At 51.0% G+C, this 67,231-nt stretch overlaps 1 pseudogene and 7 gene segments (V, D, J or C); all 8 read left to right on the top strand.

Annotated features, from left to right (window-relative positions):
- Window positions 1-1,417: 1,417 nt before the first annotated feature.
- LOC132243482 (immunoglobulin lambda variable 3-25-like) lies at window positions 1,418-1,948 on the top strand. The segment is given in 2 exon segments: window positions 1,418-1,490; window positions 1,596-1,948. Coding segments are annotated over 2 exon segments (399 nt in total).
- Window positions 1,949-19,126: 17,178 nt separating this feature from the next.
- On the top strand, window positions 19,127-20,323 carry LOC132243481 (immunoglobulin lambda variable 3-25-like). The segment is given in 3 exon segments: window positions 19,127-19,215; window positions 19,359-19,783; window positions 20,273-20,323. Coding segments are annotated over 3 exon segments (522 nt in total).
- Window positions 20,324-24,360: 4,037 nt separating this feature from the next.
- LOC132243334 (immunoglobulin lambda variable 3-1-like) lies at window positions 24,361-28,692 on the top strand. The segment is given in 3 exon segments: window positions 24,361-24,433; window positions 24,578-24,891; window positions 28,603-28,692. Coding segments are annotated over 3 exon segments (450 nt in total).
- A 2,131-nt stretch (window positions 28,693-30,823) lies between these two features.
- LOC106738646 (probable non-functional immunoglobulin lambda variable 5-48) lies at window positions 30,824-31,383 on the top strand. The segment is given in 2 exon segments: window positions 30,824-30,869; window positions 30,992-31,383. Coding segments are annotated over 2 exon segments (438 nt in total).
- Window positions 31,384-40,061: 8,678 nt separating this feature from the next.
- Window positions 40,062-40,597, top strand: LOC132243534 (immunoglobulin lambda variable 3-21-like). The segment is given in 2 exon segments: window positions 40,062-40,133; window positions 40,281-40,597. Coding segments are annotated over 2 exon segments (360 nt in total).
- A 7,532-nt stretch (window positions 40,598-48,129) lies between these two features.
- LOC132243480 (immunoglobulin lambda variable 5-37-like) lies at window positions 48,130-49,085 on the top strand. The segment is given in 3 exon segments: window positions 48,130-48,188; window positions 48,309-48,643; window positions 48,885-49,085. Coding segments are annotated over 3 exon segments (585 nt in total).
- A 9,857-nt stretch (window positions 49,086-58,942) lies between these two features.
- Window positions 58,943-59,448, top strand: LOC132243479 (immunoglobulin lambda variable 3-21-like; annotated as a pseudogene).
- A 3,326-nt stretch (window positions 59,449-62,774) lies between these two features.
- On the top strand, window positions 62,775-64,831 carry LOC132243478 (immunoglobulin lambda variable 3-9-like). The segment is given in 3 exon segments: window positions 62,775-62,844; window positions 62,974-63,300; window positions 64,776-64,831. Coding segments are annotated over 3 exon segments (429 nt in total).
- Window positions 64,832-67,231: the final 2,400 nt, after the last annotated feature.

Here is a 67,231-nt window from a genome sequence, read left to right as displayed (position 1 = left end):
GACGCCCTCTCAGAAGCGCTTGTCCTGGGAGCAGCCCCCGCAGAAGCTGCCCTTCTCCCTTGCCAGGGTGTGCCAACCATGCAGAAATAACATGTATGATGGACACTCTGGTAGAAGGGATTACCATTCCTGGTGAGGCCAGCTGAGAGAGCTTGTTACCAAGAAGGCATCAAAGACGAGAGCTGTCAATAGTGGCTACCAGTGACCTTACTGGGAACAAGCTGCAGGGACCCAGAGATGCATCTACCTCAGGGCGGTTTTCATACCCCCTCGCTACTTCTCAGTGTGACCCCAAGGAAAGGTGAAACACAGTACAACGACAGTCCCTTCTCAATCCTCATTTTACACATGAAGAGACTGAGGCTCACATAGCCCTGGTCACAGTGCCATATAGGGAATCTCTTCTCCAGCCAGGAAGTCAAAGCTTTGCCTCTTGGCTCCCAGATCATGTACAGACCAGACATCCACAGGACCAGCCTGCGTTGCAGCTCCCGCATCTTTGTTCTCTTCCATAATCTCTCTGTATTCCTGGTACTTCCCTGTTCCTCTGATTTTACGTGGGTGAGCATGGACAATGGCCCCCTCTGAACCCAACAATACCTCCTTGCACCATCCCTCGAACAGTGGATGCTTGTGAATAGGGAGAAAGAGACCCTTGTCTTTATCTGGATCATCTCAAGGCCCCTATAAAATAGACCTACTCCTATATGTCCTTCAAAGATCAGTTCAACTCACTGACTGTCAGAGTGGTACCTTCTTGCCAATGCCCTCAATTATTTTCCTACCTAATGCTAAAGCCTATATAGCAGGGACAAGACCTTGAGCTCTGAGTGAAAACCTGCCCACAACAGAGTCTGACAAAACTTCCCCTTTCCTGTCCTTCAGTCTGCAGCCTGTGATCCCACAGAGCAGGTTGCCTCTTGGGGCACAGGGCTGTCACCAGCAGAGCGAAGCCATTGCCTGCCAGCTTCCAGCACTGCCCAAGTGGAGACAGGCAGCACCCAGTGCAGCAGTTCACCCCCTAGAGTCTCCTACTGTTAGGGCAGGAGATGCTAACCAGACCGTGGTCTTGGCAGGGGCAGCACCATTGTGGACTGGATATTTCTAATCAAACCTTGTTAATGAGTCTTTGATGCCTGCAGGGGCTCTGCATGGTTTGGTGACTCGCAGAGCAGTTGTTGCTCTTTGATAATGACACCTGATTAAATAGTGAACCGGGAACAGTAAGGGCATAATTGTGCTCTCATTTATAATATTCTGGCTGCGTACCGTCAGTCAGGCCCCTCCTCAGTGTCTGTGCCCTTTTCTGGTGAATGAGGGAAGTGCCTTTAGCAGCAGGAAGTCGATTTGCATGAAGGGGCAGCTCTCTGCTCTGCAGCAGTTTAAGGGTGCCAGCCTGAGCCCAGTTTGCCTCGGGGAACACAACTGGTCTGGAGTCAACACCATGGCGTGGGCCCCGCTCCTCCTCACTCTGTTCACATGCTGCACAGGTGCTACAGGGCTTTGGTTTCTCACCTGGCTGTCTGCAGACAAAGTTATCTAGGGTACATTTTTAATACTGTCATTTCATCCCTACATATTCCCTCCTGTTTCAGGTTCTCTTGCCCAGGATGTGCTGAGACAACCGCCTTCAGTGTCTGTGTCTCCAGGACAAACGGCTAAACTCACCTGCACGGGAGAGAACTTTGATAGCAATGCAGTGAGCTGGTACCAACAGAAACCTGGCAGTGCCCCTCTGCTCCTCATATATGCTGATGATAGGAGAGCTGATGGAATCCCAGAGCGATTCTCTGGTGCCAAGTCTGGAAACACGGCCACACTGACCATCACTGGAGTCCAAGCCCAGGACGAGGCTGACTATTACTGTGCAGCTTTTGATATGGACAGTGATGCACCTCACAGTGACACATTGCAATGGGGAAGTGAGACACAAACCTCTCATTGTTAGAGGGAATGAAGTGGGCACCTGGTCTGAAATGAGATTGCTTTTAACCAAAGGAGCCAGCTGGGGGGTTATTGGTCTCCTTATCCACCCTCAAAGACCAGCCCGCACAGGAGAATTGGAGGTGAGGAGTGGACCTGCAATAGGGCGAATTTAGAAACAGGCTCAGGCTTTCCAAACAGTGATAGGAATAGTTGTGCCTGCCCCGCTGCTTGGTTCACCCTGCATCACACCTCACCAGCTGGCAGTAGTCTTAAGCAGTGTGCTGGAGACTGGCCTCAGTGGGCAGGCAGCACCTCAACACTCCCAGTCACCTCCCCACTAAACTATTGGTGTCGTGTCATGGACTCCAGTCCTATCCTTTATCCAGATGTCTGTCTCACAGTACGCTGGTAACTCAGCCACGCTGTAGGCAGGTGCCCCACAGGGGCATTAGGGCCCAGGTGGCATCCAGTGAATTGTGTCGCAAGCCCTGAAAATTGCACCGTCTTCATGAAGAAACTTCTGTGAGGGGAGCCAACCTCAATGCTTGGATCTGGAGAAGCACATTGATTATTAGATATGATGGTACTAGCATGGGTGACTGGTGCCTCCCGAATCGGGGGCGAATCCGCAGAAGCTGCCAGTGTCATTGGCAGTGGGGGCAGAGTTGGTGAGCTCCCAAAATTCACAGTTCTCCGACTAGAAATGACTGCAAACAAGAACGACCAGCACAGCCAAAATTGCCAACAAAAGAATTATTTTCTTTTTTACTGACAATCTACAATTTTATGGACAAGAAACATTTTTACTGGAATATGTCTTATATAACGTAAATGTAACCCTTCTGCTAGGTCCTGGAAAACTGTGACAAGGGCTGGGTTCAAATGTAGGGGTTTAACAGCAGCTTTCTAAATGTGATGCAAGTCCCGATGCAAAAAGTGTGTGTTGTCAAGTGAACAAGCTTCCCCACTCACAAGCAATGTTCAGCTACAACTGAGTTTTATTACGGGGAAAAGGGGATAAAAGGACAACCTTAGAGGAAGCCGTAACCATTAAACATTAAGTAAAACCCAAACTGTTCATTGTCACAGTCACTAGCAATTCAACCCAAGGGGGCTGCTACCTAGCCCAGTCCTTTGAGAAGGAAGACTCACCCAGGGCTGCATCTTGGGGGCTCTGCTACATATGCTGGGCAGAAGTAACCCATAAACATTAAGACCCCAGCCCATAATCAGCCCTTTGCTTCATGGATCTTCATTTACTATATGGACCGGGTTTCCTCTAAAACTCTTGGTTTTCCACATCCCATCTCTTCCTTCTCTTCTACAATCTGCCCATATTCCTGCCACCTTCCCATTCCCATGTTTCTGTGTGGGTGCACAGTGTTGAGAGATAGGGTTGTGAACATGGGGAAAGTAAGCACTGTCATACATACATCAGCTCAAGGCTTCTGATTCATACAGAGTACAATGAATTCTTGCAACTCATGGGTTTCTTTGGGTGCTGACTTCTTGGTGATGTGTTACATCGTTTTACTTCATGCTAACAGGCTACATAACAGGGGCATGAATATGAGTGCTGAGTGAAAACCTGCCATGTATGACGTGCAACAGAACTTCCCCTGAACTCATCCTTCCCATCCCTCTCCAACAAAGATCTTTGAATAAGTGCAGGGCCTGCTTTCCAGGAAGACAAAGAGTCGCCAATATGGTGCTGTGCGTTTCATTATAAAGAACGAACAATGTGTTTATGCCTGCAGGGGCACTGAATGGTTTGCTGACTCATCAGGACATCCTTTGCTCTTGGATAATTAAATCCTAATGAAGAGTAGAGCACACACGGTCAGGGTCTGACTGCTTTCACTGACACCATTCAGTGACACCACTGCATTTATCCAACCCCCTTCAGTGTCTGTGTCTCTGAGACAAACTACTGAACTCATCTGCACAGGAGAAAATCTAGAGAGCACATTTGTGAGCTGGTACCAACAGAAACCTGGTGGTGCCCCACTGCTGCTTATATACTTCAGTAGTATGAAAGCTGATGGGATCCCAGAACGATTCTCTGATGCCAGCTCTGGGAGCATGGCCACGTTGACCATCACTGGAGTCCAAGCCCAGGATGAGTTGTAGATATTTCATTGATTCCCTATTATACCCTATGGCTGGATCTCCAAAGCAGCCCCAAAGCTTTTCCGAAGTACTTCGGAAGCTCTGAACCTCTTCAGAAAGCCTAATGAAGCCAGCACTTCAATCTGGACATGCTGCTTCGGACGCTGAAGTGTCCAAAGCTTCTCTGGATCTGAAGCATGGTCTGAAGCCTCACACAGCCCTAATGGAAATCTTAATGGTGGCAGCCATCATCTGAACATTTCTTCGTCACACCCCTTCTGAGCTATTGGTACACCATCATGGTCCCCATTTCCCTTGCCCTAAGACTACATCTGCCACATGGTATTCTGGACGTTTAGCAACCCTGTAGACAGAAGATGCAGATCGGCAGACGGGCCTTAAGACCCAGGTAGGATCCACTCAGTAGTGTGTTGCAACCCCTGAGGGGTTTAATAACATCTGTGAAGGGAGCTGGGTGCAAAATAAGGATGTGGAGAACTACAATGATTATTAGACGTACCCATGCCCATTACCTTGGTGCCTTTTCTATTTAAAATCAAGGTGTTTGGTGTCTGTTTATACATTAAGAAATCTCACAAACATCTGACTACAGGCAACCCAAATAATGACCATCATCACCACCTCCAGCCCCCACGTCTTTAGTATCACTCTGTTCCTTGTTCTCTCCTCATTTCTCTGGGCCCATGAGAAAAGATGAGGAAATGGGAGAAAAGATGTTCAGTCATGTGCACATACCAGCTGGCCCCTACCTACCAACAGCTACTCTTCACCAGTGCTTCCCTGATTTGCTCTGTGCCCGTGAGACTGCAAAAAGGTTTGGACCAAATGTCTCTGTTCCCATGTTGGGCTTTTCTAATTTGAGGCAGTGACGCCAGAGAGGAGGGGGTGGATTTTCATGAAGGGGCTGTTCTCAGCTTTGTGGGCTTAACTCAAAATCAGAGGGTCCCAGCCAGACCTATTTTCCTCAGGAAGATGCGTTGGTCTGAATCCCCACTGGGGCTTGGGCCTCTGCCCTCCTTATAGGGCTCACATACTGCTGAGGTGTCAGGTTGGGTTATGATTTTGGTATTCTATGCATTGAGTGATCATGGAGCGTCCCACAGGGGTGGGGTGGGGGGAGGCCCTCTATTTGCAGACCCAGAAGTGGACCGAAAATGTTTCTGGTCCACATCTGGGTCTGCTGTCGAGCACATTGTGGAGTCCCCTGCACTTCTGTGGGATACTCCATGTGTCCCAGCATCACAGCGTTCACGAGCCGCCTGCTACCTAGAGGTATGTAGAAAAAACTTTTAAAGCAAGGTGTGTCTATGTCCGAATCACCAAATCTTTCCTCATCTCTCTGAATCGTTTCAGAGGCTTCCGATTTGGTTCAGAGAGATTACAGAGTCCTCCGATTTGATTTGGATTCCGAGATTCAGCCACCGAATCAGACCAAATCTCCACCGAATTGAATCAGGGACCTCAGCTTTGCACAGCCCTACTATCCACCACTGTTCTTCCTGCTCCCTCCCTGATCTGCTGCATGCCCCACACACAGGCTGCTGTGCCATGGGTTAGTAATCTATGATAATAAGTAGTAGAAAGATGTGTTGCCATTTTAAACAAGCCACTAGGTGGATGTCTTTACCTAATAAAAGATGAGAGACTGGTGGTAACTCAGTGACCCCTCCTGGTCACCCCACAAAATGCAGGGATCCATATGCATGTATCATGGAGGCTTTTTCCATGTGCTATGAAATCTCCTGTCTGTATTTTTAAGCAGAAAAGGTGGAAATGCTATAAACACTTCTTGGGACTCTGGTATTCTATCAGTTTAGTGGGAAAGGCACTCAGATATAGGGCTGATAGCTTCCCGTACTTCCAGCATAGTTTCCAGTACTGCCCAAGCCTCCATAACGAGTACCCTTTCTAGTGTTTTGTCCTATAAAGTCCTATGCAGACAGAGCAGGAGGCTTTTGCTGGAAGCACTGAAGCTGTTTTGGGTCAGTACAGTGCCTGCTTCCCAGGAAGGCCACGGGCTCCCGGTACAGAGTCAGTGCTATTATGGTATGTTTAATCATAGGGTGTCAATGACGGCTTTATGAATGCAAGGCTCTGAATGGTTTGGTGACTCAGCTAGATGTCCTTTGCTCTTGGGTAATTATACCATATTGAATAGTAGAGCACACACAGCCAGGGTCAGATTGTGCTCTCGCTGACACCACCCCCTTCTCCCCAGGTAAAATATGTAAAGGGAGAATGTAGAACAAAACATATTGCCAGAATCATGGCCAACTGTGTGACAGAGTGATCCCTCCTGGAAAGCCAGAGTGTCCGAGACCTCTGGCATCCCGGAAGAAAGTCTGGGTGAGGCAGCAGGAACTTCTTGGTACGGCAGAACACGAACAAGGCTAGACCCCAGAACCTTGTAAGGACAGTAGTGAGACTATTACTTCCTTACTGCAAATACTTCTTTATATAAGATCCTGTAAATAATAGTGTTGGTTCCATACCACACACTTCATCAAGATACTACAGACTGTCTGCAGCAGCTCACTTACTTGAACCCAGCTCAAAGTGCTCTGCTTGTGAAAGGGTTAACACTGGACTCTACTCCTGCTGTTGGCAGCCATGCATCACAGTGTCTGCTTCCTTTATTCCTCCCTGCTTCTATTCTAGCAAAGAAAAATCAGCTTCCCTGCTTAACACATGCACCCCTATTTTGAAGTGCTGATTTTGGGGAAAGTGAGGTATGTGAGTTGTAAGTAAAAACCTGCTGTCCCATTGCTTCCCCTGGCCTCTCCTACCTGGTCTGCCTTGGAAATTATATATATTATATTTATTCTCCTCTTGTTCCAGGCTGCTTTTCCCAGTATGTGCTGACCATTCATTTATAACTTGCATAATAGAAAAGGATGTAGACCCCATTACTGATTTAGATGGAACGAGTAGTGGGAGCTCTGAGTCTTTACCCATGATGCGGCAAAGATGACAGGCTGTCCCTGCTCTGTTTCTCTGAAACTTCCTGTCAAAAGCTGCACCACAAGATGAAATCGGGGCTCGTGGTAGAGGGGATATCTTTTATTAGACCGACAGGATTTTTGCCCCCAAAAAATCTTTTTGCGAACCCTTCATCAGGCATTGGAGGAAAAATTGTAAAAGTTCTCCCGAAAGGTTACAATTAAAGACTTTCTTTGCAAAAATGTTGTTGGTCTAATAAAAGATATAACCTCGACCACAAACCCTGGTTGCTCTTTCCTCTAGACCAATATGGCTACAACCTGGATACCTGACACATGGAAGATACCAAATTTTAGCCAATTTTTAAAATAAAATTGTCATATTTTCCCAAGGAGGCAGCAACTTTCATCACCTAACAGCTGATACTGCTCCTGTTCCAATTTTCCTCTAGACCAATATGGCTACAGCCTGACACCAGATCAAATTTCATTTTATACATGAAGGTATTGGGGCTCAACTCCACCGAACGTCTGTGCCACAATGAGGAAATCCAACTTTGGCTCCTGGTCTCCTTGTTTAACACACAGATCAAGCAGTCTCTTAGGACAGCCGGTGTGCCAGCTCACAACTCTTCTTCCTCAATTATGATCTGAACTTATCCCTGGCCTGTCCCACTTCTGTTTCTGTGCCAGCACATGAAAATGAGAAAAGAGGGTTGTAAATAGGGGAAAAGTAAGCACTGTGAGACATGGATCAGCTCAAGACCCCTGTGAAAAATGTATACTCCAACAGACTCTTCACAGACTGGTTCAATTCATGGGTCACTCAGGACGGTACTTCCTTGCTGGTGCCCTGAATTATTTTCCTATCTGATGATAAATGCTGCATGGCAGGGACCTAAATTTGAGCTCTTAGTGAAACCCTGCCCAGTACAAAGTCCTAACAAATTTACTTCTCATCTACTCCAATTTAGGAGTCCACAGAGCAAGTCACAATCCAGCACCCAGGTCTGCCACTACCAGAGCAAGCCTTTAGTATTTTAGCTTCTAGTACTGCTCAAGTGTATATAGCCAGCACCCAATATGATCCATCTTTTCAAGTCCCATATTGTCAGAGCAGGAAACTCCTGAAGGAAATACTGAAGATGTCTTTGGCAAGTGGCTTGGTTCCCACAAAGACAAAGTTCCCCAATGCAATGCCAGGGTTCATGGGATATTTCTAATCCTATAGCATTAAGAAACCTTGCAGGAACGCAGTGGATTTGGGTAATTCATTCACCCAGCTGTGACCAGCAGGCTTTGCCCATGAACAATTACACTGTATTAAATAGTCAAATGTACACAACTACGGGCTGGTTGTGCTCTCACTTACACCATCTGTACCTGACCTGGACCTCATTCATGTCAATGAAGGGGCTGGTTCCCCAAGCAGCACCGTTGCAGATTGGATATTTCTAATCAAACCTTGTTAATGAGTCTTTGATGCCTGCAGGGGCTCTGCATGGTTTGGTGACTCGCAGAGCAGTTGTTGCTCTTTGATAATGACACCTGATTAAATAGCAGACCAGGCACAGTCAGGGCGTAATTGTGCTCTCATTTATAATATTCTGGCTGCGTACTGTCAGTCAGGCCCCTGCTCAGTGTCTGTGCCCTTTTCTGGTGAATGAGGGAAGTGTCTTTAGCAGCAGGAAGGCGATTTGCATGAAGGGGCAGCTCTCTGCTCTGCAGCAGTTTAAGGCTGCCAGCCTGAGCCCAGTTTGCCTCGGGGAACACAACTGGTCTGGAGTCAACACCATGGCGTGGGCCCCGCTCCTCCTCACTCTGTTCACATGCTGCACAGGTGCTACAGGGCTTTGGTTTCTCACCTGGCTGTCTGCAGACAAAGTTATCTAGGGTACATTTTTAATACTGTCATTTCATCCCTACATATTCCTTCCTGTTTCAGGTTCTCTTGCCCAGGATGTGCCGAGACAACCGCCTTCAGTGTCTGTGTCTCCAGGACAAACGGCTAAACTCACCTGCACGGGAGACAACTTTGATAGCAATGCAGTGAGCTGGTACCAACAGAAACCTGGCAGTGCCCCTCTGCTCCTCATATATGCTGATGATAGGAGAGCTGATGAAATCCCAGAGCGATTCTCTGGTGCCAAGTCTGGGAACACGGCCACACTGACCATCACTGGAGTCCAAGCCCAGGACGAGGCTGATTATTACTGTGCAGCTTATGCTATTATCAGTGATACACCTCACAGTGACACATTGCAATGGGGAAGTGAGACACAAACCTCTCATTGTGAGAGGGAATGAAGTGGGCACCTGGTCTGAAATGAGATTGCTTTAAACCAAAGGAACCAGCTGGGGGGTTATTGGTCTCCTCATCCACCCTCAAAGACCAGCCCGCACAGGAGAATTGGAGGTGAGGAGTGGAACTGCAACAGGGCGAATTTAGAAACAGGCTCAGGCTTTCCAAACAGTGATAGGAATAGTTGTGCCTGCCCCGCTGCTTGGTTCACCCTGCATCACACCTCACCAGCTGGCAGTAGTCTTAAGCAGTGTGCTGGAGACTGGCCTCAGTGGGCAGGCAGCACCTCAACACTCCCAGTCACCTCCCCAGTAAACTATTGGTGTCGTGTCATGGACTCCAGTCCTATCCTTTATCCAGATGTCTGTCTCACAGTACGCTGGTAACTCAGCCACGATGTAGGCAGGTGCCTCACAGGGGCATTAGGGCCCAGGTGGCATCCAGTGAATTGTGTCGCAAGCCCTGAGAATTGCACCGTCTTCATGAAGAAACTTCTGTGAGGGGAGCCAACCTCAATGCTTGGATCTGGAGAAGCACATTGATTATTAGATATGATGGTACTAGCATGGGTGACTGGTGCCTCCCGAATCGGGGGCGCAGCCGCAGAAGCTGCCAGTGTCATTGGCAGTGGGGGCAGAACTGGCGAGCTCCCAAAATTCACAGTTCTCCGACTAGAAATGACTGCAAACAAGAACGACCAGCACAGCCAAGGTTGCCAACACAAGAATTATTTTCTTGTTTACTGACAATCTGCAATTTTATGGACAAGAAACATTTTAACTTGAATATGTCTTAGACAACATAAGTGTAACCCTTCTGCTAGGTCCTGGAAAACTGTGACAAGGGCTGGGTTCAAATGTAGGGGTTTAACACCAGCTTTCTAAACGTGATGCAAGTCCCCGTGCAAAAAGTGTGTGTTGTCAAGTGAACAAGCTTCCCCACTCACAAGCAATGTTCAGCTACAACTGAGTTTCATTACGGGGAAAAGGGGATAAAAGGACAACCTTAGAGGAAGCCTTAACCATTAAACATTAAGTAAAACCCAAACAGGTCATTGCCACAGTCACTAGCAATTCAACCCAAGGGGGCTACTACCTAGCCCAGTCCTTTGAGAAGGAAGACTCACCCAGGGCTGCATCTTGGGGGCTCTGCTACATATGCTGGGCAGAAGTAACCTGTAAACATTAAGACCCCAGCCCATAAACAGTAAAACAGTCATGAGAAGTTCCCAAACTCCCAAACTTTGAATACTAATGCGGGTATGCAAAGAAAGCATTCACACTTGTGAAAGTAGAACATAATAATAGCTGAGCCTGCATAATACGCAGGGTTACAACAAGAAAGTACAAAGTACAAAAAACACACAACTAAGAATTGTAAATACGAATTATTTTAACCATCCTCAGAATCCTGTTTTTTGTCACTGTACATTAAATGGCAGCACTGTCAACCACTGCAGTAGTTATTTGCCCACATCCACTTCTGACAGTCAGCAAACTCTCCAGGATACAGGTAGATAATTTGTTTCTGATATATATTTTCATCCGATTAACTCTCTCTGAAAAAACTCTCCTCACTTCTGCCTTTCTATGTGTAGTGCGAACAGTATATGTGCAAACTTCACAAGCCATAGAAATGTATACTCCCTGTCAAGTCTTGTGGGATTTTGTACAATGCAATGCCAATAGTCATTATAGTGACTGTCAGCAACCATGCTGCTTAAATTGGCAACTAGGTAATCCATGAACTCAGTCTCATAACATTCAAGATATGCTGGCAATGCTAGCTGTGGAAAAGCCTTAGCTAACTGAACAGCGCTGGTTGATTCTGATGATATTTGGGCAATGATGATACATCGCGTTCTCGGCCATCCATGTGCTACAGTAAACACCGTACACCAGCTGCATTTAGCCTTGTTGTGCTTTTTTTCCTTATCTTCACAAATCCATTGTCTGAATTCGCTATCTGTAGAGCAAGCATGCTGAAATGTAGGCATCCTGCCTAGCATTGCTTTCTTAGCAATAGACTCGGCTGCACTTTTAAGATAATCACGTACTCTTTTGTCAGCTGCCATTTTTGTACATGATGCTAGCATGAGTGATGATAAGCTGGTGAATAAAGTCTTATGTGAGTGTAGCTATGGTTTTACATCATGCTGCCCACACCCCAGCCCACCCTTCAACCTCACTCCCACCAGCCTGTCTTCCCCTGTCCTGGTATGGACCCTGCCACTCACTGCCACTCCCCCATCCTGGCCTAGCAGCTCTATCCCAGCTGAACCTCTCACTCCCTGCCTCAGACTGCCTGGTGCTATGCAACATTGCCTATTTTTGAGGTGAGCACCTGCTACATATAGGCAATGGCTGATGGGATGCAGCAGCAGCACATGGCTGAGTGGGATAGGGGGCTACAGAGGCTCTTGTGGCCCACAAAGCCCTGATGGAGAGTTCCCTGAAGGGCACTGAGCTGCTATCCCACTGAGATAAAAGGTGGCACTGCTCTGCTCTGTCCATCAACACTTGCATCTATCCTCATTCCAACAAAGGATTTTCAATCAAGCTCACGGTCCTCGGTTTTTTATACACTTCCATTTTTAAGGACTTTTAAGAACAAGAATTTTTAGCTAACTGGGGACCATGATCACACAGTACAACTTAGCTCTTTGTTTTTTGTTCTTCTTTGTGTTCCTGCATCAGTGAGAGGCCAGGAAGAGGCAGAAAAGAAGAGCAGCTGTGCCTCAATATTGCCTGGTCCCCCACATTCCTCAAGTCTATATTGGCAGGTGTTTACCTAATCTTATCGACACCAATGAGAGTGGGAGCAGTTTAGACCAAAGTCTTCCATTCTTTATTGTTTCTTGGGTTCTCAAACATGAAGGAGCAAAGTGGCAGGAGAAGCCAGTAAAGAGGGAGCAGACTACCATAATGGAGTCAATTTAGCTCTGGGATTTAAAAGGATCAGGAAGCTGATCTGACCTGGATTCTCATCCTGGCTTGGTTCCCTCCCACCACGTGGTGCTCACATATTGCTTAGGTGCCATGAAAGTTTTAATCTCTGTGTTGGCTAATTAAAGGACACTTCACATATAGGACATATTATCCCATTAGTTTTTGCGCATGTTCCATCCTGTGCTCAATTGGACATTAAATATGTTTTTTTCTTGTTCCAGTCTCTTATGTTAGGATGTGTTGACTATATGGGAATAGCATGCAAAATAAAGACCATTGTAGAATTGGTTATGTACCTGTCTTTGGAGGCCTTTCAGTGGGAACTTTAAAACTTAACCCCAAGGACGGTTCTCTTGCCAATACCAGTGGTATACACTGGATAACACAGGTTGTTCACATACACGTGAAGTTTTCAGTTTCACAACACCCGTGAAAACTAGTTCCAAAGGCATATCCATGTGATGGGTGACGTGCAGAACAATCATCCCACATGGTACTTCATAAGTACCAACCAACTACATGTGGAATAGGGACATCCATCCTTGTTCCTGCAAAAAGTGAACTTTAAAAAAGTGACAAAAAGAGTAGATAAATAAAATCCAGGCAAAATCATATTTACAACAGCATGATTTTAAGCTCAAAAAGAGGGAAAACTCATGACATGTCTCAGGACTCTGGTATTAAATCAATTTGATGGAGAAAAGGCTCATCAGAAACAGTGCTGATGGAAGTTTGTAGGAAAGAATAAGATCAGATTTCTATTTTATACCTGAGGAAAATGAGGCTTAGAGACCTGGCCATGGTGTGACGTGGCAAATATGTACTATAGTGCACAGATCAGCCCTTTGCTTCATGGATCTTCATTTACTATATGGACCGGGTTTCCTCTAAAACTCTTGGTTTTCCACATCCCATCTCTTCCTTCTCTTCTACAATCTGCCCATATTCCTGCCACCTTCCCATTCCCATGTTTCTGTGTGGGTGCACAGTGTTGAGAGAGAGCGTTGTGAACATGGGGAAAGTAAGCACTGTCATACATACATCAGCTCAAGGCTTCTGATTCATACAGAGTACAATGAATTCTTGCAACTCACGGGTTTCTTTGGGTGCTGACTTCTTGGTGATGTGTTACATTGTTTTACTTCATGCTAACAGGCTACATAACAGGGGCATGAATATGAGTGCTGAGTGAAAACCTGCCATGTATGACGTGCAACAGAACTTCCCCTGAACTCATCCTTCCCATCCCTCTCCATCAAAGATTTTTGAATAAGTGCAGGGCCTGCTTTCCAGGAAGACAAAGAGTCGCCAATATGGTGCGGTGCGTTTCATTATAAAGAATGAACAATGTGTTTATGCCTGCAGGGGCACTGAATGGTTTGCTGACTCAACAGGACATCCTTTGCTCTTGGATAATTAAATCCTAATGAAGAGTAGAGCACACACGGCCAGGGTCTCTCTACTTTCACTGACACCATTCAGTGACACCACTGCATTTATCCAACCCCCTTCAGTGTCTGTGTCTCTGAGACAAACTACTGAACTCATCTGCACAGGAGAAAATCTCGAGAGCACATTTGTGAGCTGGTACCAACAAAAACCTGGTGGTGCCCCACTGCTGCTTATATACTTCAGTATTATGAAAGCTGATGGGATCCCAGAACGATTCTCTGATGCCAGCTCTGGGAGCATGGCCACGTTGACCATCACTGGAGTCCAAGCCCAGGATGAGTTGTAGATATTTCATTGATTCCCTATTATACCCTATGGCTGGATCTCCAAAGCAGCTCCAAAGCTTTTCTGAAGCACTTTGGAAGCTCTGAACCTCTTCAGAAAGCCTAATGAAGCCAGCACTTCAATCTGGACACGCTGCTTTGGACGCTGAAGTGTCCAAAGTTTCTCCAGATCTGAAGCATGGTCCGAAGCCTCGCACAGCCCTAATGGAAACCTCAATGGTGGCAGCCATCATCTGAACTTTTCCTCGTCACACCCCTTCTGAGCTATTGGTGCACCATCATGGTCCCCATTTCCCTTGCCCTAAGACTACATCTGTCACGTGGTATTCTGGTCATTTAGCAACCCTGTAGACAGAAGATGCAGATGGGCAGATGGGCCTTAATACCCAGGTAGGATCCACTCAGTAGTGTGTTGCAACCCGTGAGGGTTTTAATAACATCTGTGAAGGGAGCTGGGCTCAAAATAAGTATTTGGAGACCTGCAATGATTATTAGACATGATAGTGCTAGTTAGGGTAAAAGATGGTTGCACATGAAGCTCTTAACCCAGCATGTACCCATGCCCATTACCTTGGTGCCTTTTCTATTTAAAATCAAGGTGTTTGGTGTCTGTTTATACATTAAGAAATCTCACAAACATCTGACTACAGGCAACCCAAATAATGACCATCATCACCACCTCCGGCCCCCACGTCTTTAGTATCACTCTGTTCCTTGTTCTCTCCTCATTTCTCTGGGCCCATGAGAAAAGATGAGGAAATGGGAGAAAAGATGTTCAGTCATGTGCACATACCAGCTGGCCCCTACCTACCAACAGCTACTCTTCACCAGTGCTTCCCTGATTTGCTCTGTGCCCGTGAGACTGCAAAAAGGTTTGGACCAAATGTCTCTGTTCCCATGTTGGGCTTTTCTAATTTGAGGCAGTGACGCCAGAGAGGAGGGAGTGGATTTTCATGAAGGGGCTGTTCTCAGCTTTGTGGGCTTAACTGAAAATCAGAAGGTCCCAACCAGACCTATTTTCCTCAGGAAGATGCGTTGGTCTGAATCCCCACTGGGGCTTGGGGCTCTGCCCTCCTTATAGGGCTCACATAATGCTGAGGTGTCATGGAGGGATATGATTTCTCTATTCTTTAACTGAGTCTTCAGGGCAAGCTGTTCAGCTCATCTGGTCTGGGGACAATGCTGGTTGCTGTCATCTACAGCTGTACCAGCAGTGCCCCAGGGCCATTCAGGGCCTACCCATGGGCCTGATCCCACAGCATTAAAGCTGCAGAATTACCCTGGTGGGAAGGGGGGAGTGGGTTCCAGCACTTGCTTGTTGAACCCCTTTTATCCTAAGCTTTTATTTTTCAGCTTGACCAGGGTGTCAGGCAGCACCAAGAAAGGGAAGATTCTTTGTGGTTTGTTTTTCAGTTCATCTCCAGCCTGAAAATAGTGCCGCTGTTCATGCCTCACAGCTCTACACACCTGCAGGGGAGAATCTTGTCCATTCAGATGTAACATTTATAATATACAAGGATGGTAGGACCACATTGCTATTCTAAGTGGAACTGGTAGGGGGAGCTCGTTACCTATATGTAAAATGGGAGACCACCTCGTCCTTGGTGGGATCCAACGACCCTTCTGGGCACAAGGAATGTGTCTGCATCACGGAGGTATTTTATACATTGTGGCGACAGCTACACGAGTCGCTTACTGTGCATTAGCCTAATAATAACACTGCACAGTAGCGTGCCAGTCAAAAACTGTGCTAGTAGCCTACTGCACAGTTTTATTAGGCAAACGTGCAGTAAGCATCACAAAATAATGGTGTGCCAGTGATATTGTGCAGTAACTCTGGTTGCTGCACATTTAGATAGTACTTCATTAGGCAAGTACTAAACTAAATGAGCAGTGACTAAGAAGCATTAATGTATGTGTAGATGCGCCATCTTTGAAATCTCCCATCCATCACACCACACAACACCCCAAGGAAAGTCCTCCCAACAGTACTCAGGATCTGCCTTTCCTTCTATAAATCTCAGGCTCTTTACAAACATGAATAAGTGCCACAACACTCATGTGAAGCAGATCCAAAGGCCTTTCCACAAGCCAGGGGAACCCACAGAGCTATGACAGCCCCGTGGCCTGCATTAAAACCAACAAGACAAAAATGAAAATGTGAAAGGAGCCATGATTGTGACCATGGGCAGGAGGCTGCAGCTGACTGAAATTTCCCCATTTCTCATTAAGGGGTAGTCACCCTTCCCACATGGACATCACCATAGTGATCATGGAGACCAATTTGAGAAGAGTGGAGTAGCATAAAGGTGGAGCTTAGATGCCAGGTGTGGGGGAGTTAGGAGTCAAACCTTTGCCTTCAGACTCCCCAAGTATTCATCTAACATGCAGAACAGGCTTCCTGCAAAACATTCATTATCGATTCCAAAATGAACATGGACTACCAATGTGAGGACGTGGTCAGGAAGGCCAACCGCACCTTGTCATGCATCCATAGATGCATCACAAGTAGGGCCAAGGAGATGATCCTCCCCCTCTGTGAGACACTGGTTAGGCCACAGCTGGAGTACTGCACCCAGTTCTGGGCGCCGCACTTCAGGAGGGATGTGGACAACATGGAGAGGGTCCAGAGGAGGGCCACTTGCATGATCTGGAGAGACCCTATGAAGAGAGGCTATGGGACCTGAACCTGTTTAGCCTTTGCAGGAGAAGGCTGAGAGGGGACCTGGTGGCCATTTACAAACTTACCAGGGAGGACCAGCGGGGAATGGGAGATGGGATGGACATGAATGGGATGATTTCCCTGTTTACCCTAGCACCTCCTGGAGTAACAAGGAATAATGGCCATAAGTAGTTTGAGAGTAGGTTCAGGCTGGATATTAGAAGATGCTATTTCAGTCAGGGTGGCTAGGATCTGGAACCAATATCCAAGGGAAGTGGTGCTGGCTCCTATCCTGGGGGTCTTTAAGAGAAGGCTTGACAATTATCTAGCTGGGGTCATCTGAGCCCAGTGTTCTCTCCTGCCCAGAGCAGGGGGTCAGACTTGATGATCTACTTAGGTCTCTTCTGACCCTACATCTATGAATCTATGAATATCACATGAGAATTCCCACCCATAGCTCTCCTTTCTCCTCCATGATTTGTCCACTCTCCGGTCACTTGTTTCTATGTGGGGGAACTGGGATGCAGATGGAGGGTTGTGAATAGGAACTAAATACCTACATAAGAACTGGATCAACGCACAACCCCTATAAAGCACACGGCTGTCAACAGACTGGTGCATTCAGTTAACTGATCTCCCTGTATGGGACCTTCTTGGTGGTGGACCCAGCCATTTTCCTGTGTGCTGAGGAGAGATTTGGAAGCAGGGTCATGAATTTGAATGGGTCACAGTGTTTATTGATAGGTCCTGTCTATCCATCAGGGCTCCTACTGGAGAATTTAGAGTGCGTTGGATGCATGGGAGAAGCCTTTTGAAGTTAATGGGCTTCACAGTGAAAGGAATAATTGTGGCTTTCCTGCTGCTTTCTGCATCACTGCCATCACCAGCAGCCTCCTCAGATGTCCTGTTCACTTCAGGAAGCTAAGCTGGTCTGGGGGCCACTCACATACCGATCTGCCTCTCTCCAGCAGATCTGCCTCTCTCTCATACACTTGGACACTGATGATTTCCCAGATCTACAAGTAGGTTCCTCTGGGGATAACAGGCTGAATATCAGCCTAATGTGCCCAAACATGCAAGTGGGCTGAGGACAGGATCAGATTGGATTTGCACAAACCCCATGTTGCACCGCTAGTTGGAGCTGAGGAGACTCAGTGCCATCAACGCAGCACAAGTGGCATTGACCAGTGGACGGAGACATTCACAAATTGCTGACACTGCAAACATGGCATGAGCAGGTTACCCAAGGATGGCAGGAAATACCCAAGGATGGTCAGCCCCACCCTGGAATGTAATAACAGTGTAGTGACAAACCTGGGAGGACTGGGAGGTATCAAAGTCTGATTGACTTACCAAAATAGTCAAAGGATGTCGACCGTAGGTAAAAACAGCGATGCACTAACATGCCAGAGAGAGGAGTATTGTCTAGCTGCATGTCTAGCTACAGGGTCCAGTGGGAGCTGCTGGGACAGAGGCACTGCAGCTTCGTGGAGTGCCCAGCGCTGCAAGTTCAGCACTACAAACCAAGCAGCCTGTATTCTCTGTCAGTCAGTTGGTCAGCCCAAGTGACAAAGGGGAGAAATGCAGAGCACACAGTCCAAAACTCTCCTGAAAGCATTATTGCCTGATCCATCCAGTCACACACTAACACATGTCCATACAGCTAGACAATACTCCTCTCTCTCGCATGTTAATGCATCACTGTTTTAATCTACAGTCAACATCCTTTGACTATTTTGGTAAGTCAATCAGACTTTGATACCTCCAGTCCTCCCAGGTTTGTCACTACACTGTTATTACATTCTAGGGTGGGGCTGACCATCCTTGGGTATTTCCTGCCATACTTGGGTATCTCCTGCCATCATAACATAGCCCCTGTTTTAACCAAGAAAAGGGGCTTGAGCACCCTTTATACCCTTATTAATTCTCACACCTATCATACGCATGAGTTACCCAAGGGACTGTCTCTGTCCTGGACTCCAGAACCATCCCTGTCTTGTCTGGTCATTCAACTCCTACGCAACCCTCCTGCTGGGGCTTTGGGAATTGCAAAGGGGATGATAAATGCACACACCTTCAGGGGAGAGGAGGAGAGCACTGCTCCCTGCCCACCAGGGAAGCTCCTTCCAGTGCCTGACTCAAACGAGCACAACACTCTGGCTGTGACACTGGTGAGGTTATTGGAAGATGACTACAAAGGATTGTGGATCAGAGCCATGACATGTTGGTTTTGCTGTCTCAGGTGAGAACAATCTGAGCCCCTGTGATGTATTTGCTGAACAGCAGAGCAGGCAGAGCTGCCTCAGCAGTATGTTGCCTCTGGGAGCACTGGGAGCAATTCTTTCCTGGGGCACTAGGTGCTGGTTTTTGTACACCTGAACGGGGGTGAAGTCATTGTCAACCAATCAGCAAGAGGCCAATTTGCATGAAAGGGGCTTACTTAGCCCTTGGGTTCAAGACAGACTTGGAGGGCCCCAGCCAGAGACCAGATTGCCTAAGGACACAGAGCTGGTCTGGATTCCCACCATGGCCTGGGCCCCGCTCCTCTTCCTCCTCCTCACGTACTGCTCAGGTACTTACAGGGAGGGTTTTACTCATTCATATAAGCCGAAGAGATTTTCACTTTTCCCAGTCCCTGCACTGGCTGCTGCAGGCAGGTTAGACTCTCAGTTCAGGGACTAGAAATATTATCCCTGTTTTTCTCCCCGGTTCCAGGTTCTCTTGCCCAGTACGTGCTGACTCAGCCGCCTGCAGCGTCCGTCTCCCCAGGACAGACTGCCCGGCTCACCTGCACAGGGACCAGTCTTGGGAGCTACTATGTACAGTGGTTCCAGCAGAAACCCGGCAGTGCCCCCCTGCAGCTGATCTATCAGAGCAGCAAGAGACCCTCCGGCATCCCTGACCGATTCTCTGGTGCCATATCTGGTGACACGGCCACGTTGACCATCACTGGAGTCCAGGCCCAGGATGAGGCTGATTATTACTGCCAGGTGTGGGATAGCGGCAACAATCAGTCCCACAGTGACACAGTCAGATGGGAACTGAGACTCAAACCTGGTGTTTACACTAGGGAACTTTCCAAATATCATTTGGTACTAAGGGCTCTGCTCAGAGGACGGGGGATGCAGCGGGAGGTCATGGTATCCATCAGGCCAGGAACCTTTCCAGGATGCTGTGGAGTCCAAGACACCTCCGCTGCAGCCTTATAACTATTTCACCCCACAGAGGGTTTCTCCACTGAGGATGCAAGAGGGGGTCTGGGAGCCAGCGTGAGCTCAATCTCCAGATCGTGAGGCACCGAAGGGAGTGAATCATGCCCTCTTTGCTGCTCCTGTTGGATCTATATTACTGCTCTTTTTGGACATCTCTTCTCTCCCCTGCCAAGTTCCCCAGGGAAGCGGAACAGCGCATTTCCCCCTACAACATGCAGGCCCTTCTCCAGCCTTCCCTTCATCCCACACAGGAGTCCAGCTCCTGCCACTTGCTCTTCTGTGAGAGCTGGCTCTGCTCTGCATGGCTCAGAAGGCGCCTTCACATGGAGCGCATTAGCCCATGTCTTCATCCAGCCCGTAGTCCTCTCATTTTCTATTCAGGGCTTCTTTTTCATGCCCTTACCTGGGTCGTTGCAGACAATGGCCACAGCAAAAAAGGCGTCATTCACCCTGATTCCCTCCGTGTGAGCTCAGGCCCCTCCCTGCCCTTCCCTGAGCAGATGGCTGGTCATGGCGCTCTGCTTGGTCACCTGCCTGGAGAAAGACAAGCACTGTTGGTCTCCCCGGGGCATTTCAAATTGGCTGTTTGCTGGCCCGGGTGCACAGTCCCTGCAGGAGCAGCAGGAAGGGGGCCTCAACACACTAATGGTACAGTGTGCAGCTTCTCTGCCTTTGTCCAGGAGAGTAGCAGCTCAGGATGGAGCAAACTGCTGTGCCCCAGCCTCCCAGCCAGATGGAGAGCATAGGATTTTACAATGCAGGGATTGGTAGGGACCACAAGGGACATCTGGTCCAACCCCTGCACACATGAAGGAATATGACTCCTAAACCATCTCTGCCCAATGCCTATCCACCCTCTTCTTGAAAACCATTAAAGAAGGCTGTGCATACTCACTCTCTGCTTTTCTTCTTTGGGGAACATTACATCCGCGAATGGCACAATATCAGTTGCTGCCAGATATGTCCAAAAGGGCAGTGATCTGCTTCTCTCAGTCCCCAGGGGCATCCTGGGGCTTGTTAAAGGGATCTGAGAGCCTTCCTAGCTATTCTGCCCTGGGACCAGGGCAGCTTCCAACTCCTTCAGTCATGGAGGAGCTGACTTCACAAGGCAGCCAAACTCAGTGGAAATCAGCTAGCAATGTTACAAGCACTAGGAGGAGCTCATACCCAAAAGATGGTCAGTGCCCCTGACCAATAAGCGCTGTAGCAACAAGGTAGGGCTTGGTTGTTCCTGTCCCAGGAAGGCGGTTGGAACTGCTGGCATAGAGAGGGATTCCGGGGGGTATCCCTGCTCTCCCCTTGTCCTGAGCACCAGCTCTGCCCACATCCACTCCAATCCTTTGGTTGACATGGCCCTGGCTGGCTGGGTTGCTGTCTGCATGCTCATGTTCTGCGGGGTCGCAGCCGTACCGTGCAGAGACGATCCCCTGGACCTCCTAGGACAGTGTTAGTCTGAAGACACTGATGCCTTCAATTTCGGGGATGTAGTTTGTTCCTTCCACCGCACAACCAGCCTCCTGTTCTGACAGCAGCCAATCAGACCACAGCAGGTCAGCTTAAGATATAAGGAGCAGATACTGTGGGGCGTTCAGTGGAGAGCCAGAGGGCTTTTTCTCCTAAGGGCCTGTCACCGTTGTCACCATGTGCTGGGCTCTGCTCATGCTGCTGGGGATGTGGTGCACAGGTGAGATCACAGGCAGTTCAAACATGCAGTAAAGCTTCTCCTGGAGCCCGAGCGTGTCCCCAGTACTCAGTCCCACATGGACATTTTGATAGGTTTTTACTGTATCTTCCAGGTGCCAGGTCACAGTCTCTGCTGACACAGCCTCCCGCAGAATCAGTGCCCCCAGGGCACTCAGAGAAACTTTCCTGCACCATGAGCAGTGGGACCAGCATCAGTGGCTATGATGTGCATAGGTATTGGCAGAAACCCGGGTCTCCTCCGCAATACCTGCTGAGATACAAGTCTAGTTCTGATACGTACCTGGATTCGTGGCTCCCTAGTCACTTCTCTGCTTCCAAGGACACATCCAGCAACACCTGCTACTTAACCATCACTGGACCACTCGCAGAGGATGAGGCTGACTATTACTGCAATGTGTGGCACAGTAACGCTTGTCATGGTGACACAGTCAGACCAAAACCACCCTGGTCCTACTCTCACCTGGGCCCTGAGGAGAACTGCAGGAAGTGCGCATTGGACTGTGCAAAAAACTCATCACACAGATTACGAATTACAGCCCCTTGCACCATGCAGGTGGCCTCAGACCCTACCTGACATCACAGGCTCTCAGCACCTAAGGCTCCAGGTGCTCAGCTTCCCTTGCAGGACACCATCCCTCTCACCCAGAGGCCTGTGACTGAAGCACTAGCAATGGCTGCCTCAGTCTTCAGGGCCTCAAGCTAGCAGGGCTTTATGTTCACCCAGTCAGACGCTGATGATTTCCTACCTGGAGTGGCTGCAATATCTGACCAATGTCCTGCAAACCTGTGGCAGGGCTCATGGCCTCATCCTCCTGGTCACACAGAGATGCAAAGTGCCCTGCTGAAGAGCAGTGTGAACTGCAGAAATGAGTGCACAGCACTGAGACCCACAGCAGAGGAGAATGGGCCCCATCATCCCTGCATGGGTGACACTAGGAGCCGGCCATGCACAGGTCCCTGAAACTGCTCGCATGGTGGGAACATCGGGGGAGCAAGCAGCTCCTGGGACAAGGACCCTGTGGGCCATGGGGCTTCTTGCACCCTAACCGTTCTCAGACAGGGAGATCACAGGCAGTTCAAACATGCAGTAAAGTTTCTCCTGGAGCCCAAGCGTGTCCCCAGTACTCAGTCCCACATGCAACTACCTGGGCCCCTCCCATCTTTTCTCTGCTCCATAATCTCCAGTGGGGCCCAAGCACATGAGGATGCATGAGGAGGCTTGAGGGAGAAGTGCTGTTGCTCTCTCCCCTCCCCTTGCTGCTGCCCTTCCCTGCAGCTCCTCTTCTGCCCACCTCCTTGGCAGCGCCCTGTGCTCTGTCCCCGTACAATGAAAGGAGCTAAGTGTGCCCAGTTCAGGTCTGCAGTCCCCTCTCCTGCGGGGCCCCCTGCAGCCAGCCCTAGCCTGGCTTCACCACCAGGAAGCACTCTGTGGGGCTCAGTGTGGGCAGACTTTACTGCTAATAATGCTTGTAAGTAGTTCTCTGTGTAGGACATCCAGATGTCCTTTTCACCCCATGCACACATGGCAGTCAGGGCCTGGCAGCAGAGCCCAGACACTGCTCCCATGATGGGATCCCCAGGACTTCGTGTTTCAGTGCATTTGGTGAGCATGTCCGAAGGCTAAGACTACAGTTTTGTAACTGTTTTCTTGCAAGTGTGGCTGACTTAGCCTGAGGGAAGCAAGCAGTGAAGCTCAGATAAAGCTGGGGAGAGAAGGTCCCAGGTTGGACAGAGACAAGGAATTGCCCCAGCGAGGACAGAGTAAAGTTCGAGTGAGGACAGAGGGAATGGGAGTGGCACAATGAAGGCCACGTGTTTGCAGAGGAGTCTGTTGTGATGATTGGGACATCGGTACTCTGATAACCTTCTTCTTTTAAAAAAGAAAACACCCTCCCCCCTTCCCGGGAGCTGACAGAAAAGAAGGGGCTCCCAGCGGTGGGGGTGCCACGGGTCAGCAGAGGAGCCAGGGACTGAGAGGAGCCAGGGGTTTCCCATTCTTCAGTGATGCTATGGGGTGGCTGCAAGGGGTCGGAGGAGGACCAGGGGGCCGAATAAGGCTGGTTCTTTGGGGAATCCCGAGGAAGAGCTTTAGCCAATTCCTCTGAAAAGGGGCCGCGTGATCCTTTCTTTCTCTTCTGTGGCACCCGGGGACCCCACATGAGGTGGCAGTGTGGGGGGCTCCCTGGACACTCATAGTCCCAGACTCCCCTGACCAGGAAGCTCCTCGTCTTCCATCCCTCTAGCTTCCCTGATTTGAACAAGTACATGAAAGGGGAAAAGTGACAGCCCCTCATACCCTGTATCTACACCTTTGTCCCTACTGTTCCTCCACACAACTGAGCCAGCTGGGCCACACTTTGGGTGCCCAGCATCCTCTATGCATGGGGTCACAGCCACAGCCCATACCTTCCCCAGGCATCAATATTTAAGTAGAAATGGTCCCGGCTCTGGGACTCTGAAGGGCCATGACAAAGCCCCTCAGTCCGGTTTGTCATCCCCCGTGGGACAATCTGGGATTCTGTGCTCCATGAACCGAGCGAGAGAGCAGGCCTGGGGGCTCCTCGCTGGGATTAGCCCTGTTGTCTCTGTGGTGCGGGGACAACGCTCTCCTGTCCCAGCAGCTATAGGGACGTGCACAGAAAGGTGCTCTGCAGCGTGACTCTCCCTGCACAAGAGGAAGGGGAGGTTCAAAACACCGGCAGCCAATTAGGAGGAAGCAGATTTGCCTGAAGGGCTGTTCTTCAGTTCAGCAGGTTTAAGAAAGAGTCAGAGGGTCCCAGCCAGAGACCCTGCCGCCTCAGGACGTGGAGCTGGTCGGGATTCCCACCATGGCCTGGGCCCCGCTCCTTCTCGCTCTGCTCACATACTGCTCAGGTACTTTACAAGGGACATTTTACTCATTCTCATAAGACAAAGACGTCGTCACTTCTCCCAGTCCCTGCACTGGCTGCTGCAGGCAGGTTAGACTCTCAGTTCAGGGACTAGAAATATTATCCCTGTTTTTCTCCCCGGTTCCAGGTTCTCTTGCCCAGTACGTGCTGACTCAGCCGCCTGCAGCGTCCGTCTCCCCGGGACAGACTGCCCGGCTCACCTGCACAGGGACCAGTCTTGGGAGCTACCATGTACAGTGGTTCCAGCAGAAACCCGGCAGTGCCCCCCTGCAGCTGATCTATCAGAGCAGCAAGAGACCCTCTGGCATCCCTGACCGATACTCTGGTGCCAAATCTGGTGACACGGCCACGTTGACCATCACTGGAGTCCAGGCCCAGGATGAGGCTGATTATTACTGCCAGGTGTGGGATAGCGGCAGCAAACAGTCCCACAGTGACACAGTCAGATGGGAACTGAGACATAAACCCAGTGTTTACACTAGGGAACTTTCCAAATATCATTTGGTACCAAGGGCTCTGCTCAGAGGACGGGGGATGCAGCGGGAGGTCATGGTATCCATCAGGCCAGGAACCTTTCCAGGATGCTGTGGAGTCCAAGACACCTCCGCTGCAGCCTTATAACTATTTCACCCCACAGAGGGTTTCTCCACTGAGGATGCAAGAGGGGGTCTGGGAGCCAGCGTGAGCTCAATCTCCAGATCGTGAGGCACCGAAGGGAGTGAATCATGCCCTCTCTGCTGCTCCTGTTGGATCTATATTACTGCTCTTTTTGGACATCTCTTCTCTCCCCTGCCAAGTTCCCCAGGGAAGCGGAACAGCGCATTTCCCCCAACAACATGCAGGCCCTTCTCCAGCCTTCCCTTCATCCCACACAGGAGTCCAGCTCCTGCCACTTGCTCTTCTGTGAGAGCTGGCTCTGCTCTGCATGGCTCAGAAGGCGCCTTCACATGGAGCGCATTAGCCCATGTCTTCATCCAGCCCGTAGTCCTCTCATTTTCTATTCAGGGCTTCTTTTTCATGCCCTTGCCTGGGTCATTGCAGACAATGGCCACAACAGGAAGGCTTCATTCACCCTGACTCCCTCCGTATGAGCTCAGGCCCCTCCCTGCCCTTCCCTGAGCAGATGGCTGGTCATGGCGCTCTGCTTGGTCACCTGCCTGGAGAAAGACAAGCACTGTTGGTCTCCCCGGGGCATTTCAAATTGGCTGTTTGCTGGCCCGGGTGCACAGTCCCTGCAGGAGCAGCAGGAAGGGGGCCTCCCCACACTAATGGTACAGTGTGCAGCTTCTCTGCCTTTGTCCAGGAGAGTAGCAGCTCAGGATGGAGCAAACTGCTGTGCCCCAGCCTCCCAGCCAGATGGAGAGCATAGGATTTTACAATGCAGGGATTGGTAGGGACCACAAGGGACATCTGGTCCAACCTCTGCACACATGAAGGAATATAACTCCTAAACCATCTCTGCCCAGTGCCTATCCACCCTCTTCTTGAAAACCATTAAAGCCTTATAACTATTTCCCCCCACAGAGGGTTTCTCCACTGAGGATGGAAGAGGGGGTCTGGGAGCCAGCGTGAGCTCAATCTCCAGATCGTGAGGCACCGAAGGGAGTGAATCATGTCCTATTTGACCTTTGTTCTGTGTTACTGCTCTTGCTGGACATCTTCTCTCACCCCTACCACGTTCCCCATGGAAGCAGGACAGTACATAACCCCCAACAACATTCAGGCCCTTCTCCAGCCTTTTCTTCCCCCCACACCAGTGTCCAGCTCCTTTTAGTTGCTGACAAGGCCCCTGTTGTGTGAGAGGTGGCTCTGCTCCACATGGCTCAGGAGGTACCTTTACATAGATTCATAGATTCATAGATGTTAGGGTCGGAAGGGACCTCAATAGATCATCGAGTCCGACCCCGTGCATAGGCAGGAAAGAGTGCTGGGTCTAGATGACCCCAGCTAGATACTCATCTAACCTCCTCTTGAAGACCCCCAGGGTAGGGGAGAGCACCACCTCCCTTGAGAGCCCGTTCCAGACCTTGGCCACTCTAACTGTGAAGAAGTTCTTCCTAATGTCCAATCTAAATCTGCTCTCTGCTAGCTTGTGGCCATTGTTTCTTGTAACCCCCGGGGGCGCCTTGGTGAATAAATCCTCACCAATTCCCTTCTGTGCCCCCGTGATGAACTTATAGGCAGCCACAAGGTTGCCTCTCAACCTTCTCTTGCGGAGGCTGAAAAGGTCCAGTTTCTCTAGTCTTTCCTCGTAGGGCTTGGTCTGCAGGCCCTTAACCATACGAGCGGCCCTTCTCTGGACCCTCTCCAGGTTATCCACATCCTTCTTGAAGTGTGGCGCCCAGAATTGCACGCAGTACTCCAACTGCGGTCTGACCAGTGCCCGATAGAGGGGAAGTATCACCTCCTTGGACCTATTCATCATGCATCTGCTGATGCACGATAAAGTGCCATTGGCTTTCCTGATGGCTTCGTCACACTGCCGACTCATGTTCATCTTGGAGTCCACTAGGACTCCAAGATCCCTTTCCACCTCTGTGCCACCCAGCAGGTCATTCCCTAGGCTGTAGGTGTGCTGGACATTTTTCCTCCCTAGGTGCAGCACTTTGCATTTCTCCTTGTTGAACTGCATCCTGTTGTTTTCTGCCCACTTGTCCAGCCTATCCAGGTCTGCCTGCAGCTGTTCCCTGCCCTCCGGCGTGTCCACTTCTCCCCATAGCTTTGTGTCATGTGCAAACTTGGACAGAGTACACTTCACTCCCTCATCCAAGTCACTGATGAAGACATTAAAGAGTATCGGTTCAAGGACCGAGCCCTGCGGGACCCCACTGCCCACACCCTTCCAGGTCGAGACCGACCCATCTACCACGACTCTCTGGGTGCGACCCTCCAGCCAATTCGCCACCCACCGGACTGTGTAGTCATCCAAGTCACAGCCTCTTAACTTGTTCACCAGTATGGGGTGGGATACCGTATCGAAGGCCTTCCTGAAGTCTAAGTATACGACATCCACCCCTCCTCCTGTGTCCAGGCGTTTCGTAACCTGGTCATCAAAAGAGACTAGATTGGTCAGGCACGATCTGCCTGCCATGAACCCGTGCTGGTTTCCCCTCAGCATAATTTGCCCTGCCGGGCTCTCACAAATGTGAGCCTTGATAATTTTTTCAAAGACTTTGCCAAGGATGGAGGTGAGACTGACTGGCCTATAGTTGCCCGGGTCCTCCTTCCTCCCCTTTTTGAAAATGGGGACCACGTTGGCCCTTTTCCAGTCCTCCGGGACTTGGCCCGTGCGCCACGAGCTTTCGAATATTCCCGCCAGTGGTTCTGCAATGATGTTGGCCAGTGCCTTCAGCACCCTCAGATGGAGCTCATCCGGGCCTGCTGACTTAAAGGCATCCAGTTCTTCCAAGTGACTCTGCACCACCTCAGGGTCTACATGAAGTGCATTGGCCCATGTTCTGTACCCAGCCCCTAGTTCTCTCGGTCCCAGGTTCCTCACTAATCAGGCTTTCTTTTTTCATGCACTTACATGAGTCTTTGGAGGCAATGGCCACAGCAGGAAGGTTTCAGTCACCCTTGTGTAAGTTCAGGCCCATCCCTACCCTTCCCCCAAACAGATGGCTGGTCATGGTGCTCTGCTTGGTCACCTGCCTGAAGAAAAATGAGCAATGTTGGTCTCCCCAGGGCATTTCAGTGCTGCCCATTGGTTGCTGCTGGGCTGGGAGCACTGTTTCTGCAAAGACAGCAGGAAGAGGGCCTGCCCACACCAACGGCACAGAGTGCAGCTTCTCTGCCTGTCCCCAGGAGAGTAGCTCAGGATGGAGCAAGCTGCTGTGCCCCAGCCTCCCAGCCAGAGAAAGATCATAGGATCTTACAATGCAGGGAGTGGGAGGGTCCACAAGGGACATCCGGTCCAAAGCCCAGTGCACATGAAGGAATATGACTCCTAAATCGTCCCTGTCCTGTGACTAGCTAACATCTTGAAAACTTCCAATGAAGGCCACATGTAGTCACTTGGCTTTTATTCTTTGGGGAACATCACACCTATGAATGGCACAATACAAAGTGTTGCCAGATATTTCTCTCGCTCCCCAAGGGCATCCTGGGGCTGGTTAAAGGGACCTGAGAGCCTTCCTGTCTGTTCTGCACCAGGACCAGGAGTGGGATATCAGCACTGTCCTCAGGAACCTCTTCCAAGCCCTTCGTCATGAAAGAGCTGACTTCACAATGCGACCAAACTGATCTGCAGAGAACAGCCACTATCATTATCAGAGGAGAGAGTAACACGGGGTTGAGACAGCCCAGGAACACATCAGCAGTGCATTTCAGGCTTTTCCAGGTGTTGCTGCTCCTCTGATGGGTTCTGTGGTGGTGACAGGCCAGGCTGAGGGAAGCAGTGAGCCAGGCAGTTTTTCTCAGCCCTCAGCACCACCCAGCCCCTGAGGGGATCCTGCACACCACCAAGTCCTGCATCTTCCCAATGGGTGGATCTTATAGTCACCCCACCCCTATTACTAAACCTGTTACTAAATTTCATACTAGCCTTAGGTAGCGGCACTGGTGTCATAAAATGCTAGGACGAGAATAGTCCGTTCTCTGATGAGAGTATTTATTGAGCACAGAAATTTGCAATTTTAAGCATAAGACAAAGAAGCAATTGAAAACCACCAAGGTCAAGACTCTAAGCCAGAGAACAACCGAAGCTCTGCCTCAGTCAAAATGCAGCATAATAAGTCAAAGCAGCAACAGAAAGCCTTGCACAGATCGTATGTAATCCTGAGGGCAGTGTCTCCTTGCAGCCATATATTCAGAAGATCTTTAGGGGGATCCCCAGGTCTAAGGTGGTGAGGGCAGTTCCCCAGGCCTCATTTTCCCCTGGGTGTTTATAGCAAGTCTGCATCCCTCCTCCCTCTTGCGTCCATCACACATCCCATGTCTCTCAGGACTCTCACAGGTCAGCATTTCTGCCCATCGTCTCTTCTTAGGTATCCCAGTCTCTTGCCCCATGCAGGTTCTACTTTGAAATGTTAAAGTAGCCTCCTGCCCTCTTCCCTTCCTCTGTTACCCCAGGTTAGACACTTAATGCCTGTCACATAGCTTCAAAATCAGTTAAGGGGCCCTTACTGCCCTTACTTTTTATGAATATGCCGGGTCTTTGCCAACAAACCCAACACATAACCTGTTGTGTACAGTGGGGATCAGAGCAGTCACCCTGGAGTCATCCTAGCACTTGCTTCCCACAGAGCAGCCCCCCTGCATGTGGGCCCAACCTGGCAGACCTTTGTTTCCCCAATGCACATTCCCTGCACTCTGCCTCCTTTCCCTGCCTCAGCTTTGCTCGGAAACTCCTATGCAGAGTGACTGGGTTCCATTTTTCTCGTACCCAGAAAGCAATGACGTGCACTTGTTCAACCCATGAACTTGCAGGCAGAGCTGGAAAATGTGAATGTAAAAGAGGAAGCCTTAGGATTGCTCAGACAACTCCAAACAAGACTTCAGAGTGGAAATAGGCAGCAAACCCCACCTCTAGCTGTCACTGGCTCCCCCAAGGAAACACAGCTTTGCCCTCAGTGCAGCGCTCATGGCAGAAGGGCATCTCACCTAGTAATATTAGAAGTCCAGGCCTCATAGCCAAAGGATGGTCTTTTCAGTTATTTTTCCTTTACTTTTAATAGTGTTTTTGGCCACTGCCATCTCCCTGGGTTCAGCCAGAACTGGTTTAGATGAAACTTTTACATTTTCTGAACCTTGAAACACTTATATGAGAAATGATAGATATAAAACTTCTCAGAGAATCTTTATGATAAGCCTTTCAATACTAGCTTAGCATTCTTATGGCGAGACCAGTAAATCAGAGAATAATAAGCCATAAAGAAACATCACTTTAGCACTTTGCAGTTGATTAGGCAGATTGGCTAGAAGGTTCAGGCTGTGAGAAGATGAGTCTGGAATCTAATATCTAACCTCTTTGTCCCTTTCTTTATTTTTTGCTTAAGCTTCTTTATCAAGGACACCTCAACTCAGTTTTAAACTTTCCCACACCTTAAAATCCTAATACCCGTGCTTCTGCAATTTCACTAGACATCTTACTTTAACCAAACTCTTTAGCTTTACTAAAAACCTACACTACAAACAGTATGATTTGAACTCAAAGCTTTAAAAAGTACGTAAATGTCTCTGACATGTGTCTGAAACCTTCTGGGGCTACAGGAGGCCGTCCTACCCTGGTATCGGGGACCAGCCAGAGGAGAACAGGTTAACAGGGAGGAGGAGTTTGTTCCTCACCCTGGATGATAAATATAAGGGGCAGATAGTGTGGGGCATCCTTAGGGATCTGGCTGTTTTAGTTGCAAGGGCCTGATATCTCCTCACCATGGTCTGGACTCCTCTCATGATGCTGCTGTGGGTGTGGTGCACAGGTGGGAACAGGGGAAGGGTTAAGCTTGCATTTAAGTTACTGCTAAAGCCAATGCACAAGCTCTGTGTCCAGGGCTAGGAGATACACAAACAGGCTGTAACAGGTTTCTACCATATTTTCCAGGTTCCAGCTCCCAGTCTGTGGTGACGCAGCCGCCCTCAGAGTCAGTATCCCCAGGAAACACTGTGAAACTCTCCTGCACCGTAAGCAGTGGGACCAGCATCAGTGGCTACAGAGTGTACTGGTTTCAGCAGAAACCTGGGACCCCCCCTCAGTACCTGCTGTATTACTACACAGATTCCAGCAAGCACCAGGGCTCCGGGGTCCCCGCTCGCTTCTCTGGTTCCAAAGACACGTCCAGTAACACCGGCTACCTGACCATCGCCGGTGCCCTTGCAGAGGACGAGGCTGACTTTTACTGTGGTATGTGGGACTGTGATGCTTGTCACAGTGATACAGTCAGAGAACAAGTGAAACAAAAACCTCTGCTATCTTCCCCAGCTGGGCTTTTGTGAGAAAGTGGAAAAACTGCAGTTTGGTTCATGCCCAGAATGCAACACACAAATCCAACTTTACAGCAACTTGAAGTGCCTAACATCCCACAGGATGGCTCAGAGTTAGTTTAAATCCCAGACTATTTAGCTTATTGCCTGGGCAAGACTTACAGAGGACAAGGCTGACTAGTATTGCAATGTGAGGCACAACAGTGCTAGTCACAGTGACACAGTCAGAGAGGAAGTGTGACAAAACCCCCATGGTCTTCCTCCAGTCTGGGCCCTAAGGAGAACTGCGGAAAGCACGCTTTGGCCTGTGCCAAAAACACATCCTGCAGATTGTGACTTGCAGCCCCTCGTGCCCTGCAGTTGGCCTCGAGTCCAACCTGAAATCCAGGCTTTTAGCACCTAGAGCCTTGGCATACAGGGAAGCAGAGATCAGATCCTCAGCTTCCCTTACAGGACAATTTCTCTCTAACCCAGAGGCCTGTGACTGAAGCACTAGTAAAATGCCTGCCTTAATCTGTAGGGCCTCTGCCTAGCAGGGTTTTTGATCCATCCAGTCAGGCACTGATGATTTCCCAGCTGGAATGGTTGGCATACCTGACCAATGTCCTGCAAATATGTGGCAGGGCTGACAACTGGATCCTCCAGGGTCCCAGGGAGATGCAGAGTTCCCTGCTGAGGAACAGCATGAACTGCAGAAATGAGGGCATAGCGCTGTGACCTAGAACAGAGAGAATGGGTCCCATCATCCCTGCATGGGTGACACTGCACACTAGGAGGAGTCTTTCTTATCAAAAGACCAAGGAGTTAAACTGATAAAATGATAACGCTTGTTTATTCAGAAAGCCTGCTTAGCCTCTGCTGTTCCCTCCTGTAATCCCTGGGTAAATGTAACAGTTTGTACATAGCACGATACATCTTCCCCCTTTACAACATGCAACATATCCCCATATAATACTAACTTTGGCAGTTTAGCTCAACCCATAGTTAAAGCAAGCCTCCACTCTTCCAAAAAAAAAAAAAAAAAAAAGATCCTGCCCAGGTATATTCATTAAAGGTCTGGGTGGCCCTCATGCATATACCATGAGCCAGGAGGATTGATGGTCGCCACATCATAAGCCTTGGACGTAGTTCAAGCACATTTTAACAGGTCTCTATTAGTCTTTGTGTTGGCTTTTTAAATGATCTTCTCAGCCTCTCTGCCTTCTCAATCTGTCTTGTTCAGTTCTTGTTTGGTTTCCTTGCTCAGACGTCTACATTTCTGTGTCATTTTCAGTCTCTGTTGTTTCTTGTTGCTTTGATGTTAGCTCTGTTTCCTTTGGTGAATCTGGTAATGCTCTTTCTTTTCTCCCTTTATGAGCTGCAAGTGCCATCTGTTCCTTCTAAATACCCGTCCTTTCAGTGTCACTATTTTATTGGAACTGGGAGTTACTAGATTGGAAACTAGTGCTTTTTGTTTCCACATTCTCCCATCTGACATAAGCACCATATCTTTGTTGTTCAGTTGTGGTAACTCTCTGGAACCCCTGTCATAGTACCATTTTTGTTTGAGTTTGTTGAATTTCTTTAATATTTTCATGTCTTGGTTTTCATTCTGATGAGCATCATCCACAAGATTTGGCAACCTGATTTTGTTTCCTGTTAAACAGCTTTTCTACTGGGGAAAATCCATATTTCATGTGTGTTGCCCTGTAATTTAAGTAAGACAGGGAAACATCAGTGTGTGAACCTAGCTTTTTTTCAACAATTTCTTCACTATTTGTACTTCATTTTCCACCAAAGCATTGGATAGTGGGTATTTAAGACTTGAAGTGCTGTGATGGAATCCATATTGTTTGCAAACTCTTTAAACTCAAAACAGTTGAATTGAGATCTGTTGTCTGTTCTCACAATTTGTGGAATCCCATGTCTAGCAAAAATAGAGTTGATGTGAGTTATGACAAGTTTTGTGGTTGTGCTTCTGAGCAATGCAATTTCAGGATAGTGAGAATAATAATCCAGCACTGATATATAATTTTTTCCTTGATACCACAAAGCTACATGCTCCTGTATGATCAGCATGGGCTCTTTTCATTGTGCTGATCTGTACTTTAGGCACATTGTACAAGCCTTTACAGCATCTTCTGTATTATTATTTATGTTGGGCCAATATTGAGTATCCCTTGCTCTCCTTTTGTATTTTTCAATGCCTAGATGCCCCTCATGTATTCTGTTTAACATGTCTTTCTTTAGCACTGCTGGAACAACAAGTTGTGAGCCTTTGAACAAAATGCCATCCACTACAGACAGCTCTTCCTTGAAATGAGAGTAAGGGCTAGGTATATGTTTTCTAGGTCAACCAGCACAAATATCTGTTATCACTTTTTGCAATGTGGTGTCCTGTGCAGCAGCTTCTGCAATTAGTGACCATATTTTATCTGTGACAGGAATCGCTATTTAATTAGATTAACATATACTATGTCTGAGTCTGAAATTCTGTCATTTTCCATTGTGTCATATGCTCTAGACAATGTATATGCAATAAGTAGATGTTTTTTCTGGCATGTACTGTATGTCTAAATCATACATTTGCAGTTGAAAGAAAAATCTCTGTAATCTGTGGCATGTCTGATAACCCTTTCTTTGCTATAGTTACCAAAGTTTGATGTAATGGGTCTTTTAGGGTCATAGTATTTTAGTACCGGTGCTTTCATTATTTTTCCTTCAAGTTTTTAAATTTAACTTCATGTTCATGTTCCCACATCCACTAAGCATTCTTTTGTAGGAGTGATCTATGTTTGGTCTGCTGCTAAATTAGGTAGATATTTCCCTACAAAATGGATCATTCCCAGTAATCTTTGCACTCCTTCCTTATCTGTAGGAGGTTGCATGTTTGTAATGGCTTTAACTCTTGCAGGATCGATTTGCCCCCCTTTCTCAGAGAGCTTTTCTCCCAGGTACGTTATTTCTTTGGTCCAGAATTTGCATGTTTGTTTACTCAGTTTCCAACTTGCTTTGCAAGCTCTTTCTAGTGCCTTTCTTAGCCTCAACTCATGTTCTTCCGTAGTATTTCCCCAAACTAATGCATCATCAATATAAACCATAGTTCCATCAAGACCTTCAAAAATCTGTTGAACCTTTGCAATACTTCAGATGCAGAGCAAAAGGAAGCCTATGAAAACAATACCTTCCAAAAGTCAGGTTGAAGGTGTAATCTAGTGTCATTCTTTTCTAGGGGAACTTACCAAAACCCAGAAGAGACATCCAAAGTAAAGAAGCATTTAGTTTCTGCCATGTTAACAAAAATCTCTTCTCTGGTGGGAATGGGAAAATGCTCCCTTTTTAATGTACCTGTTCGTTTGCTTAGCATCCAGACACAATCTCAAAGATCCACCTTTTTTTTCCTATTATGACCAGTGAATGAACCCAAGCAATTGAGTGCTCTACATTTTCTGTTATGTCCATGTTAACTAATCTATCTAATTCCTTTTTCAGTTTCTCCCTTGGTGAGTTTGTCCCCAAGTTAAGACTACAGACCGGTAACTTTTCTTACAAATGTGGCTGACTGAGGCTGAGGGAGTGAAGCTTAGAGGGACCTGGGGAGAGAAGGTACCAGGCTGGACACAGACAAGGAATTGTCCCAGTGAGGATAAAGTCTGAGTGAGGACTGGAAATGGAAATGGCACAATAAAGACTGTATGTTTTGCAGCAGTCCACTGCCCTGCTTTGGACATCAGCACACTGATAACCCTCTTCTTTTAAAGAAGAAAACACCCTCCCTTCTTCCCAGGAGCTGACCAAAAAGAAGGAGCTCCCAGAGGTGGGGGTGCTTGGCGCTTGTGAAGCCATGCTAGGACAGGTCATAAGGGGTTCTCCAAGGAGTGAGGGGCGCAAGAAGCCTGGTTCTTTGGGGAATCCAGAGGAAGAGCTTTTCCCTTTTCCTCCAAAAAAGGACTGTGTGATCCTTTTTTTTCTTTTCTGTGGCAGCCAGGGACCCCACATGAACTGGCAGTGCTGAAGCTCGCTGGACACTCCCAGGACCAGACTCCCCGTGGCCAGCAGGCTCCTTGCTCTCCACCCCTGGAGTTTCTGCAATTTGAAAAAGCAGGTGAAAGGGGAAAAGCTGCAACTCCCCCCCACAATATTCTGAGGTTATTAGAAACTGACTGCAAAGGATCATGGATCGAGGCAATGACAAAGCCCCTCAGCCTGGTTTGTCATCCCCGGTGGGACAATCTGGGATTCTGCACCCCATAAACCAAGGGAGAGAGCAGGCCTGGGGGCTCCTCGCTGGGATTAGCCCTGTTGTCTCCGTGGTGCGGGGACAAGACTCTCCTGTCCCAGCAGCTATAGGGACACGCACAGAAAGGTGCTCTGCAGCGTGACTCTCAAGACAATAGCAGCCGATTAGGAGTAAGCAGATTTGACTGAAGGGGCTGTTCCACTGTTCATAGAATTTAAGAAAGAATCAGAGGGTCCCAGCCAGAGACCCCGTTGCCTGAGGACACAGAGCTGGTCTGGATTCCCACCATGGCCTGGGACCCACTCCTCTTGCTGCTCCTCACATACTGCTCAGGTACTTTCCAGGGAAGGTTTTACTCGTTGTTATAAGCCAAATACATCTTCATTTCTCCCTGGCCCTGCATTCACTGCTGCATGCAGGTTATCTTCTCTGTTCAGTTCCTAGCAATTTATCCCTGGTTTCTTTCCCCTGTTCCAGGTTCTCTTGGCCAGTATGTGCTGGCTCAACCGCCTGCAGCATCCATCTCCCCAGAATAAACTTCCCAATTCCCCAACACAGGGACCAATCTTGGTAGCTACAATGTACAGTGGTTTGAACAGAAACCACTGCAGCTGATCTACCAGGATAGCAGGAGATCCTCCAGCAACCCTGACCATTTTCTGGTGCCAAATCCAGTGCCACGGCCACATTGACCATCACTGGAGTCCAGGCCCAGGACAAGGCTGATTATTACTGTTACAGAGAACATAGCAGCAGCAGTCTGTACCACAGTGACATAGTCAGATGAGAACAGAGACACAAATCCGGTGTTTATACTGGGGAACTTTCCCACTGTCATTTGGGAACAAGGGCTCTTCTTGGAAAAGGGGAGATGCAGGGGGAGGTCATGGTTTCCACCAGGTCAGGAATCTTTCCAGGATGCTGTGGAGTAAAAGACATTTCAGCAGCCTTATATCCATTTCACCCTACAGAGGGTTTGTCCATTGAGGATGGAAGAGGGGATCTGGGAGCCAGCGTGACCTCATTCTCCGGATTGTGAGGCATCGAAAAGAGTGAATCATGTCCTTGAATCTATGTTACTGCTCCTCTTGGGCATCTCCTTTGGCCCCTGCCAGGGAAGCATTACCTCCCTCCCCCGGCACCACCACTACTACCATGTTCAAGCCATTCTCCAACCTTTCCTTCTTCTCACACAAGAGTCCAGCTCCTGTCACTCACTGGCAAGGCCCCTGTTGTGTGGCTCTGCTCCACGTGGATCAGGAAGTCCTTTCACATGGACAGCATTGGCCCATGTCCTGTGCCTGGCCCCTAATCCTCTCATTCCCAGGTACCTCTCTACTCAGGGCTTCTTTTTTCATGCCCTTACCTGAGACAGTGGAAACAATGGCCACAGCAGGAAAGCTTCATTCACCCTTACTCCCTCCCTGTCTGAGCTCAGGCCTCTCCCTGCCCTTCCCCAAACAGATGGCTGGTCATGGTGCTCTGCTTGGTCACCTGCCTGGGGAAAGACAAGCACCGTTGGTCTCTCCGGGGCATTTCAATTCTGCCCATTGGCTGCTGCTGGCCCGGGTGCACCGTCCCTGCGGTGGCAGCAGGAAGGGGGCCTGCCCGCACCAACGGCACAGAGCACATCTTTCTTTCAACGTGCTGCAGCAGCCTGTCTCCAAGGGATGGATAGTCCAGGGTAGGACAGGCTGCCATATGCCAGCCTCCCAGCCCAAGACAGAGGGTACAGAATCAAATGGTAGGATTGGCAGGGACCGTGAGTGTCATATGGCCAAACCCCATGCACATGCAGAGTATTATGACTCCTAAATCATCCCTGTCCAGTGCTTATCCATCATCTTCTTAAAGACCTCCAGTGACGGTCGCATGTCATCACTCTCTGATTTGATTCTTTGGGGATCATTAAGTCTGTGAGTGGCACAAAATACACCGTTGTCAGGTATCTCCCAATGGAGTACCAGTAGACTATGCCACCGGTAACCTACCTGGAAGGCTAAGAGCTGATTCCTCTTCTGTTTGGATGGATCCCTGATTCCTGGCACAGCACAGTGACCCACAGAGTTGGGCATTGTTAGGGTAGCTTGTCACATTTAGCTTTATTTGCACCTGCCTGAGTGGTGAATTATAGTGTTGTTTGAACTTTTCTTTTATATTCAACCTTATTTAACCATTGCTTAAGTTTGTGTATAGCCTCATTATTATTTGAACTTTTCATTTTGCTTGTGTCTGCACTATCAGCTAATCTTGAGCTTGCTTACTCAGGCAGCTTATGTTGCAGCTTTATCAACACATGCATGTGAAATGTAGGCCTTGTTACTAGCTCAGAATCATTGAATGTGGCATTAAGTGACTAAAACAGAGGGATGACATGATTTGATACATTAATAAAAGGTGATAAGAGGGAGCCAATTGGACAGTGCCCAATTGCGAATCCCCTGGAATGTCTGGTCTTCATGGACAGACCAAATTAGGAGTCCAGGGCATGCTCAAATTAAGATATAAGTAAAAGACCAAGTTAAGATGTGTCCATGTGATGGGTTTGTTGGAACAAAGGAATATGCTGACAGGGTAAGAAGATGAACAGTATGATGCTCACAGAGAAACCAGTCAACAGTATCTGGAAATGAAGAGACATCAGAAGAAAAAGCATAAAAGGGGGGCATCATGGAAGCTGGTCATCATCCAACAACGTCTGGACTGAAAAACATCCATTACCCACAGACAACCACTCTCTGCTTTCATGAACTGATTGCCCACCTTTTCTGCGAAGTAGGCTAGCATCTGGGATTGGGTCAGACCATAGGACTAAGTGTTCTTCTCTCTCTCTGTGTAGAAACTATTAATACATTTAATGTGTTAATAAAATTAGATTTCAGTTAAGTTGAATCATGTGTAAAAAATATGCCGCATTAAACTCTGGGTTGATTATGCTTTGACAACCCTTCAACACTATGGGGGCGCAACAGCACCCTAAGCACCCCGCCTGGGAACTACCGAACCTCTGCTCACTCAAAGCTTGAGAGGCCGAGGAGCCTGCCAGCAGAGCTGAGAGGTGCAAGGCCAAAGGGACGGGGATGTTCCCAAATTGACTCCTGGTCTACAGTGCAGTGTTGAGACTGGATCTGCAGCTTCCCTTGCAGGACAACATCCCTCTAATCCAGAGGCCTGTGACTGAAATACTAGCAATGGCTGCCTCAATCTGCAGGAACTCAGTTTAGCAGGGATTTTGATTCACCCAGTCACACACTAATGATTTCCCAGCTGGAGTGGCTGCAATATCTGACCAGCGTCCTGTAAATACGTGGCAGGGCTGATGGCCAGATCCTTCTGGTCACAGGGAGGTGCAAAGTGTCCTGCTGAGGAACAGCATGAACTGCAGAAATGAGTGCACAGCGGGGAACGGGCCCCATCATCCCTGCATGGGTGACATTGAGCACCAAGAGCCGGCCGTGCACAGGTCCCTGACGCTGCTCGCATGGTGGGAGCCTCGGGGGAGCAAGCAGCTCCTGGGACAGGGACCCTGTGGGCCATGGGGCTTCTTGCACCCTAACCGTTCCTAGACAGGCAGCGAGTAGCTGTCTGCACTGGTGTTGGCTCCTACAGGGCCCTCCCATCTTTTCTCTGCCCCTTCATCTCCAGAGTGGGGCCCAAGCACATAAGGGAGGGGGAGGAAGAAGTGCTGTCGCTCTCTCCCCTGCCCTTGCCGAGGTCCCGCTCCACAGCCCCTGCTCTGCCCACCTCCTTGCGAGTGCACTGTGCTCTGCCCCAGGGACCCTGCATGAGGTGGCCGTTCAGGGGGGTCCCTGACACTCCCACGCCCAGACCCCCATGGCCAGCAGGCTCCTCGCCCTCCATCCCTAGAGCTTCTGATCTCAAAGAGCAGAGGAATGGTACAAGCTGCACCCCCCACCGCCCCGTACCCTCTTAGCGGCACCTTTGGCCCTGCTGTCTCCCCACACAGCTGAGGCAGCGGGGCCACATCTGGGGACCCAGCGTCCCTTCCACACAGGGCCCCGGCCACTGTCCAGACCTTCCCCAGGCATCAATGTTTAAGCAGCACAGGCCCAGGCTTCCCTCGGGGACTGAGCTTATTGGAAACTGATGGCAAAGCTTTGTGGATCGGGGCCATGACAAAGCCCCTCAGCCCAGTTTGTCGTCTCCAGTGGGACAATCTGGGATTCTGCGTCCCATGAACCGAGGGAGAGAGCAGGCCTGGGGGCTCCTCACTGGGATTAGCCCTGTTGTCTCTGTGGTGCGGGGACAACGCTCTCCTGTCCCAGCAGCTATAGGGACGTGCACAGAAAGGTGCTCTGCAGCGTGACTCTCCCTGCACAAGAGGAAGGGGAGGTTGAAGACACTGGCAGCCAATTAGGAGGAAGCAGATTTGCCTGAAGGGGCTGTTCTTCAGTTCAGCAGGTTTAAGAAAGAGTCAGAGGGTCCCAGCCAGAGACCCTGCTGCCTCAGGACGTGGAGCTGGTTGTGATTCCCACCATGGCCTGGGCCCTGCTCCTTCTCGCTCTGCTCACATACTGCTCAGGTGTGCAAGGGGAGATTTTTCTCAACCACTTCATGCAAACATATGTCCGCTTCTCCCTGCCTCTGCCCTGGCTGCCTGCTCTTACTTACCTGCCAATGCAGTGATTAAGTATTGTTTTAATCCCTGTTCTTTCTGCTCCTTTTCTAGGTTTGTTTGCCCAGAATGTGGTGACGCAGCCACCCTCAGTGTCTGTGTCTCCAGGACAAACTGCTCGGCTCACCTGCTCTGGGACTGGCAGCTATGTCCACTGGTACCAGCAGAAACCTGGCAGTGCTCCCCTACGCATTATATATGATGATACTAAGAGACCCTCCGGCATCTCTGACCGATTCTCTGGCTCCAAATCTGGAAACACGGCCACGCTGACCATCACTGGAGTCCAGGCCCAGGACGAGGCTGACTACTACTGCAGCATGTGGGTTAGCAGCAGTTCTCAGCCACACGGTGACACAGTGCAATGAAGAAGTGAGACATAAACCAGAGGGAAGGTTTTACACTTGCTTCTTGTGTAACCAGCTGAGCTGGAGGAGAGATTTCTGATTCTCTTGTCAGCTGCAGCCTTGACCTATAGAGGGCGCCGGGAACCCACTCGACTGCCACACGCAGGATGTCTTGCTAGGATTGCCAGAGTGCAAGGAGCCTTGGTGACTTGACTCAGAGTTTCAGCCCCCCTGTAGACTCTCTGTGAGATACATGAATTTCACTGAATGTGTATGTAAGATCTAAAGTTACTTTTTGCTGAATCTGTTCCCAGCGATTAATCTATAGCTTGACTTTAAGTTCCCCATATACTCTATGCTTGCCAGCCTGGCAGCACTCTTATCCACGGTTGTGTCTGCAGTCACTTAGTTTTGAATGCCCTTGGACAAACACAACACTCAGTGATTCCACTGTGGGCTCTCAGGGCTGCCTCATCCAGCTTAGGTACATGCACCACATACCCCCAGCTACCCCAGCTGCAGGAGCAATGTGGCCTGCCGCCTGCAGATCTCAGGCCAGAGTACGTTGCTGGTGTCAGTGTTGTCAGGACGCTCTATACAGGCTGTCCCATATGTCCATCCGTTACACCTTTTTGTGCCCCCTCACATGCAGTTCCTTCCTCGCTGTATGGGAGTGTCCTGGTCCCTTTATTGGCAGGTGCTTTCTGGCTGTTTGGCCCAGTGCCCAGCAGGAAACAGTGGTTGCCTTAGCCCTGAATGCCCTGCACCCCCAGCTCCTCAACATAAATGGGGTCTCCACTAAGAAGTGAGCAGGGAAAGCAGCAGAAGCCCCCCAGCTACGGCTCTGCCAGCAGCTTCATCCACCACCACTGGCTGCCCCAACTCCACCACAGCCATCACAGCCCAGACACTGACACCCCTCTCAGCTGTAACGCCCCACCAATCGCTCGGAGCCCTTCTGAGCCGGCAAGCCAGGCTGTTACTGGCAAACCTGCCACACTGGACTTATGAGGTTATACTGTATCCAGCTGTGGCTGATGATGTGCAGGGGAGGCACATCCTTATTCAATGGGGCTGCTCTGAAAGCAGCAGGTTTGTGTCTCAATTCACTACTGCACGGCGTGGCTGTGAGATTCACCACTGCCCGTGAATCCTGCTTCCCTCAGCTGAGCTGGCCTCTCACTGCATCAGAGAGAAAGGGAAGAAAAAGGCACCATCTGCCAGCAGGAGGTTTCTGTCTCTCTTCTCCATTGCTCTGTGTCACTGGGAGACTGACCACTGCCCAAAGCCTGACAGTAATAATCAGCTTCATCCTGGGCTTGCACTCCAGTGATGTTCAATGTGACTGTGTTACCAGAGTTGGCATCAGAGAATCGGTCAGGGATGCTGGAGGGTCTGTTGCTATTGCTATATATAATGACTACAGGGACACTGCTGGGTTTCTGTTGGTACCAGTTCACAGTCTTGCTAAAAATGTTGTCCCCAGAGCAGGTGAGCCGAGCAATTGTCCTGGAGACACAGACACTGAAGGCGGCTGTGTCACCACATACTGAGCAAAGGAACTTGAAAAGAAGAGGAAAGGTAGAGATGAAAAACTCAGACCACGCTGGATGTGAAGAAATGAAAATGGCCGTGGGTTAACAGACTGTGAAATCTCCCCCACCCCAGCCTAGTACGAGAGAAACAGGTGATCAGTGCAAGGAGGAGCAGTGTCCAGGCCATGGTGGCAATCCAGACCAGCTTGGCTTCCTCAGGCAAACAGGTTTCTGCCTGGGATCTTTGAAGTTTCTCTTAAACCTCCAGATCTGAGATCAGCTCCTTCATGCAAATGTGCCCCTGCTCACTGCCTGCTGCCACCTTTCATTTTTCTATGAGCAGAGACCACAGGACAGCACCTGGCTGCATAAATTCCCATAGCCATTGCAGGAGGAAAGGCTGGTCAGGTTTCCAGGTGTCAATGCAGCAATTGCTGGAGGCAGGGACCCCCTGGTCCTAGTCAGCCAAGTGTGGATGCCCAGAACAGTTCCTCAACCTTGAGGACTCGCAGATATTCCCCACATGTACTCAAGTCTCACTCTGGCTCTGCTCAGCCCTAGCACCAGCCCCAGCAATGACCCTTCCCATCTGAGCTTTGGGAAAAGGAATGCTGCTGGGCCCATGAAGAGCTTTGTGGTGTGTGGAGCAGCCCCAATTATCCAGGGGTTGGTTAGAAAGGGGGGGATGGGGAACTTCCCTAATCAGAGTGTTCTGCAGTGGCTGGCCATGCCCCCCTCAGATCAGCATTGTTGAGGGCAAGGGAGGGCTGCTATAGCAACAAACTGCTCGACACACCAGCTCCGGGAACAACATTGGTAGCAAGATTGTGCAGTGGTACCAGCAGAAACCTGGCACTGCCCCACTATTCATTATATATGGTGATAGCAACAGACCCTCCGGCATCCCTGACCGATTCTCTGGTGCCAACTCTGGCAACACGGCCACATTGACCATCACTGGAGTCCAAGCTCAGGACGAGGCTGACTATTACTGCCAGGTGGAGGATAGCAGCAAGGCTCACAATGACAGTGCAATGGGGAAGTGAGACACAAACGTCCCATTGCCACAGGGGGCCTTTACCAACCCTCACTCTGTGATACTCTGAGGACGCAGCTCAGCTGTGGAGAAGCACTTTTTCCCATGTCACTCCCAAGGGATCCTTCCTGGCAAGTTGGGATCCAGGAGCTGCACAGGGCTCAGATTCCTGGGATGTCCCCTTGTTTTTCTCTGTGGGAGACACTGGACTCAGCTCGGTGTCATTGCTCTGAACTGTCACCGCATGGGTGCCTCTGTCTAGGACTTGGTTCCCCTGGGGACCAGCCATGGCTGGACACTGATCTCTGAGTCAGCCCTTCCCCGAGGAGCCACGCTTTGTTCTCCTGACACCTTCATCAGGGAATCTCCACCATATTCTCTGTTATAGCCTCCCAGCGAGACTAGTGGGACCACCCCAAGGCCAAGAGGAGCAGGAAAGACAAAGGCACCCACTTCTTAGCAGGGGAACGTAGAAGAGCTCATCTCTAGAGTGAAACTTCCAGAGACAGGAGTTCTCCAGACTTTGGCCAAGCTCTTTGAGTGATAAGAGAGAAAGCAAAGGGCAGTTAGTGCCACCCAGATCCACAGAGAAGGAGGTGCTGTGGATGTGCTGGGTTTGGCTGGATTGGAGATGTCGAAAGAGCCTGCTGGTTACATTTCCATTGGGGAACGAGAGTGCTGTGTGCACCTGCTGCTTGCTTGTCTCTTGGGGAAGCAGAAGTCTGTGTTTCTCTGAGAGAGACAGAGCCACAATATCACCTACCCATTATTTTCAACTTGGTTTTTCAATACTGGAGTCATTTTTTATGTCAGGGTGATGGACGGAGTTCACATGTGCTGGCCAAGGCCAGAGCAGGCTTTGGTCCCAGGACTGTAGGGGCTCCTGTGTCACGGTCTTTGTCCCTGGCCTGTGCTCCTCACTCCACCTCTGCCCTTGGTTCAGGCTAGTGCTGCTGGCAGTGAGACACCATCCATCTCTCCTCTTCCTACAGCCAAACCTAGTATGATCTGGAGATTGACAGGAGCTTCGTGGCCTGGAGATAAGGGCAGTACGAGGCAGAGGCTGCACTTGTCCTATAGCCAGTAATGGGATGTACAGCAATGGGCTACTCATGTAATCACATTCCTGCTGTGCCCCCACTTGGCACCTTCTCCACCCACCACTGCCTGAGGGCCCCACTGGGGAACCTGCTTCCCCCTTGCTACCACTGGGCTGCAGCAAGAGGGCAGTGTGCGCTGCTGGTTTGGGAGAGGCTGACATCTCTGCTCACCTATGACCATGCACCTACCGTGTTCAGCTCTGCTCCAGCCCCAACAATGCAGAGACTAATCACATGGTTACAATGAGGGAGGTGGGCCTTTACTGCAGCCTGCACCTCCTCCTCCTCCAAGACTTTTCAGCATGAGTTTGTTACCAGAATGGCTGGTGATCTCTGCTAGACATCCGTTTTGATGGATAGCAGGGCAGGTCATGTTGCGTTAACACTTCCAGTATTTTTTTTACAATGATTCACCAGTTCTACGTTCTTCCTTCTCATCAGGATGTGATTTAATCATCTCCAAGTCAGACATGCACTACTGGATACTGAGGATACATGTACCTCACTGCCCATAAATGCATCCCGCTGCCATTGGGTTGTGTCCCAAACACCAGGCCTTTGTTTTAAACGAAGCACATCCCCATGCAGTCTTGTTTTGTTCCAAGCATAAAGTGGCTTGTTATACTCACCACGTTCTGTTTGTCCTGGTCTCCGAAGTTATTGGGGTGCTACAGCAATTAACCCCTTCCCAGTCATGCAAACAAAGCCTGAGGCCCTGCCTAAGCCAACAGTTTTCCCCTGATGGGGCTGAAGGCAATTCTTATTGGATGTGTCCAAATACATGTTGTCTCAGAGACCAATGAGACAAAAGCAAGTGACCTTGAAAGCAGAGATTGGCTGTTCCTCACCCACAAGGATCTTTATAAAGAGCAGATACTGAAGGGGATCCTCCATGGATCTGGTTGTTTTCCTCCCAGGGGCCTGCAATCTCCTCACCATGCTCTGGGCTCCCTTTGTGGTGCTGCTGGGCACCTGGTGCACAGGTGAATATGGGAGACCATTATAAGTTTGCATTAAAGTGGCAGATAAGGCCAATGCTCACTCCACATCCCTAAGGTCCATCCCGGGTGAGTGTGACAGGTTTCTACCCTTTCACTTTCCAGGCTCCAGGTCACAGTCTCTGCTGACTCAGCGCCCTCTGTGTCGGTGCACCCAGGAAACACCGTGAACCTCGACTGCTCTATCCACAGTGGAAGCAGCAGCAGTGGCTACAGAGTGTACTGGTACCAGCAGAAACCTAGCTCTCCCCCGCTGTACCTCCTGAGACACACATCGGATTCAGACAAGCACCGGGCCCATGGGCTCCCCGCTCGCTTCTCCAGATCCAAGGACCTGTCCAGGCACAACTGCTCTCTAACCATCTTGGGGGTCCTCACAGAGGACGAGGCTGATTATTACTGTGGCATGTGGTACAACAATGCTAAACACAGCACATCAGTCCACTGGAGAAGGGAGACAAAAACCTCCCAAAGCTGTTTTCTGTCGGGGTCTGCATCTGCTGCGAGGTTTGGCCTGTGCCCTTAAACCCCACACAAAGGTTTCTTGTTCCTAGTTCTTTCTACCTCCTCATGTAGTGGGACGGGATCTGAATGAGACGAGGACACTTCTCCTACCCATGGCCCCACCACCTGCTGTCCCAGCGCAAGGAAAATCTCTCCATTCTCATTAAGAGAAATTGCCCCTAGCTCTCAGGGGCAACAGCTAGACCATGGCAGCATGGTGGGTCTGCTCCTGTCTGGCTCTGCAGAGTACCAGTTACAAGGGCCCTGAAGGGCTGTGTTATTTGGGGCCATCACCAACGTGGCCTCTTCAGCAAGATCTGCTTGTTGTGTCCCTCGCTGGTTCCGTCATATCCTGTGCACGGGGGCTGGGGTGCCTCTGCTGGGGTGGATGATGGCAAGTGAACAGCCTGAGCATGGTGGTGCACTCCCTACAAGGCGCCACTCACCACCCCGCTGCTGATACCAAGAGCGGTGTCTGCAGACGGTCCGCAATCCCCACTGGCCACCGCTGTTGCTGCTGGTGGTGACTGTGGGTGGTTGCTGACACTTGGTTGGCGCTTGCCACCCCCACTGCAAACAGAGCTGGCAATGGCTGTGGGACAGACACGCTCCTGCCACTGCCAGCACAGCCGTGCCTCCCCAGCTGCCCAGGGCACATATCGTTCATGCCACCATGGCCTGGGCCTTGTTCCTCTTCACACTGGTCACCAATTTCTCTAGTACTAGGCTGGTGTGGGAGGAGATTTCACAGTCACAGGGCATGGAAATGATAGAGTAAAGACTGTGTGTTTTGCAATAGAGTCCACTGTGCTGATCAGGACATCGGCATTCCAGTAAACCTCTTCTTCAAAAGAAACCATCCTCCTTCCTTCCCAGCAACTGACCATAAAGAAGGGGCTCCCAGTGGTGGGTGCTGTGGGTCTGCAGAGAAGCCAGGGACTGAGAGGAGCCAGAGGCTTGTCCTTGTGAGGCCACGCTAGCACTGGCTGCAAGGGGTCCTCTGAGCCTGCTTCCTTGGGGAATCCCATGGGAGAGCTTTAGCCAATTCCTCTGAAAAGGGGCCGGGGACCACACAGGAGGTGGCGGTGTATGGGACTCCCTGGACACTCCCAGGCCCAAATTCCCAATGACAACCAGGCTCCTCGCCCTCTTTCCTTGGAGCTTCCCTAATTTGAATGAGCAGGTGAAAGGGGAAAGCTGCAGCTCAGACCCCTCCCTGCCTTTCCCCAAACAGATGGCTGGTCATGGTGCTCTGCTTGGTCACCTGTCTGTGGAAAGACAAGCACCATTGGTCTCCCCATGGTATTTCAGTGCTGCCCATTGGCTGCTGCTGGCCCGGGTGCAACATGCTGTGACAGCCTGTCTCCAAGAGAGGGGTAGTCCTGAAGCTACCATGTCCGAACCTCCCAGTCAAACACAGAGGGTAAAGAACCAAATGCCAGGGTTGGCAGGGACCACGAGCATCATCATATTCAACCCCATGCACGTGCGGAGCACTACAACTCCTCAACAACTCCCTGTCCAGTGCTTATCTATCCTCTTCTGGAACATCTCCAGTGATGTCGTCACTCCCTGCTTTCATTCTCTGGGGATCATTAAGTCTGTGAGTGGAACAAATATATATTGCTACCCAAGGGGCAATCATTGGTTTTTCTCACTGCCCAGGGACATTGTGGCATGTATTAAAGGGGCCCAGAGTGCTACGTAAGTGCTATCTTCATGAACAAGAAACTCATTACCAGTGAAATTAGGATGGTTCCTTCTGCATCTTCCCCAATGGCCTGAACCCATGACCCTGTAGCAAACCCAAACAGCTTGTTGCGTGCATGAGGATCAGAGCAGTCACCTGGCAATCATCCTAGCACATGCCTCCCACAGAGCAGCTCCCCTGCATGTGGGCCCAACCTGGCACAACTTTCTTTCCCCAAACCACAGTCCCCGCACTCTACCTCCTTTCTCTGCCTCAGCCTTGCTTACCAGTTCCTATGCGGAGTGACCGCATTCCACTTTGCTTGTGCCCAAAAAGCACTGAGCTGAGTTTGCTCATCATGTAGACAACCCATAGACCTGCAGGCATAGCTGGGTTATGTGAAGCCAAAACAGGAAGCCATAGGATTGCTCCAGACAACTCCAAAAAAGCCGTCAGAGTGGCAACAGGCAGCAAACCCACCTCTAGCTGTCACTAGCACCTATGAGGAAGAAACCTTCTTGTGCTATAGGAGGCGGACCTAGCCTAATATCAGGGACCAGTCAGAGGAGAACAGATTAGCAGGAAGGAGGAGTTTTATCATTCCTCTACTGAGGGGTGGGGACAGGGCAGGGAGAGGGAGATCATTATAAGGGGCAGATACTGCGGGGCATCGTCAGAGAAAAGAACCAGATATCTCCTCACCATGCTCTGGGCTCCCCTCGTTGTCGTGCTGCTGGGGGTGTGGTGCACAGGTGAGGACAGAGGAAGGGTTAAGCATGCTTTCAAGTTACTGCTAAAGCCAATGCCCACGCTGTTTCCAGGGATGACAGACACGTAAGCAGGCTGTAACAGGTTTCTACCATGTTTTCCAGGTTCCAGCTCCCAGTCTGTGGTGACGCACCCGCCTGCAGAGTCAGTGTCCCCAGGAAACACTGTGAAACTCTCCTGCACCATGAGCAGTGGGACCAGCATCAGTGGCTACTATGTGAACTGGTTTCAGCAGAAACCTGGGACCCCCCCTCGGTACCTGCTGTATTACAAGTCGGATTCTGAGAAGCACCAGGGCTCCGGGGTCCCCGCTCGCTTCTCTGGCTCCAAAGACACGTCCAGTAACACTGCCTACCTGACCATCGCCGATGCCCTTGCGGAGGACGAGGCTGACTATTACTGTGCTGTGTGGCACAGTAGTGCTTGTCACAGTGATATAGTGAGAGGGGAAGTGAGACAAAAACCTCCTCTGCTCTGCCCAGCCGGGGCTTTGTGAGAAGCTGGAAAACTGGAATCTGCTCCATACCCCGAACTCCAGCACATGGTTCATTGCAGGGGACTGAAGCCCTGTGGAGTGGCTTAAGATGAGACGGGGTCCCAAGGTGGCGAGCCCACTACACAGGGCCCAGGCCCCACTGTGCAGTGCTGAAATCAGACTATCCACTGTCTTTTCAAACCAGCGTATCTTCAACACTTATACTTGTGAAGAGGCCTTTGAGGGAAGGCCAGCCTGGAACAAGGCTGTGGGAGGCTTCAATTTCCCAATGCCTCTCAAATCGGACCTACTGCTCTGCTGGCCCCTGTACCCGCTGGACCCCCGGGAAGATGGGTGTGTGTCATCGCCCAACAACATCTGGACTGACTTAGGCCTGTGCAAATAGGCAACTATTCAAATTGGATTCAGCCGATTCAATTTGGAGATTCGAATCACTTTTCCAAATCGATTTGGAAAAGATTTGGACCCTATTTGGAGAGATTCAGAGATTCAGCCATAGGTATAACATGCAGGGTTGGTAGTCCTCTCAAGGTCATCGGTTCAGAGATTTGTGGGAAACTGCATCTCAAACTCGTGAGAGCAAAAATCAGGTCGTGTGTGTTTGTGTTAGGCAACAGCAGGGTGAAAACTGCAGGGGTGGTAGCCCTTGCTGAGGCTACAAAGCCTGCCAAGTTTCAAAGAGATTGGTGCAGTGGTTTCTGGGAAACTGCACCTCAAGCTGCTAACAAGCAGAACCTATGACATAGGTGACTGTGTGTTCAGGCACAGGGGCATGAAAACTGCAGGGGTGGTAGCCCCTGCTGAGGCCACAAAGCCTGCCAGCTGTCAAGGAGGTAGGTGCACGGGGGTCTGGGTGCTGGGGCCCTGCACCTCTGGCCGCAGGCAGGCAAAACCTGTGACATGGGTGCTTGTGGGACTGTGTGTGTGTTCAGGTGAGCCCTTCCTGGTGCTGGGGCCTCTGCACAACACGGCAGTGTGCCCCCGTGAGGCCTCGTCCCCCACAAACTCATGGACTCAATCTACTCAGTGGAGTTCTGGCACGCTGCGACCGGCCGGACACCTGACAGCCCAGGGACCGCTGCACTTTTACCTGTGCTGCTACGTCCCACTTTCCCCACTACCCCCCATCCCAGCCTGTCCCTCCCCCACAATGCCTCCATTTCCATTTTCACTGACTGGCTTTCTTGCCTGCATTGCGTGCCAGGCAGCCTTGGCTTCTTTACTAGTCCTTCCATCCAGGACCACGAGACACACCAATTGCACATTCTTCCTCAGCCTGACAAAGGGTTTTTCAATCCAAAAGCTTCCTGGGAGATATTTTTCTAACTATTTCTCAAGACTGCCGTGTTGTGCGGAGGCCACAGCACCAGGAAGGGCTCACCCGAACACACACACAGTGCCACCTATGTCATGAGTTTTGCTTGTTGGCAGTTTGAGGTGCAGTTTCCCAGAAAGGCCTGCAACTATCTCCCTGAAACTTGGCAGGCTTTGTGGCCTCAGGAAGAGCTACTACCCTGCAGTTTTCACCCCACTGTGGCTTATCAGTAGGGTTGTGCGAATCTTTGGTTCCCGCTTCGGATCCAGACCCGCTGCACATGCTTCGGCATCCAAAGCGGCACTTCCAGGTCGAAGCGGGATACCAGCAATGGTGTCCGGAGCAGGTAGGGGGCATCTGAAACACTTCGGACCTGCTTCAGATGCTTTGGAGCAGCTTTGGCCATTTGGAGGCAATTAGAAGAGGGAGGGGGAGGAGGGAGGGATGGTACGTGTGAGTGGGGGAGGAAGGAGGGGCGGCAGGGGAGGTAGGAAGACTGACATCTGTAGGTAGCCAGTGCGAAGGATTTCTCCCTCGCTCCCTTTCCAATGGCAGCATCTGTGGAGTGGGACTAAAAAAAGTATTGAAGCCCCTGTTTCCAGCCCTTCTGTGCCTTTTGCAGCTCGTTCCCTGTCAGCAGCTGTGGGAGAGAGGAACGCTGTGACTGAGACCTGCCTGCTGCTTTTTCATGTTATAAAGGAGTGGTTAGGATTTAGCTTAACTTACGTTAGTTTAGCTTAGCTATCCAATTCAATTATTAGTAATATTAAAATTCAATTGATTTCTTTGAATTTTTGCAGGGGAACTTGTTTTGGAAACTTTGCAAAAAGACAGTTGTGTTTTCCCAGACAGTGTTAGCTATCGCTGTGCAGGGAGGCAGATTGCTTGCTTGCACACATGCACACATGCATGCACACATGTGTGTGCATCAGAGTTAGTGCTCCACACCCCTCACATTTCCCCTAGACCCAGGTCTCCTCTGGAAAGCAGCACCTCGGAGGAGGCTGAGGTTGTGGAGGCAAGTGGCTCAGCTGAGGCAACTCCTCCTGCTGTTCAGCCTCAGCCTGCTGAGAAGGGGGAAAAGGCAGGATCCTCATCCTCAACCCAGAAGTCGGGGAGTAGTGTAGTGTAGGATCATTTTGAGGTGGCAGATGATCCCAGGTTTGCCATCTGCCAGCACTGCCGAAGGTACATGAGCTGTGGCAAGGACATGAGACACTTCTCCAACACGGCCATGATTCTGCATCTGAGGAGGCACCACCCCCTTGCCCCTCTTCCTCATGCTCAGCCTGACACCAGTGCAAGTGTGCCAAAAGGGAAGTCCCCCGCTCACTCCAAAGCCCCCTTCCCCCAAAGCAGAGGCAGGCCACCCTGGACCAGTGGGGAAAAGGTGGACAAAAAGGGGTGTGCATTCACAAGGCGCGCGAGATCACCCAGAGCACTGGGGAGATGCTTGCTCTGGATAGCCAGCCTTTCTCCCTAGTTGAGTGACCAGGGGTTTTTGTGGTTTTTTTTTGGGGGGGGGGGGTTGTTTTTTTTCATAGACATTAGGGCTGGAAGGGACCTCGGAAGATCATCGAGTCCAGCCCCCTGCCCAAAGAGCAGGAAGTCAGCTGGGGTCATAGGATCCCAGCAAGATAAGCATCCAGTTTCATCTTGAAGGTGTTCAATGAAGGCGCTTGAACGACCTCCGGTGGCAGGCTGTTCCAGACCTTGGGCGCTCGGACAGTAAAGAAATTCTTCCTTATGTCCAGCCTGAAACGGTCTTGTAGTAGTTTGTGACCATTCGACCTCATCATCCCTTGGGGCGCTCTGGTGAACAAACGTTCCCCTAGATACTGGTGGTCACCCCTGATAAACTCGTAGGTAGCCATCAGATCACCCCTGAGCCTGCGCTTTTCCAGGCTAAAGAGCCCCAGGGCTCTCAGCCTGTCATCGTACGGTCTGCTTCCCTGACCTCTGATCATGCGCGTGGCTCTTCTCTGGACTTTCTCAAGCTTCTCCACATTCTTTTTGAATTGTGGAGCCCAAAACTGGACACAGTACTCCAACTGCGGCCTCACTAAGGCCGAGTACAAGGGGAGAATGATGTCCCAGGATTTGCTTGAGAAGCATCTATGGATGCAAGCCAGCGTTTTGGTCACTTTACTAGCTGCAGCATCGCATTGCAGGCTCATGTTCATCTTGTGGTCAATGATGACCCCCAAGTCTCTTTCTTGCATAGTGCTAGCCAACATAGCACTGCCGAGCCTATAAGGATGCTGCGGGTTTTTTTCCCCAAGGTGGAGAACCTTGCATTTATCGGCATTGAACACCATCAGATTCTCGTCCGCCCGCTTGCTGAGCCTGTCCAGGTCAGCCTGGATCACCCGCCTGTCTTCTGGTGTGAATGCTTTGCCCCAAAGTTTGGTGTCACCGGCGAACTTGGCCAGTCCGCTTCTGACTCCAGTGTCCACGTCATTAATGAAGATGTTGAACAGTATGGATCCAAGGACAGAGCCTTGGGGGACCCCACTGGTCACAGGACACCACGATGAGTGACTTCCATCAATTACTACCCTCTGGGTCCGACCCTGGAGGCAATTTTCCAGCCAGTGGATCATGGAGGACCCAAGGCGACAAATTGGCCAGTTTCTCCAAGAGGCGATCATGGGACACCAGATCGAAGGCTTTTTTGAAGTCAAGATATATGACATCAATCTCATCTCCCTTGTCCAGGTGATAGGTCACCTGGTCGTAGAAGGAAATGAGATTGGTCAAGCAAGACCTACCTGCAACAAACCCGTGCTGGCTATCCCTTAAGATGTTGACGTCGGCCAGTCCATTAAGGATGGCCTCTTTAATAACTTTTCTAAGATCTTCCCCGGGATAGAAGTCAGGCTAATGGGCCTATAGTTAGCCGGATCCACTTTCCTCCCTTTCTTGAAGATAGGCACCATGTTGGCCTTCTTCCAGTCTTCGGGCACTACACCAGAGCACCAAGAGTTTTCAAAGATACGTGCTAGAGGCTGGGCTATGATGCTCACCAGCTCCTTGAGTACCCTGGGGTGAAGATTGTCAGGGCCGGCTGACTTGAAGGTATCCAGCTTCTCAAGATGTTCCTTCAGAAAGTCAGCATTAATGGAGGAGAGGGGATCACCCTCATCCGGACTTCCTGGCCCTGTAGCGCGCATGGGCGTCCCATGGGATTGATGAAAGACTGACGCAAAGTACCTATTTAATAGGTTGGCTTTTTCCTGGGAGTCAGTTGTCAGTTGCCCCATCTGGTTCAGCAGGGGTCCAATGTTGCCCCTGCTTTTCCTCTGGCTCCCCACATATCTGAAAAAGGACTTTTTATTGTCCTTGATGCTCAAAGCTAGCTGGAGTTCAGTTGCAGCCTTGGCTTTCCTGGTCTGCTCCCTACAGGACTGGACCAGTGCAGAATAATCCTCCTTGGAGGTGACTCCCATCCTCCATCCTTTGTAGGCCTTTCTTTTTAGCCTCAGGAGGTCTGCTAGGTCCCTGGAGAGCCAGGGGGCTGCTGTGCCCTCTTGCTGCCTTTCCTCCGAGATGGAATAGACTGAGTTTGTGCATTGAGGATCGCTCCCTTGAGGAGCAACCACTCTTCTTGAACTCCCCTCTCCCTGTGGTCACGGTCCCTTAGGGCCTCACTGACAAGCCTCCTGAGCTTGTCAAAGTCGGCTTTCCTGAAGTCAAAGACTTGCGTGTTGCTGACTGACTTGCCAGCTTTTCGGCGGATGGTGAAGGTGATCAGCTCGTGGTCGCTGTCACCCAGCTTCCCATCGATCACTAGGTCGCCGACTAGGTCATCCCCAGTAGCCAGTACCAGGTCGAGCAGCGCTTTGCCTCTTGTTGGCCCATAGACTTCTTGAGTCAGGTAGAGGTCAGCCGCGCACGAGAGGAAGCTCTGCGATCTCTCAGATTTTTCTGAGCAATCCTCCCACGAGATGTCCGGGTAATTGAAGTCACCCATGACAACCATGGTCCTGGAGCAAGCTGCCTCAGCCAGTTCCCGGGCAAACTCCTGGTCAAGCTCAGGACTTTGGGTGGGAGGTCTGTAATAGACTCCCACCATTGTGTCCCCTGTGCCGTGTTCCCCACGGATTTTAACCCAAAGGGTCTCCAGTCGTCCACCCTGGTCACCAATATCGGCTTGCAGGGATGTGTAGCTTTCCTTAACATAGAGAGCTATACCCCTGCCCCTTTTCTCTGCACTATCCCTCCTGTACAGGGTATAGCCATCTATACCCGTGGTCCAGTCATGGGTGGAGTCCCACCAGGTCTCCGTTATACCTATGACATCATAATTATTTGCATTGAGCAAATTCCCCAAGCTCCTGGCATTAGTGTACAGGCAGGCAAGTGTACCCTGGCGGGATCCTTCTTTGCCCACAGATTTCACCAGGGCTGGGGCAGAGGTGGGCTCCCTGAAGCACCGTGATCTGCTGGCTTTGCAAGGATTGCTCAGCGGGCCAGCATTGACGGTAGTCCCCCCGTCCCCCAGCGGGCTTAGTTTAAAGCCTGGTGGAACAGGTCAGCCAGTCTGGCTGAGAAGAGCCTCCTCCCTAGGGGAGAGAGGTGGAGACCATCTCTTCCCAGCAGCTCACTTCCTCTCTCCCCAAAGAGTGGGCTGTGGTCATGAAAGCCAAAGCCTTCCTGACGACACCAGCGCTGCAGTCTTTGTTTAACCACATAGATCCTCCTGTCCCTTCTCAGCCCATAGCCTGAGACTGGGAGGATCGACGAGAACACCACCTGTGCCCCCAGACCCTTTAGCCCCGCTCCCAAATCCCTGTAGCACCTCATGACCTGGCTGGGAGTGCTCCGAGCCGTGTCATTGGTGCCCACATGAATAAGGAGCATGGGATAGTGGTCTGTGGGTTGGAGGAGCTTTGGGATCCTCTCCGCAATGACCTGGATGCGGGCCCCTGGGAAGCAGCAGACTTGCCGGGCTAAGGGGTTGGGGTGGCAGATTGGCCCCTCAGGAGGGAGTCTTCCACAACAAACACCTTACGTTTTGTCTTGGGGAGAGCAGGGGCGGGAGCTGCAGTTGGGCCCATGTTGCCTGTGGGGGCCGGCAACTCAGCAGGCTCTGCTGGGGCAGCAAGAGGTGCATACCTGTTGCTCAGTTCTGGTGGGGGAGGGTCACAAAAAGGGGTGTGCGTTCACAAGGCGCGCAAGATCACCCAGAGCACTGGGGAGATGCTTGCTCTGGATGGCCAGCCTTTCTCCATAGTTGAGTGACCACGGTTCAGATGGTTCGTAGCACTCCTGGTCCGATTTTACAAAGTGCCCTCATGCACCATCTTTAGCAGGGTGGTGGTGCCCTCCCTGTATCAGGCACGCAGGGAGTACTTGAGGGAGGAGCTGCGCAAGGCAGGGCCGCTGAAGGCCTTGCATTTCACCTCCGAGTTCTGGAGCAGCCGGGGTGGTGATCACGCCTACATCCCCCTCACGGGGCACTGGTGCACTCAGTTAGGCCTTTTATCAGCTCTACTGCAAGGCAAGGTACTAGGTGAGTCCCACACGGCAAGGGAGGACATGGGTGCCATGAACCGCATGGTTCAGGGGTGGCTCGTTGGGCAGGCTGAGCTCACCTGCAGGTTCATGGTTACCAACAATGGGGCCAATATGGTGAAGGCTGTCCGTGATGCCAGCTTTGTTGTCATCCGCTGCGTGGCACACAGGCTGCACCTAAGAGTGAGAGATGCCTTGGAGGGGGACAGGGCTGCTGGTGACGGCGCTGCCACCAGTACTGCAACAAGCCAGCTGATTTCAAAATGCAGGAAGCTGGCGTGCTACTTCCACTGCAGCATCAAGTGGGGCAAGATGCTGCGGGACAAACAGGCAGAGCTGAGCATCCCACAGCACAGAATCATGCAGGATGTGGAGACTCGGTGGGACTCCACATACCTGATGCTCGAGAGGCTGGTGGAGCAACAGAAGGCTATGCATGAGATGACCTTGCTTGGGGAGATAGGGATCAGGGCCCCCCTGAACAGAGCTGAGTGGGGTACCATCTCCCAGATCTCGGTGGTCCTCAAGCCCTTCCTCGAGGCCACCAAGACCCTTAGCGCTGGCAATGCCATCCTCAGCCAGGTGATCCCCCTACTGAGGGGCCTGGAGAACCAAATGGAGAAGTTGCAGGAGATCGATGTTCCTGGCTGGGGCAGGCCCTGTCACCAGATGTGCAGGCACTGGTGAGGCGGCTGAAGGAGGGCATCAGGAGACGGCTGGATCCCTTCTGGTCCAGTACGGTCCACATGATGGTGGGCATGTGCGACCGGAGGGTGAAGGGGAACATGTGCACTGGCAGCCCCAAAACCCATGATCACTGGACGCAGTTGCTGGTGAACAAAGTCAGGGAGGCCAAAGTGTAGTGGTGAGGGGCTGTGGAAGAGGGGGATCCACTTTCCCATGTCAGCACTTCCAGCACCAGCACCAGCCATTTTCCTGCCAGGGGAGGGAGGCCTGGTGGGACTGCTGGTGGCACGGCAGCCCTGTAAATGCCAGGACCAATGATCCCCTGGTGAAAGGCAAGGATTAGAGACCATAATCTCCAACTAACGCAACACACACACACACAGTCCTGGCTGGCGAACGCCCAAACCTGTCACGTCTTTGACAGGCCTGACGCTTGCTGGTTGCAGTGTAGTTGTGAGGCTCCCGATGAGCTCAGCTTAGGTGCCCGGGATGCCAGCTTTAGGGTTGAAAACCCCTTTGTCAGGCTGAGGAAGTACCTGCAGTTGGTCCTGGATGGAAGGAATAGTAAAGAAGCCAGAGGCTGCCTGGCCCGCAATGCAGGTAAGAAAGCCAGTCAGTGAAAATGGAATTGGAGGTGTCAGGGTGGGAGGGACATGCTGGGGTGGTGGTAGTGGGGAAAGGGGATGTAGCAGCTCAGGTGAAAGTGCAGAAGTGCCTGGGGTGCCAGATGTCCGGCAGGTCGCAGTGTGTCAGAACTGCACTGTGTCGATTGAGTCCATGATTTTCTGTACCTACTACCTAGGAGGCTGATGAAGTGCAGCTCATAGGCCCAGCTCTGAAAAGTGGTTTGTACTTTCAAACAAGCACCTAACCTCATCACCAGAAGTGAAGCCAACTTCAGTTTTCACCCCGCTATGTTGTAACGCCTAGATGTGACATGAGTTTTGCTTTCAAGAATTAGGGGTGCAGTTCCCCCCAAACCCCTGCACCAATCTTCTTGAAACTTGGCAGGCTTCATCCTCTCTGCACAGTCTACCACCCCTCAAAACTTCATCCAAAGTTATGGATATTTTATTGTTTCCCCATTATACACTATGGCCAGATCTCCAATCTGACACCGAAGCTCTTTGGAAGCTCCGAACTGCTTCGGGAAGCCTAACGAGGCAGCGCTTCGACCCAGATGTGCTGCTTCGGACCCCGAAGTGTCTGAAGCTTCTCTGGATGCAGAGCTCTGTCCGAAGCCTCGCACGACCCTACAACATATATATATATAAAACTCTTTAAGAAATATATCATTACAGATATAGATAGAAATATACATATAACGGTCTCTAAACTGGAGGAAGTTGGCCCCAGGGAGGACATTCGGGTAAGTGCCCGTGCCTCAGGCCTAGAGGAAGGACTGTGCTGGGCTTTCATTTACACCGGAGACCCCGCCCTGAAGTCTGCCAAACCTACAAAGCGCAGTCTTCAATCAGGTCCAGAGGCTCCTCGCATCCTCCCACCTCTGAGCAGGGGCGGGGCAAACCCCTCCCAGCTCTTACCTGATTGGTGGAAATTTTCCACCAATCTGAAGTGTCCTTCTCCAAGCCGTGCCTGCAGAGAGCCCGCCACATGAGGAACGGCATGAACTGCAGAAATGAGTGCACAGCGGGGAACGGGCCCCATCATCCCTGCATGGGTGACACTGAGCACTAGGAGCCGGCCGTGCACAGGTCCCTGACGCTGCTCGCATGGTGGGAGCCTCGGGAGAGCAAGCAGCTCCTGGGACAGGGACCCTGTGGGCCATGGGGCTTCTTGCACCCTAACCGTTCCTAGACAGGCAGCGAGTAGCTGTCCGCACTGGTGTAGGCTCCTACGGGCCCTCCCATCTTTTCTCTGCCCCTTCATCTCCAGAGTGGGGCCCAAGCACATAGGGGAGGGGGAGGAAGAAGTGCTGTCCATCTGTCCCCTGCCCCTGCTCTGCCCACCTCCTTGCGAGCGCACTATGCTCTGCCCCGGAGACCCCACATGAGATGGCCGTGTACAGGGTCCCTGACACTCCCAGGCCCAGACCCCCATGACCAGCAGGCTCCTCGCCCTCCATCCCTAGAGCTTCTAATCTCAAAGAGCAGAGGAATGGTTACAAGCTGCACCCCCCGCCGCCCCGTGCCCTCTTAGCGGCACCTTTGGCCCTGCTGTCTCCCCACACAGCTGAGGCAGCGGGGCCACATCTGGGGACCCAGCGTCCCTTCCACACAGGGCCCCAGCCACTGTCCAGACCTTCCCCAGGCATCAATATTTAACCAGCACGGGCCCAGGCTTCCCTCGGGGACTGAGCTTATTGGAAACCGGTGGCAAAGCTTTGTGGATTGGGGCCATGACAAAGCCCCTCAGCCCAGTTTCTCGTCTCCAGTGGGACAATCTGGGATTCTGCGCCCCAGGAACCAAGAGAGAGAGCAGGCCTGGGGGCTCCTCGCTGGGATTAACCATGTTGTCTCCATGTTGCGGGGACAACGCTCTCCTGTCCCAGCAGCTATAGGGACGTGCACAGAAAGGTGCTCTGCAGCGTGACTCTCCCTGCACAAGAGGAAGGTGAGGTTCAAAACATCGGCAGCCAATTAGGAGGAAGCAGATTTGCCTGAAGGGGCTGTTCTTCAGTTCAGCAGGTTTAAGAAAGAGTCAGAGGGTGCCAGCCAGAGACCCTGCTGCCTCAGCATGTGGAGCTGGTCGGGATTCCCACCATGGCCTGGGCCCCGCTCCTTCTCGCTCTGCTCATATACTGCTCAGGTGTGCAAGGGGAGATTTTTCTCAACCACTTCATGCAAACATATGCCCGCTTCTCCCTGCCTCTGCCCTGGCCACCTGCTATTATTTACCTCTCAATGCGGTGATTAAGTATTGTTTTAATCCCTGTGCTTTCTGCTCCTTTTCTAGGTTTGTTTGCCCAGAACGTGGTAACACAGCCACCCTCAGTGTCTGTGTCTCCAGGACAAACTGCTCAGCTCACCTGCTCTGGGACTGGCAGCTATGTCCACTGGTACCAGCAGAAACCTGGCAGTGTCCCCCTACCTATCATATATGATAATACTAAGAGACCTCCGGCATCTCTGACCGATTCTCTGGCTCCAAATCTGGAAACACGGCCACGTTGACCATCACTCGTGTCCAGGCCCAGGACAAGGCTGACTATTACTGCAGCATGTGGGTTAGCAGCAGTTCTCAGCCACACGGTGACACAGTGCAATGAAGAAGTGAGACATAAACCAGAGGGAAGGTTTTACACTTGCTTCTTGTGTAACCAGCTGAGCTGGAGGAGAGATTTCTGATTCTCTTGTCAGCTGCAGGCTCGATCTATAGAGGGCGCCGGGAACCCACTCGACTGCCACACGCAGGATGTCTTGCTAGGATTGCCAGAGTAGAAGGAGCCTTGGTGACTTGACTCACTGTGAGATACATGAATGTACTGAATGTGCAGAGATCTAAAGTGACTTTTGGCTGAATCTCCTCTGCTACCAGCCTGCCAGCACCCCAGCTGCCACCAAGTGTCCCAGCCCCTCTACAGCCATCACAGTCCAAGCATTGACCCTGGCACTCACTGCACACCAAGCCCCTGCTCCACCCCAGCCCACCGCATCTACACACCACGGCTGCTCTTCCAAACACCCCCTGGGATTCCTTCTTACAAGGCCAGGAGGGGGCTCAGGCCTGGAGATGGAGCTGGGCAGAGCCAGGCTGAGACTTAGGGTTCAGGTAGGGAAGGTCTGCGCGTCCTCCAGGTTGAGGAACTGCTCCGGGCATCCACACTTGGTTGACGGAGACCAGGAGGTCCCCGCCTCCAGCATCGGCTGCACTGACCCCCACAGATGGAAAATCATTTGTCCTGTCCTCCTGCAATGGCCACAGGAAGTTATGCAGCCAGGTGCCATCCTGTGGCCTCTGCTCTTGAGGAAATGAAACGTGGCAGCAGCTGTTGAGCAGAGGCAGATTTGCATGAAGGGGCCAATCCCATACTGGGCAGTTCAAGAGAGACTTAGAGGGTCCCAGTCAGGCATGCATTCACCAGAGGATGCCAAGGTGTCCTGGATTCCCACCATGGCCTGGGCCCCGCTCCTCCTCGCATTGCTCACCTATTTCTCTGGTACTAGGCTGGGCGCAGGGTGACTTCAGTCTTTTAACTAGGGGCTACTTTCATTTTTCCACACCCATGCGTTACCTGCACAGACCAACAAAGTTTTTCATCCCCATCTTTTCTCCTCCTGCCCTACGTTCCCTTGCTCAGTGTGTGGTGACTCAGCTGCTGGCAGTGGCTCTCTCTCCAGGACAAACAGCTCAGCCCCCTGCTCTGTGCTAGCGCGGTCCCTCAGCACAGGCCTGTCCAGCGCATCCCCAGCTCTCCTGGGGACACGCATGTCCCGGTCGGCAGGTCCCATGCCAGACTCCAGCACTGCTGTCTGGATGCTGCACAGGCTGCCCCAGAGTCTCCACCCACTGTGACTGCTGCTCTCCCCTCTTCAACCCTCCTTCCCTTCCCGCTCCGCAGGGTCCTGTGCCCTTTGCTGCCTTGTGCTGCCTTGTGGGGTGGGACAAGTGGCCCAGCTCACACCTATTTGGCAGGAGAGGGCAGAGGCCCTTTATCAGGCCATGGTGAGTCCTTGCTGGCTGTTCCTAATCACCTTCTTCTCCTCCAACTGCTTAGAAATGCATTCCCCGAGGACCTGCTCCATGACTTCTCCAGCCACTGAGGTGCGGCTGACCTGTCTATTATTCCCTGGATCCTCCTTTTTCCCTTTCGTAGCCTAACTATGAATGGGACCACAAAAGTAGTAACTGACTGCATGAATGAAGCTCCCCCTCACCCCCGACCCAGTTGCCTGCATCGTACCTTTGGAGTCACACAGGTGTATGTTGACAGTGTGCCAGCTCTAGATTTTGCTTGTCCTCAGCATGGCAGCTGCAACGGTCTGAACCCCTCTCAGGTTCAGACAGGCTGGTGGCACAAACACTTTGGTCACTCCAAGACAAATAATGTCCTGACATGGAGCAGATGGCAGGAAGGTACAGCAGGGCGCTCCAAGCTTAGGGCTACTGCAAAGTATGAAGCATCACCCACTCCCACTACTGGTGGTGAAGGTGCCTATTGTTGGTCCTCGCCACACAAAAGTGATGCCAGGGCTGCTGCCCTGCTCACCCCACCTCAGTTCTGCTCCTGAGCTGGAGCAGGGGAAAGGGCATCACAGCGCTGTTACTTGCAGCTGTGGGGAGTCAGACTCATGCTGGTGGCAGCCCTAGCAGTGAGCACTGGAGGGCACTGTGCACCCACTGTCACAGACACGGGGACAGCATCTCCTGCTTAGCACAAGCCACAGGGCCGGAGCTGCCTGGAAACAGTGCCATCACCTTCACACAACAGGGTGACTTTCCCACTCTCAGAGGGAGGCCATGGTTGTAGCACAGGCCCTCTGTTACCTTTGTGCTGAATACACTCGTATCATCCCCAGCTCTGCCTAGATGCAGGCACATCCTGGCCTGCAGACTCCAGGTCACAGACCAGTCCTGCTGCCTGGATGCTCTACTCGGAGAATATGTGCATGGCATCTTCTGCTCCCTTGCCCCTTAATCCTGCTCCTCTTCCTGCTGTAGAGGGTCCTGAGTACTTTGCCAGCCACTGCAGCAGCTGAAAGACCTATCCTGTTGCCTGGATGTTTTGCCCAGAGAATACGGGCATGGGGTCTTCTGCTACCCTTCCCTTCCCTTCCCTACCCACCCACTCACACTCCCCTTTTTCTTGCTATGGAGGCTCCTGAGTACTTTGCCACCCAGCAGCCCAGCGGCTTAGCCTGGTGCCCATCTGGAAACAGCAGATTCAACGTGGCCAAAGGTATGAATTTATCCCTGCAACAGCGTGGGTGCACATGCCAGACAGGGCTGTCCTGGGCTGGTCTGGGAGAGGGCTGGCACTCAAAACATTGCTCACACTCACTGGTGTGCCGTGGATCCCAGTGCCTTGACCTGGCCCCTTGCCCCTCACTCTCCAGAGCAGGGAAGGTCAGGGGAGCCGTGTGACAGTGTGGGTTGCGACAAGGGCCTGGCTCAAACTCCACAGCTACGTGGGAGGGGAGGGAAAGCGGTGCTGGCATCTGACCTTCCAGCCACGGCTTGTACCTTCCAAAACTGCTGGTCCCAACACCCTCCTGGACTCCTGCTCGCTACCCAGGAGGCTGGGGGAGGAGCTGGAGCTGGACTGGGCTGCGGCTGAGCAGAACCTGAGTGAGATGTGGCCCCAGGTGGGGAAGGTGTGTGAGTGCCTGGTGTCGAGGGGTGCTCTGGGCATCCACACTTGGGGAGATCGAAGTGTTACCTTTCAGCAGACTTAACAGAAACCAGCCTGTCTTCGTGCAAGGACTATGGGAATGAATGCTGCCAGACTCTGCCCTGGTCCCTGTGCTATTGGGGAAGTACAAGGCGGCAGCAGGCAGTGAGCAGGGGCAGATTTGCATGAAGGGGCTGATCTCAGATCTGAGGGTTTAAGAGAAACGTGCAGGGTCCCATCTAGGGACCAGTTTGCCAGAGGAAGCTGAGCTGGTCTGGATTCCCACCATGGCCTGGGCCACGCTCCTCCTCGCACTGCTCACTTATTTCTCTGGTACTAAACTGGGGTGGGGGAAGCTTTCACAGTTTCTCAACCCAGGGCCATTTTCATTTCTCCACTTCCTGCACTGCCTGCACAGACTAACACAGCTTTTCATCCCCACCTTTTCTCCTCCTCCTTCAGGTTCCCTTGCCCAGTACGTGGTGACGCAGCCGCCTTCAGTGTCTGCATCTCCAGGACAAACCGCTCCGCTCACCTGCTCCGGGACTAAAATTGGTAGCTACAATGTGCAGTGGTACCAGAAAAAACCCGGCAGTGCCCCTCTACTCATTATATATAATGATAGCAAGAGACCCTCTGGCATCCCCAACCGATTCTCTGGTGCCAACTCTGGCAACACGGCCACATTGACCATCACTGGAGTCCAAGCCCAGGACGAGGCTGAATATTACTGCCAGGTGGGAAGCAGCAGCATTGCTCCGCCGCACAGTGACACAGGGCAGTGTGGAAGTGAGACACAAACATCCTCTCGTCACAGGAACTGTCACCATCCCCTGCACTGTGATGCTGCCGACAAGTGGGTTTCATAGGGCGCTTCCTGGAAATGAAGACACAGGACCTGGACAAGCTCTTTGGACTGAAGAGACTGTGGACATGGGGCAGTTACTGCAGCCCCAAACCAGGGGAGGGAGGTGTTATGGGGGCTCTGGATGGCATCAGCAGTACCTTTCCTGCTTCTTTTTTTTGGAGGGCAGGGTTTCCAAGGATCATACATTTGCTTGATAGTGGCTGCCCCAGAGTCTCTGCCACTGGGATTTCTGTGGCCCCCTCTTCCACCCGCAGTGTCTGTGTCTCCAGGTCAAACTGCTCAGCTCGCCTGCTCTGGGCCTGGCAGCTACATGCACTGGTACCAGCAGAAGCCTGGCAGCGACCCCTGCTCATTATATATGAAAATACTAAGACAGCCTCTGGCATCTCTGACCGATTCTCTGGCTCTAAAACTGGGAACCCGGGATCATGCTGCTTTCTTTCCTTCTCTGGAAGGTCCTGGGCCCTTTCCAGGCCACTGCTGCTCTGTGGCCTGAGGCAAGGGGCACAGCCTAAACCTGTTTGGAAGAATGGGAATATGCACTGGCTCCAGACACCCCATATATTCCTCATGGCTCCCAGCCTCACTCCCTCTGCCAAAAGCACCAGTCTGTAATGGTGCAAGAAATGGAGACCTTGTGCCCTGAAGGCCTCACCACTCATAAGGACGAGTCGGCTCCTCGGCAGCCACTGCAGTTCTCCCCAAGCAAGGGGCAGGGAGGGCAACTGAAGCTGCCTGCTACTGCCCTTCCAGCAGCTCCATCCACCATCATTTTCCCCAGCCCCATTATAGCTGTCACACCCAAACACTGATCACTCCTGGCACCCACATGGCACCCAGCCCCGGCTCCAACAGTGTCCAAACATCACTATCCCTCTGCCCAAGGGCCACTGGGGTTCCTTCTTCCAAGCAAAGGTGATGGGTCCAGGCCTGAGGCTGGGGCTGAGCAGAGCCAGTGTAAGACTTGGGGCCCCGGTGGGGAAGGTCCCTGCCAGGGACCCATTTGCCTGAGGAAGCCAAGCTGGGCTGGATTCGCATCATGGCCTGGGCACCACTGCTCCTTGCACTGGTCACCTATTTCTCTGGTACTAGGCTGGGGCGTGGGAAGATTTCACACTCTCTTAACCCCAGCCCATTTTCATTTCTCAGCCTCTCTGTGCTGCCTGCATAGACCAAGGAAGCTTTCATAGGTTTCATAGGTTTCATAGGCATTAGGGCTGGAAGGGACCTCGGAAGATCATCAAGTCCAGCCCCCCGCCCAAAGGGCAGGACGTCAGCTGGGGTCATAGGATCCCAGCAAGATAAGCATCCAGTTTCATCTATCTCTTCTCCTCCTCTTTCTGATTCCTTTCCCAGTACATGGTGACTCAACCACCTTCGTTGTCTGTGTGTCCAGTACAAAATGCTCAGCTCACCTGCTCCAGGAACAACATTGATCACAAGAACGCATAGTGGTGCCAGCAGAAACCCGGCACTGCCCCCCTACTCATTATATGTAATGAAAGCTGTAGACCCTCTGGCATGCTTGACCAATTCTCTGGTGCCAACTCTGGAGAAAATGATCAAAGCATCCAGTACAGACTGGCTAGCAGATGGCAGTAGTCTGAAGAATAGCTAACAAGGCTTTGTTAAGGGCAGGTCATACCAGAACAACCTCATTTCCTTCTATGATCAGGTTACTCCCACCTGGATGGGAGAAATGAGGTTAATGTCATATACGTGGACTTTAGAAAGACCTTTGACCTGGTCTCCCATGAAGTTCTCATGAAAAATATTTTAAAATGTGGCCTCAGCTACTTTGCTGGCTGGTGGCTAGGTAACTGGCTCCGTGGTAGGACCCAGAGAGTACAGATTGACAGAACTGAGTCATCATGGTGGAGGGTGACCAGTGGCATCCCTCAGAGCTCAGTACTTGGACCAGCTCTCTTCAACTTCATAGTTTCATAGTTTGTAGGGTCAGAAGGGACCTGAGGAGATCATCTAGTCTGACCCTCTGCTGTGGCAGGAAAGAGTACTGGGGTCAAACCACCCTGGGCAAATGTTCGTCCAGCCTTTTTTTAAAGACCCCGAGGATAGGAGCCAGCACCACTTCTTTTGGAAGTTGGTTCCAGATCCTAGCTGCCCTAACTGTGAAATAGCGCTTCCTGATGTCTAGTCTGAAACTACCCTCTGCTAGCTTGTGTCCGTTGTTTCTTCTAACTCCCAGGAGTGCTCGGGGGAACGTGGACTCCCCCAATGCCTGCTGATCCCCCCTGACTAGTTTGTAAATGGCCACTAGATCCCCCCTCAGCCTTCTCTTTTGGAGGCTGAACAGGTTCAGGTCCCTCAGTCTCTCCTCATAGGGCCTGATCTGCTGACCCCTGATCATGCGGGTGGCCCTCCTCTGGACCCTCTCCATGTTGTCCACATCCCTCCTGAAGTGCAGTGCCCAGAACTGGATGCAGTACTCCAACTACAGCCTGACCAGTGTCGCATAGAGGGGGAGGATCACCTCCTTGGACCTGTTCGAGATGCATCTGTGGATGCACGACAAGGTACGTTTGGCCTTCCTGACTGCGTCCCCACACTGTCGGCCCATTTTCATTGTGGCATCAATAATGACTCCAAGATCCTTTTCTGTCTCAACACAGACGAGAAGGGAGTTCCCCAGCCTGTAGGTGTGCTGCTGGTTCTTTTTCACCAGGTGCAGTAACCTGCACTTGTCAGTGTTGAACCCCATCCTGTTCTCTTCGGACCACCCCTGTAACCTGCCTAGATCCGCTTGCAACCTGTTCCTTCCTACTAGTGTACCCACTTCACCCCACATCTTAGTGTCATCTGTGAATTTGAACAGAGTGCTTTCAACCCCCTCGCCCAAGTCACTGATGAAGAAGTTGAATAGTGCGGGCACCAGGACCGAGCCCTGGGGAACTTGTTTATCAATGATTTGGATTTGGATATGAAAACCGAACTGGCAAAGTTCGCTGATGACCCCAAACTATGGGGGAGTGTGGTCATGCTTGAGGACAGGCTCTGGTAATACAGGCCAAACTGGACATGCTCATGACGTAGGCAGACCTCACACAGATATCGTTTAATAGGGAGAAATGTAAAGTGCTCCATCTGGGAAGAAATAATCCACAACACACTTGCAGGCTCGGCATTGCTACACTTGCTAGCATCATATCTAAACGGGACCTGGGTGTCATGATAAACAACAAAATCACCATGAGCCATTGATGTGATGCCATAGCTGGCAGAGCTAATCAAACATGGGCATGCATCTACTGAGGCATCTCAAGCAAGGCTAAGGATGTCATCCTTCCTCTCTATTTTACCTTGGTGAGACCACGGCCGGAGTACTGCATCCAGTTCTAGGCTCTGCACTTCAAGAAGGAGGTGGAGAAGCTCGAGAGAGTCCAAAGGAGGGCCACGCATGTGATTAAAAGCCTAGAGACCAGGTCATACGAGGAGAGGCTGAGTGACTTGGGACTGGGCAGCCTGGAGAAGAGAAGACTTAGAGGGACTTGGTGACAGCCTGTAAGGCTATAAGCCTATATCAAGAGCATACATCAGGGCCCGGGGAGCATCTGCTCACTAAGGACCCCTAGGGAAGGACAAGAAATAAAGGGGACAAACTGATTGAGGATTGCTTCAGGCTAGACAGAAAGAAAAAGTTCTTTACAAGTCGAGTACCAAGGGTTTGGAAAAGGCTCCCTGCAGAGGTGGTCCAGTCACCCCCCTGGACAATCTTCAAAATATGTCTTGATGCCCATCTTGCCGGGGTCATCTGATCCCAGCAGTCTTTCCTGCCTAAGTGCAATGAGGCTGGACCCGATGATCTGTAAGGTCCCTTCCAGATCCTAAGAACTG

Source organism: Alligator mississippiensis, chromosome 10, assembly GCF_030867095.1.
Source record: "Alligator mississippiensis isolate rAllMis1 chromosome 10, rAllMis1, whole genome shotgun sequence".
NCBI lineage: Eukaryota > Metazoa > Chordata > Crocodylia > Alligatoridae > Alligator > Alligator mississippiensis.
The sequence above is the reverse complement of the archived record's forward strand: the minus strand, read 5'-3'. Positions and strand labels throughout refer to the sequence as shown.